Here is a 53,535-nt window from a genome sequence, read left to right on the forward strand (position 1 = left end):
GGATGTGATCCTCTGTGTGTGAGAGCTGGTTCAGCTCAGAGTCTCTCCTCTTCAGCTCTGCGATCTCCTTCTCCAGTCGCTCTAGAAGTCCTTCAGCCTGACTCACTGCAGCCCTCTCTTGAGCTCTGATCAGCTCTGTGACCTCAGAGCGTGTTATCTCAATGGAGTGGATCAGCTCAGTAAAGATCCTGTCAGTGTCCTGTACTGCTGTGTGTGCAGAGCTCTGACGGAGGAGACAAACTGTGGATTATTACACAGGAAAACACTCAAACTACATTATGCTGTATGCTCTGTTTCCAAAGGGTACTGTCCAGTGTCCAGCTGTGGAAATGTGTGTCTTTGTGTCCACTTATCTGGTGAATACCCACTCTGAGTGACTCCACAGCCTGTCTCAGCTCCTGCAGCTCCTTCTCTCTCTCCTGGAGTCTCTGCTGGGTTTGTGTCTGTGTCTCCCCCAGCTGCTTCTGTGGAGAAACAGAGACACTCAGGACATTTCTGCTGTAAGAGAATCACATCACAGAGACACCCCTTAGAGTCACCCTGGGAAATCCACACTCTGTATCCCTGATGTCTTATCCACACGAGATGTGTTTCCTGGTCCTGTCTGACATGCTCCTGTTTCATGTCTAATCTACACCGGCAGCGTGTGCAGCGCAGCAGACACCTGACACCTGGGTCTGCACATCTGTATGTGAGGTGAAATGTAAAAACAAGATAATTGTGTTTCAAATTATATATAAAACATCATCTAGAGATAGTTCAGGTGGGGAGCTGCGTCAGCATGCGTAGGCTGCAAAGGAACAAGCAATAGGTTTATTCCATACTGAAAAAAAGAAGAAAGAAAACACAATGTTTCGGCCCTGGAGCCTTCTCACACCTGAAGAAGAATAAACCTATTACTTGTTCCTTCATAATCTAGAGATTTCAGATTTCATTCATCTCAATATACACTAGTGTCCTGACTGCTCTCGGCATCTCAAAACAGAGGACTACAGCAGTGCTGATGAGCCTTGTTGCCACTAGTTTCTCTGAGTGGTCAGAGGAGACCCTGTGGCTGACGTGCTTGACCGCTGGATGAGGTTCTGGACCAGGCAGACCCTGTGTCCGACCACATCTCACATCCTGTCTGCTTCTGGGAAAATTCAGATCATTTCAGAGGACAAAAGGAAACATGTTCTGTGCCAGATTGACTCCAGCAGAGCTCAGCGTGAGTCTTGTATTTAATAAAGCAGGTGAAGGTATTATACCACAGTTAACTGGTTTATGTGTCTGAGATCCACCACCTGCCTATTAGATCCCCTTCCCAGCACTTTATTTCAATCCTGTTTCTCTGCTTTCTGCCCCATAGTCCTCAGTATAATAAATGAATCCTTGAGCACTGATGTGGTACCAGTGGCTTCACAACTGCTGCTGTTACCCCTGTGTGAGAAAGAGAATCATGGCTCTGGACAGCCTGAACAACTTTCACCCTCTCTCCAACTTTCATACCCTTTCATTACCTTTTCATGCAGAAAGTTTACAATGTGCTGTTAGATTTCAGTTAAATAGTCCTCTTTGAACTCCAATATGGTTTCAGACAACCTCACAGCACAGAAAGTGCCCTGGTCAAAGTCACTAACGATCTTCTAACGGCTTCTGATTCTCGTTCTCATTCTTACTGAACTCAGTGCTGCTTTCGACACTGTCAGCCATGACCTCTCACTTTCTTGTCTTGAGACGGTGTTTGGAGTTTCTGACTCTGCTCTTCAATGGTTCCAGTCTTACCTCACTGATCACTTTCACTCTGTCTCTCTCAGTGATTGTAGCTCTGAAACTGGACTCATTAAGTCTGGTCTTCCTCAGGGGTTGACACTGGCCCCCTACCCTTCAGCATGTATGAGTTCTGATGATACTCAAATCTACAGTACAGTCTGTCCATACTAAACTGCCACTGACATGTCTCTGCTCTAATTGCTTCTCTGACATAAACACATGGATGACTCACAATTTCCTTCATTTAAACTGCTACAAGACAGAAGTCATGCTTCTTGGCACACCAATGCAGTATCCTTATCTGTGGATGACACTGTACTGGAGTCACAGTCAAAATTGAAGAACTTGGGGGCGATATCTGATCCAGGATGACATATTCAACAAATTATCAAAACATCATTCTTCCACCTCAGAAATACCACCAGGTTGTGTCCTATGTTAGAGCTAACTGTTGCTGAAAGCTGGTCAACTCTTTCATCTTTACTCATATTGACTACTGTAACACTCCACACACTGCGGTATCTAAGCCCACACTGAACAAACTTCAGTATGTCCAGAATATGGCAGCCAGAATCCTGATTAGGTCTAGTGCAAGTGATCACGTTACTCCTGTTCTGGAGTCCCTGCACTGGCTTCCTATCAGGTTTCATGTCGACTTCAAAGTACTCATGATCCCCTAAAAGTCTCTGCATGGCTTGACACCTCAGTACCTGTCAGAGTTACTATCATCCTACTCCCACCTCACAACCTTCACTCTTCTAATTCTGGTCTCCTGTCTGTCCCCCAAGCCAGCACTCTGGGTGACAGGGCTTCTCCTGCTGCAGCCCAGAGCTCTGGAATTCTATCCCTGTGGATATCATAGAGTCACCTTCCCTGACTCTTTCTAATCCAGACTCACAATCTTCTGTTTCAGAAGGGTTTAATTTAACTGGGTCTGTTTCTGCTTCTTTGCTTTTATACTGTTTTCCAAAACCCCCTTCTACCTTCTACCGTTTGTGTTCTGTAAAGTGCTTTGAGAAGCCATTTTAAATCTATCATATAAAAATAGAGTTTATTATTATAAATATTAATACTATTGAGCTGAAATTAAAGCAGGACTTCATTATTGAGGGTGCAGTCTCCTCTAGAGGTGTTGAGTGTGTTGTGCATTAATGAGGGTGCAATTTGTTCTAGAGGTGTTGAGTATGCTGTGCATTAATGAGGGTGCAGTCTCCTCTAGAGGTGTTGAGTGTGTTGTGCATTAATGAGGGTGCAGTCTGTTCTAGAGGTGTTGAGTGTGGTGTGCATTAATGAGGGTGCAGTCTGTTCTAGAAGTGTTGAGTGTGCTGTGTGCAGTTGTACAGCTTCACTGGTGCTTCATGAGGACAGTAAAGAGGGAAACAGTGAAGGTGAGGAGGAGGAGATAATGAACAACAGACAGAAGAACAGGAGACACTTCAGAGACACAACAGTGTGGGTCACATCTGAGTACATGAGCAGGACTCAGCAGTGGAGATCCAGCATTACAGATACAGTAAATACAGTCCAGAGATCACTTAGAGCACCAAATATACTACTGTATATGTCCTTTTTTCATCTTGTACTTGAGAGCTTAATTACAGTCTCAAAGTCCTCACCTGTTTCTCTGTCCTTCCTGCTGCAGCTGAGACAGTATCATGGCCTCTGTGTTCATCCATTACACAAAGATAACAAACACACTTCTGGTCAGTACGGCAATAGACCTCCAGCGGTTTGTCATGAGTGGAGCAGATCTTCTCCTGCAGTTGTCCTGTGGCATCAACCAGCTTGTGTTTCTTCAATGGAGCAGCTTCATAGTGAGGCTGGAGGTGAGTCTGACAGTAAGAGGCCAGACACACCAGACAGGATTTCACAGCTCCCCTCTGTCTCCCAGTGCAGACATCACACAGCACATCTCCAGGGCCAGCAGGACTGTGAGCAGGAGGAGGATCACTGAGCCCTGTCTTCTTAAGTTTCTCCACCACTTCAGCCAGGATGGTGTTTCTGTGAAGATCAGGTCTTGGGGCGAAGGTCTGTCTGCACTGGGAGCAGCTGTAGATCCCAGTCTGATCTTCCTGATCCCAGCAGTTCTTAATACAGCCTTTACAGTAACTCTTTCCACAGAGCAGAGTCACTGGATCCTTCAGCAAATCCAGACACACTGAGCAGCTGAACTGGTCCTGAGAAAATGGAAAAGTGCCTTCTGCCATTTTTCTGACAAGTAGAAACTGCACAGAGAGGAGCAGTAGAGACGGAGCAGTAGTGAGGCTGTTTCTAGTAAAACGAAACTGATCTCTGAGTTTCACTTCCTGGATCTGCACAGAGCTGCGGGGGTGTGATTATTAGGGGGTGTGGTTGCTAGGGGTGTGATTAGGGTTGTCAGGGGGTGTGGTGAAACAGGACGCGGCACACGCGCTCAAACAGCAGCGAGGGACACGCGTGACGAAACGAGCCGAGAGGAAGTCGAGGAGTCTGGGACGTGTCACCATCCCCACCCCTCCTCTAGGGGGCGCTCCGGTCCTCTCCGATGTCCCCTGGTGACGGGCCCCTGCCCCCAGTCATGCCCCTCCCGCTGTTCCGGGCTCAGCACTGGGAAGACCCGCCTGCCAGCAGCTCCAGGAGAGCCCCGACGGCACGGGCTTCACCCCGACTTCACCCTGACCCCTGAGTCCGGGGCTCGCAGCGCCTGGTTCGAGTCCCTGTCCCTGCCCCGGATCCCCTTCCGGATCGGAACCCGTCTGTCTCGGATGGACCCCCCGGCTCCTGTTTCAATAAGTTTGAAACATTTATTTTCCTTCTCTAGGAATCTGAAAAGTGCAAAAGCAAGTGAACGTTTGTTCTATGTAAAAAATAATCTTCTTATATAATTTCCTTCATCACCTCTGGCGGTTAATTGTTTTTTTTCTGATTGTGTCTTTTTCCTCTTGTACTGGTCTCTGCTCCTCTAGTTGTAGTTGTATCTGTAAATTCTTTAAACACTGAATCATTTAAAAAAAAACAACGAAACCAGCCCTGCTCAACCTCCTCAATCTCATCTCATCATGACAGCTGGATGTTTCCCCGAGGCCTGGAACCAAGGACTGATCACGCCCATCTGTAAGAGTGGAGACAGACTCCATCCCAACAACTACCGGGGCATCTGTGTGAACAGTAACCTGGGGAAGGTATTCTGCAGTATCCTGAACACATGAATACTGGCCTTCCTTACTGAACACAGTGTCCTGAGCAAGAGTCAGATTGGCTTCTTGCCAGATCACTGCACGTCTGATCACATTTACACCCTACACACACTGATAGACAAACACGTCCACCAGAAACACAAAGGAAACATTTTTGTCTGCTTTGTCGATTTCGAAAAAGCATTTGACTCGATTTGGCGTGAAGGACTCTTTTACAAAGCCCACCAAAGTGGTGCGGAAGACAAACTCCACAACGTCAATGTGCTCAGAGAACACATCCCAATCAGATCTTATGATGTTGGCACAGCTTTGCACCACATGCATATTATATTTGGAAGAACAAAGATAAAATAATAATAATAATAATAATAATAATTGCTGACAATTATATAGCGCTTTTCTGGACACTCCACTCAAAGCTCTTTACAGGTATTGGGGATCCCCTCCACCACCACCAGTGTGCAGCCCCACCTGGATGATGCACCAGTACACTCACCACACACCAGCTCTCAGTGGGGAGGAGAGCAGAGGGAAACCAGTTCAGAGAGGGGGGTTATTAGGAGGCCATGATTGGTAAGGGCCAATAGGAAATTTGGCCAGGACACCCCTACTCTTTTTGAGAAACACCCTGGGATTTTTAATGACCACAGAGAGTCAGGACCTCGTTTTTATGTCTCATTCGAAGGACGGCGCCTGTTTTACACTATAGTGTCCCCATCACTATACTGGGGCATCAGGACCCACACAGAGCGCAGGGAGAGAGCGCCCCCTGCTGGCCCCACTCACCCCTCTCCCAGGAGTCTCCTCTCCAGGTACTGGCCAGGCTCCCCCTGCTGGGCTCCAGTGGGCTGGGAGCTGGGTGAGAGCGCCCCCTGCTGGGCTCCAGTGGGCTGCCAGTTGTGAGCTGCAGAGTGATCTGGCTGCTGTCCAGATCAAAACGTGCCAAACCTTTGGAAAGAACTAATAATGCAATTGGAGACTTGTCGATTGAGGTAATACGGCACATCTTGAGAGCTACATAGCTCAGTAGCTACGGCGAGCAATAATGAACCGGATAAAGAGATTCGGAGCGCCTAAAAGCTGTTTGTGCAGAGGTACATCCCCTTCCACCCAAACCCATCCAGTCCTGTAGAACTACCCGTTTGGACATAACTTCTACAGAGGAGACAGCTCTAAAGTCAGGACTCCGCGACCTGGCAATGGTGTTTTGTGGTTGTAAGTGACTGAACACGCGGTCTCAGAAGTGGTGAAAAGACCGACCCCCGACTAACGCCAAGCGTCCGCACGTCAGTACAAGACTTGAACTTGCAAAAGCATTTTTTGCTGAGGGGCAGAACCAGAGAATGTGGGGGCAGGAAGGAGGTGATGTGATGGTCAGGGGTGCTGCAGCAGAACCTTGAACTTGAACTTTATTGCCATATGTAACCGGTACTGGTCCAATGGAATTCTTACTGACAGGAAGTCTCTCGATTGTAAAACAAGTGTAAAAAACAAAACAAAGTCCAGACAGTGCATCAAGACAATATACAAACAAACAACAGACAATGTGCAAGTAAACATGTAGACAGTTTGAATGTAAACAATACAGACGTGTAAACAGTGACTGGAGATGTGCGATAGATAAGGAATCATAAAGAGGTAGATGGTGATGGTGTAGCTGTGGTCCGAGGGGGATGGCTAATTGTGTTCGCCAGTCTCACTGCTTGTGGATAGAAGCTATTGAAGAATCTGGTGGTCAGTGTCCGTGTGCTCTTGTATCTCTTGCCTGAGGGCAGTGGGGTGAAGAGCTCATGCCCGGGGTGGTGACTGTCCTCTGTGATGGCCAGAATTCTACCACGGCAGCGGTCCTCGTAGAGCTGTTTAATCTCGGTGAGACCACAGCTGATGATCTTCTGGGCCATATTGACCATTCTCTGCAGTGCCTTTCTCTCTGGAGAAGAGGTGTTGCCGTACCACACGGTGATCCCGTTGGTGAGGACGCTCTCGATGGTGCAGCGGTAGAAGTTCACCAACACATGTATTGGCATCCCCCATCGCTTGAGGCACCTCAAGAAATAAAGGCGCTGCTGAGCCTTCTTCATGATAGAGTCAGTGTTCACAGTCCAGGTTAGATCTTTAGAGATGTGAATTCCCAAAAACCTAAAGCTGGTGACTGTTTCCACTTCCGTTCCATCAATACTGAGTGGGCTGTGAGTGTATGGCCTGTGTCTCCGAAAGTCCACTATTAGCTCTTTCGTTTTCTTTACGTTCAAGTCCAGGTTATTGCTATGACACCACCTAAGCAGCTGTACGACTTCATCCCTGTAAGTGGACTCGTCATCATCACTGATCAGTCCTATTATAGTGCAAACTTATTCTGCAAACTTAATGATGCGGTTGTTGCTGTGTCTTGCTGTGCAGTCGTGAGTAAATAGGGAGTACAACCTTGGACTCAGACAGCAGCCTTGTGGGGTTCCAGTGCTCAGGGTGAGTGGTGTTGATGTTTTATTGCCTATCCGCACCACCTGTGGTCTCTCGATAAGAAAGTCCAGCAGCCAGTTGCAGACAGAGGTGCACAGACCTAATCCCCTGAGCTTTGTCACCAGCTGACTGGGTATGATGGAATTGAATGCTGAACTGTAGTCCACAAACAGCATTCTCACATACGAGTTCTTAGTGTCCAGGTGTTCCAAGGCTGTATGCAGAGCCAGGGAGACGGCATCATCCACTGATCTGTTGTTCTGGTAGGCGAACTGCAAGGGGTCCAGGGACTCTGTGATGGAGGAGTTGATGTGTGACAACACCAGCTTCTCCAGGCATTTCATCACCACAGATGTTAATGGTGGTGATGAAACACCACCAACATTGTTTTTACCACATTGTAGTCATAGAGAAATTTTAGTCAAGCGGTTTAATTTATTTGCATAATAAAATGTATTTCTAAGAGAATAACTGAACAGCTCTAAGTTCGATACTCATTTTGTCAACAGTGTTTTCCCGCGGTACAGCGCTGCGTCACGAAGCGAACAAAGTGAAATATTTCAGATGCGGTCGGAGAGGGCGGTACTGAGAGTCCTGAACTGGACGTTTCTCAGGTTGTTCTGAGAGTCTGGACACGGCTGGGATTAAAACAAAAGTTGAACAAGTAACGAATTGTAGCGCGTTTTGTTCCAATACAGAGGAACTAAAATAAGCGAAATGAAATATATTTATATACTGTACATGCCAAAGTTTCACAAATAATCCCTTAGATAATGATGTTGAATACACAAACTGCCGAAGCAGTGCAGTAATCTCCCGGTGCAGTCTCTCGTGTTTCAGGTTAGTTTATATATATTAAACACAGCTGAACACAACACCAGGAATGAGTTTAACTTCACTTCTTACTAGAAAAGCAGGTCTGTCGCCATCTTCTAACCCGCTTGCTCTAGGGAGCGTCTCACAATTACCACACTAACCAGCGCACAAGGGAGTGTGTTAAAACTACCTCTCACGACACAGTCCCTCTGTGGACAGAGAATCGTCCACATGAAATATCCAAACGGTAGGACAGAACACAAGACTGACACAGAGCCCAAGTTTCTGTCCGTGAAGAAAAAAACTCGCCGCTACCAACAAACTTTTGGGCTTCATATGAAGGAAAGCGGAGCTTTCACTGGCCCATTACCAAACTTCATTGGGAAATAAAATAAAGAAAAGACTAGAAAGAAGCATCCACTTTTCCCTGGATCACGATCAGAGATCAAATAAAACGTCTCTCACAAACCACCACAGTAAAAATAACCCCCAAACGAACATAAAATACCGAATATAGTCATGTATCCCTGTATTAAAGGGAGCCGGGTATTAGACTGGCTGGAGCTGCTCACAGACACAGCGCTGGTTACAAACTACAACTCCCACAACCACCCTGAGCCACTTCCTGTTTGCGTCACAGTCCCTATTCCTCCTGGCTGTGGTGACGTCAGCGGGTCCCTCCCCGTTCTGGCAGCTTCACAGTCACCGGCGCGCGCAAGAGAGACTCACACGGGATTTCATTTTTAAAATTTATTTTCTCAAAAATTAGAAAAAAAACACAGCAGGGTTTCCAGAGATATTTACAAGTTAGGAGTACAGCAGGCTGGTAGCGTGTTATCTCGCCCTCTCTCGTTATGGTATTTTCCCCGTTTAAATGTGTTATAGTAAATAAAAAAATTAAACACGACACAACATCATCATTTCTACAATTACTACTATATTTCTGACCTCACAGTAAACCCGTCTCCCAGTGTGAGCAGTGGACAGAGAGCTGGGAGAGAGTCAGCCTGTGTTCATGAGTCAGTGATGGGTTTAATCTCCACACTGACAGCAGGCAGCAGCTCAAGGTCTTTATCTGAATCCCCAGTCCAGAAGACAGGATAGATCTTCTCCCCCTGAGGGAAGACCATGTCAGTGAAAGTGTAGACATGAGCTCTGGACTCCACTGTGTAAAAGGAGACCTTCCTCTCCTCAATATCCACACACACCCCCAGCTTCCTGGGCCGCAGACTGAGGGGGAGAGGGGTCTCAGGGTCAGTGAGAGCAGAGAAATCAGACCGGTACTCCAGACACCAGTAACCCCGCTGGGGAGAGCAGCTGAACTCTCCTTTCCTCTCTGCAGACTCTCTGGTCACTCCTATTCTCCAGTATCGATTCACCTCCACCTCCCAGTAGTGTCTCCCTGAGGTGAAGGCCTCCCTGCTCACGACACAGATCCTCTGATCAAACCTGTGAGGATTGTCAGAGAGACTCTTCCTCTGTCCCCATCTCACTCTCTTCCCATCCTCAGACAGGCTGAGCTCACAGTGAGCTGTATCAGGGTCCAGAGTCACAGCAGCTGGGGAATAAAACACAAACATCACAACAGGCTCCTGCCGATCACAGTCCAACTCAACTCCATCAGACTGTGAAATGTCTTTGTCCCCAAACACACCGAGAGAGAAACACAAGTCAATTACTAATGACTGCTCTTCCCTTCCAGAGAAACGACATCTTCTTCACTGTTTCACTAGTGTTACACATGGGAGTGATCCCAATATCCTATAAATACAAACATTAAACACTTGTTTTCACAGAGATGAAACTTTATGTTTTTAAACGACATTATTAATAAACACAGGACCGACCGGACTGCAGGAGAAACTACAGCCCGACCACTCGCTTTCAAACACTTCAAACCCACCACAACGACCTGTATACTGTAAGAAACTGGACAGCCTGTCTGTTAAACCGGTTTATTTCAAATCTCAGTTCATCATGAATACTGACTTAATACTCTCCTCATACTTAATACTTCAGTGTAAACTATTAATACTTAATACTGAGTAAATACTCCCCTTTGCCTGTCTGCCTGTCAATCTAGTGAAGATCAAAGATATTCTTATCAGCTCTTATTTTTGGACTCCTGGAGCCTAGAAAGGCTGACACAGTCACCTACATGAATTGATAAAAACACCAGCAGCCATATCACTCTGCAACTCACAACTGGCAGCCCACTGCAGCTCAGCAGGTGTGAGCCTGGTCAGTATGTGGATGGGAGACCTCCTGGAAAAAACTAAGGCTGCTGCTGGAAGAGGTGTGAGTGGGGCCAACAGGGAGTGCTCTCACCCTGCAGTCCTTGTGGGTCCTAATTCCCCAGTATAGCAATGGGGACATGATACTGTAAACAGGTGCTGTCCTGTGGATGAGACTTACTGACCACTTGCAAAATAGAATGATTGATAATGGACAATCACTCTTTTTGAGACGATTTAAATTCCGTAGAAGAGTTGTTGTCAGAATTGTATTCTCTGTAAGCACTGTGCACTGCACATTGTTGTAATAAAGTGCATTTTCTTAAATAAACTACACCCACTGGAACTTCTGTGTCCATCTGTGTGTTTGACACAGTGTGTCTCTGATCCACACAGAGTGACTGTCTGCAAGCTTGACTTTCTGAATTCAGACGTGTATCAGCATGTATCAGAGTGTAAATCAGTGTGTGTGTCAGAGTGTGTATCAGTTTCTGTATCACTGTTCCTGCTGTGTGTTTGAGCTCCAGGTATATTTCAGAGGGGAACTGTTGTGAAAACAGACTCACAGTGTAAAAGCTGTGCTCTGGACCCGGGCTCTGGAGTCAGCAGACTGTAGACTTCAGTCACTGGGGAGACACAGAGAAATGTCTCATCAGGGCTGCAGTAACAGAGTAACAGGAATAACATGTTCTACTGGACTGGGACTGTAGCCCCAATTAAAATGTTCTTGTTAAACTATATACAGCACAATATAACAACACACTTACTGTCATAAAGATTTGTGAGACTGGAGATTTTAAGACATTTCACCTAGAATTTGAATCATTGACTGATAAGCTGCTCTGATAAATACAGTCACTGCACAAAAAATCCATTGACAATATAAGAGAGAAACAGGAAATATATAAGCTATCCAGAAAGACATCAGTGTGTTTCTCTACTAACCTGTTGTGGAAATCTTTATTGATTCCTTCTTGCAGAGATCCTCCAGTCGCTCTTTCAGTCCAGAGACAGCTCTCCTCACTGCCTCAGGAGAGAAGTGTGGACAGACAGGGATGCTGGGTGAGTCTCCAGCTCCAGGAGGGACACAGACAGACTGGAAACCCTGCAGCAGGGAAGAGAAAGAGGAGTTTCCAGTCAAACACAGCACACATTCCTGGGGAGAAGCCACGAGCAGCTCTGTGTGAGAGACACCCTTCTGTACTGCAGAGTCACAGAGCAGTGATGTTACCTGGAGGAAATGGATGTGATCCTCTGTGTGTGAGAGCTGGTTCAGCTCAGTGTCTCTCCTCTTCAGCTCAGTGATCTCCTTCTCCAGTCGCTCTAGAAGTCCTTCAGCCTGACTCACTGCAGCCCTCTCTTGAGCTCTGATCAGCTCTGTGACCTCAGAGCGTGTTCTCTCAATGGAGCGGATCAGCTCAGTAAAGATCCTGTCAGTGTCCTGTACAGCTGTGCGTGCAGAGCTCTGAGGGAGGAGACACACAGTGGATTATTACACAGGAAAACACTCAAACTACATTATGTTGTATGCTCTGTTTCCAAAGGGTACTGTCCAGTGTCCAGCTGTGGAAATGTGTGTCTTTGTGTCCACTTATCTGGTGAATACCCACTCTGAGTGACTCCACAGCCTGTCTCAGCTCCTGCAGCTCCTTCTCTCTCTCCTGGAGTCTCTGCTGGGTTTGTGTCTGTGTCTCCCCCAGCTGCTTCTGTGGAGAAACAGAGACACTCAGGACATTTCTGCTGTAAGAGAATCACATCACAGAGACACCCCTTAGAGTCACCCTGGGAAATCCACACTCTGTATCCCTGATGTCTTATCCACACGAGATGTGTTTCCTGGTCCTGTCTGACATGCTCCTGTTTCATGTCTAATCTACACCGGCAGCGTGTGCAGCGCAGTAGACACCTGACACCTGGGTCTGCACATCTGTATGTGAGGTGAAATGAAAAAACAAGATAATTGTGTTTCAAATTATATATGAAACATAATCTAGAGATAGTTCAGGTGGGGAGCTGCATCAGCATGCGTAGGCTGCAAAGGAACAAGCAATAGGCTTATTCCATACTGAAAAAAAGAAGAAAGAAAACACAACGTTTCGGCCGTGGAGCCTTCTCACACCTGAAGAAGAATAAACCTATTACTTGTTCTTTCATAATCTAGAGATTTCAGATTTCATTCATCTCAATATACACTAGTGTCCTGACTGCTCTCGGCATCTCAAAACAGAGGACTACAGCAGTGCTGATGAGCCTTGTTGCCACTAGTTTCTCTGAGTGGTCAGAGGAGACCCTGTGGCTGACGTGCTTGACCGCTGGATGAAGTTCTGGACCAGGCAGACCCTGTGTCCGACCACATCTCACATCCTGTCTGCTTCTGGGAAAATTCAGATCATTTCAGAGGAGAAAAGGAAACATGTTCTGTGTCAGATTGACTCCAGCAGAGCCCAGCGTGAGTCTTGTATTTAATAAAGCAGGTGAAGGTATTATACCACAGTTCACTGGTTTATGTGTCTGAGATCCACCACCTGCCTATTAGATCCCCTTCCCAGCACTTTATTTCAATCCTGTTTCTCTGCTTTCTGCCCCATAGTCCTCAGTATAATAAATGAATCCTTGAGCACTGATGTGGTACCAGTGGCTTCACATCTGCTGCTGTTACCCCTGTGTGAGAAAGAGAATCATGGCTCTGGACAGCCTGAACAACTTTCACCCTCTCTCCAACTTTCATACCCTTTCATTACCTTTTCATGCAGAAAGTTTACAGTGTGCTGTTAGATTTGTCACGATATTAGTTCCCCCTCCTTAAGGGTGCTCCAGCCCGATCACTTAAGACTTCATTCTGTGCACCTGATCCCTTTTACCTAGCCCACCTTAAAAGCCAGGCGCTGACGCTCATCCGGGCTCTGCATCTGATTTCCATATCGTGCGAGTCCGGGACCAGGAAGCGCCTGGTCGCGTTAAGGTTTTAACCTCGGTTCCCGTTCCTGTTCCCCGTCCGCCGGTTCCGACCCGGCCTTCGTGGTTTTTAATTCTTTGTTCTGATGGATCTCCTGGTTTTGGACTTTCTCGTGTGTTTTGGATTTTCCCTAAGGATTACTCGTGGATTGTTCGCCTCGGCCACACCTCCCCCGTGCACCAGCGCACCTTGGACACGCCCCCCTGTCTTCTGCCCCGTATTCCTGCATGACGTTTCCCTAGTGTTCCCCCACTCCGTCGGACTGTGTCGTCCGCATAGGGTCCGGAAAGAACTGTTCGTTACAGATTTCAGTTAAATAATCCTCTTTGAACTCCAATATGGTTTCAGACAACCTCACAGCACAGAAAGTGCCCTGGTCAAAGTCACTAACGATCTTCTAACGGCTTCTGATTCTCGTTCTCTTTCTGTCCTCATTCTTACTGAGCTCAGTGCTGCTTTCGACACTGTCAGCCATGACCTCTCACTTTCTTGTCTTGAGACGGTGTTTGGAGTTTCTGACACTGCTCTTCAATGGTTCCAGTCTTACCTCACTGATCACTTTCACTCTGTCTCTCTCTGCGATTGTAGCTCTGAAATTGGACTCATTAAGTCTGGTCTTCCTCAGGGGTTGACACTGGCCCCCTACCCTTCAGCATGTATGAGTTCTGATGATACTCAAATCTGCAGTACAGTACGTCCATACTAAACTGCCACTGACATGTCTCTGCACTAATTGCTTCTCTGACATAAACACATGGATGACTCACAATTTCCTTCATTTAAACTGCTACAAGACAGAAGTCATGCTTCTTGGCACACCAATGCAGTATCCTTATCTGTGGATGACACTGTACTGGAGTCACAGTCAAAATTGAAGAACTTGGGGGTGATATCTGATCCAGGCTTCACATGTGCAACAAATTGTCAAAACATCATTCTTCCACCCCAGAAATACTGCCAGGCTGAGTCCTATGTTATATCTAATTGTTGCTGAAAAGCTGGTCATCTTTACTCATATTGACTACAGAAACACTCCACTCGCTGGGGTATCTAAACCCACACTGAACAAACTTCAGTATGTCCAGAATATGACAGCCAGAATTCTGACCAGGTCTAGTGCAAGTGATCACATTACTCCTGTCCTGAAGTCCCTGCACTGGCTTCCTATCAAGTTCCCTGTTGACTTCAAAGTCCTCATGATCCTCTAAAAGTCTCTGCATGGCTCGACACCTCAGTACCTGTCAGAGTTACTATCATCCTACTCCCCACCTCACAACCTTCACTCTTCTAATTCTGGTCTCCTGTCTGTCCCTCAAGACAGCACTCTGTGTGACAGGGATTCTATCCCTATGGATGTCATAGAGTCACCTTCCCTGAGCTCTTTCAAATCCAGACTCACAATCTTCTGTTTCAGAAGGGTTTTAATTTAACTGGGTCTGTTTCTGCTTCATTGCTTTTATACTGTTTTCCAAAACCCCCTTCTACCTTCTACCTTTTGTGTTCTGTAAAGTGCTTTGAGAAGCCATTTTAAATCTATCATATAAAAATAGAGTTTATTATTATAAATAATAATACTATTGTGCTGAAATTAAAGCAGGACTTCATTAATGAGGGTGCAGTCTCCTCTAGAGGTGTTGAGTGTGTTGTGCATTAATGAGGGTGCAATCTGTTCTAGAGGTGTTGAGTGTGTTGTGCATTAATGAGGGTGCAGTCTGTTCTAGAGGTGTTGAGTGTGTTGTGCATTAATGAGGGTGCAGTCTGTTCTAGAAGTGTTGAGTGTGCTGTGTGCAGTTGTACAGGTTCACTGGTGCTTCATGAGGACAGTAAAGAGGGAAACAGTGAAGGAGAGGAGGAGGAGATAATGAACAACAGACAGAAGAACAGGAGACACTTCAGAGACACAACCAGTGAGGATCACAGCTGAGTACATGAGCAGGACTCAACAGTGGTGATCCAGCATTACAGATACAGTAAACACAGTCCAGAGATCACTTAAAGCCCCCAAATAAACTAAATATCCTTTTTACATGTTGTACTAGACACTTTATGAACAGACACAAAGTCCTCACCTGTTTCTCAGTCCTTCCTGCTGCAGCTGAGACAGTATCATGGCCTCTGTGTTCATCCAGTAGACAGAGATAACAAACACACTTCTGGTCAGTACGGCAATAGACCTCCAGTATTTTGTCATGAGTGGAGCACATCTTCTCCTGCAGTTGTCCTGTGGCATCAACCAGCTTGTGTTTTTTTCCTGGATTGAGCTCATTGTGTAGATCAAGGTGAGTCTGACAGTAAGAGGCCAGACACACCAGACAGGATTTCACAGCTCCCCTCTGTCTCCCAGTGCAGACATCACACAGCACATCTCCAGGGCCAGCAGGACTGTGAGCAGGAGGAGGACCACTGAGCCCTGTCTCCTTCAGTTTCTCCACCACTTCAGCCAGGATGGTGTTTCTGTGAAGATCAGGTCTTGGGGTGAAGGTCTGTCTGCACTGGGGGCAGCTGTAGATCCCAGTCTGATCTTCCTGATCCCAGCAGTTCTTAATACAGCCCATACAGTAACTGTGTCCACAGAGCAGAGCCACTGGATCCTTCAGCAAATCCAGACACACTGAGCAGCTGAACTGGTCCTGAGAAACTGAAATACTGCCTTCTGCCATTTTTCTGACAAGTAAAAGCTGCACAGAGAGGAGCAGTAGAGAAGGAGCTGCAGTGAGGCTGTTTCTAGTGAAACGAAACTGATCTCTGAGTTTCACTTCCTGGATCTGCACAGAGCTGCAGGGGTGTGATTATTAGGGGGTGTGGTTGTAATTGGTGTGATTAGGGTTGTCAGGGGGAGTGGTTTAGAACTGCAGTTATGAAACAGCTTTGGTGGTTGTTGTTTTGAGAAGGTGTGGGGTTGTAAGATAAGTGACTTTCTGTGTCATTTTGGACTCAGCCTGACAGAAATAAGTTTTTTTAATAAACGTCGATGTCAGTAGCTGCTCAGGGGAAGTGAATCCAGTTGTTTGTGTTCCCAATAATCAAAACAATAAAATACTAACTCGCTCACACAGCATGAGAAGATCAGAGCATGATGGTGACAGACAAGAGGAGGCCAGCTGGCCCATCCAGCTGTTTAATCGTTGGGAGTTATTTGGCTCCAGGATCTCCTCCAGCTGTGTTTTGACAGAGGGGTGTCACAGCTCCACATGGTGCAGAGGATTTGACTGTCCGGGTGTGAGCTCTTACTGCGAGCAGTCCAGCCTGCTGTGTCTCTCTCTCCAGGCCAGTGAGCCCAGCCTGCTGTCTGGCTCTGCCCTGCAGCGTGTGGGCCAGCAGGGTACGTCCAGGGCTTCGTGCTTCACCTGCGCAGTGACCCCCCTGTGAGCCGCACAGACCTGCGGAGCGCTGCAGAGAGTCACGAGCCCATCTCTCCCCCGAGAGACGCTGGAGGGGCAGATGGACAGGGCAGTGTCATGTGGGTGTGATTGTGATCTCCATCCACCCAGCGCAACAGCGAGCCCCTGATCTCTGTGTGCAGCAGCTCTCCTTCCGTCCACAGGGACTGACAACACCCCACATGTCTGATAATTACTAGAAACTCATTAGTCTGACCATCTCATCTCATGTTACTCTAAGAGGTTGTGGAACCTGTTTCACACTCCCACCACTGTTTGTGTAAAGCAGTACTCCTGTGCTGTGATGGAAACCCACTTTCTTGTCAACACCTCTGAGAAGTTAATCAGTCTGGATACAGTAAGTCCCTCCTGTATCTCCTGCAGCTGAGATTCACTGGTGTTCAGTGTGACGTTTTCAGGGTCGTCTGGTCACAACCAACTGGAATCTCAGGGCTGTATTCCTGAGAAAAGCCAGGATTTTGTCCTCAAGTCTTTTACAACAAAGGCATCCTAAAACACAAGCAAGTTCCCTCTTTTAGGAAGAGAACCACAAGCAAATGGAATCCTTAATACAAACGCCTGTCACGCTCGTAAGCCCCTCCTCTTAAGGAGGCTCCAGCCCTTCCTAGTTTAGTGTTGATCTCCTGCACCTGCCTCCGGTTCCTGCCCCCCCTGCTGTACAAGCCAGGCGTTCCTGCCAGTCTGGGCTCAGCTGTGGAAGATGGACACCCGGAAGTCCAGGAGCGACTCAGCGGCACAGGCTTCATCACGGTGTCCCTCATTCTTCTGGGTCTGGGATGAGGGCGCGTCTGGCCCCGTGACCCCCTTTTATTCCCCCGACCCTCCGCCAGATCCCTCTCCGGCTTGTAACTCTGTTCGTCTGTCAGGATGGATCACCCGGACTTGGACTATTGCTACACTCATGGATTCACCTCGGACTCCCTTGGACAGTTTGCCTCGGACACACCTCCCCCGAACACCCCTGTTTCCCTCCAGCCCCGGCTGTGGAGCATCTTCAGGTGTGAGAAAGACAGGGCGGTCAGCAAAGGTAATGGTCTTTTTATCTTTGCTGCCTGCAGTTTGTCTTTGAGGACAACATGAAGGAAGTTAAGGAATTTCTACAGGTAACAGCTCATCTTCCTTTTATCAGCTGTGAACTTCACACCTGAAGGAGGCGCAGGTCCTGAGCCGCAGAGCCATATCATAACGTAGCGCTTTCGGGGTTCAGGGGGGTCTGAGCCCTCGCCTCCACCACCGCTAACGTTCGTTTTCTTAACTTTCTGCATAAACGGTAACAAAAGAAAAGAAATACAATCCAAAGCAGAGTACATCTAACATTTCGAGATAAAAAGAACGGGTACACATGACGAAATCAATTCAGAATGATTCAAACGAGTTTAAACGAAATTAAACAGAGATGACGTCCGAACCGCTTAATCATGTAATGCTCAGGGGTGCTGCAGTAGAGCCTGAGAGCGATAACTTTGAGAGAATCAGGTTGGCGGCGGCGGCGGTGGCGATGCGACCGTATAATCTATCATTTTAGAGCAGCAGAGCACTAGGCACAAGCACTCGTGTTGTTCATCTTGACAGAATAGTCCATTCATTTCAAGGTATTTTTATATAGTGCCTTTCACAACAAGGTTGCCCCCAGGTGCTTAACATAGCAAGTGACCCTACATGCGTGAACACAGAACAGAAAAGACCAGGAGACAACGGAGGAGAGGAACCACAAACCCCTCAGTAAGGAGAAAAAAAATTCTTCTGGGGGTCCAAGGTCAACTGGCTGCCCAACCCCTTTGGGCATGCTAACATTATAGAATTAAAAAAGAAAGAAATGAATGAGGGTATTAATCCATCCATCATGTCTTCTGTGTGTCAGTACTCCATGCAGATCTCTGTGGACCAGTAAATCCTCCTAAACGACAGGTATATCCACGATGTCCCTCTTGGATCCATGGCAGTGATGCAGCATCCAGCTCAGATGGTGCCCAGCCTGGGTGCCATCCAGACGTGGGGAGGAGAATAGGATAGACTGGTCAGAACAGATGTATCTGCCTGGTGGGCCAACACAGAGACACACAATGGCCTGTACAGCAGCACCAGCAGCCATGGCCGCAGCAGGCTATGATGTCAGGTGTGAGGAGGCGAAGCTGCAGTCATGGGTCTTCAGTCTGGATCTGAGGACAGATTGACTCGTAGGTACAGGCTATGATGTCAGCTGTGAGTAGGCTAGGCTGCAGTCATGGGTCTTCAGTCTGGATCTGAGGACAGATTGACTCGTAGGTACAGGCTATGATGTCAGCTGTGAGTAGACTAGGCTGCAGTCATGGGTCTTCAGTCTGGATCTGAGGACAGATTGACTCGTAGGTACAGGCTATGATGTCAGCTGTGAGTAGGCTAGGCTGCAGTCATGGGTCTTCAGTCTGGATCTGAGGACAGATTGACTCGTAGGTACAGGCTATGATGTCAGCTGTGAGTAGACTAGGCTGCAGTCATGGGTCTTCAGTCTGGATCTGAGGACTGAGATTGACTCGTAGGTACAGGCTATGATGTCAGCTGTGAGTAGACTAGGCTGCAGTCATGGGTCTTCAGTCTGGATCTGAGGACAGATTGACCCGCAGGTACAGGCTATGATGTCAGCTGTGAGTAGACTAGGCTGCAGTAGTAGGTCTTCAGTCTGGATCTGAGGACAGATTGACTCGTAGGTACAGGCTATGATGTCAACTGTGAGTAGACTAGGCTGCAGTCATGGGTCTTCAGTCTGGATCTGAGGACTGAGATTGACTCGTAGGTACAGGCTATGATGTCAACTGTGAGTAGACTAGGCTGCAGTCATGGGTCTTCAGTCTGGATCTGAGGACTGAGATTGACTCGTAGGTACAGGCGATGATGTCAGCTGTGAGTAGACTAGGCTGCAGTCATTGGTCTTCAGTCCGGATCTGAGGACAGATTGACCCGCAGGTACAGGCGATGGACGCTGCGCATGGGGCCGCCCGGAGATCATCCGCCGAGCTGTCGCCGAGCGATTTCGTTCAGCTGCGTTTGTCTTCCGGCCGGTTTAATAACCCGCTGTTCTCGCCCAGATGGCGACCCGGGGAATTGAAACGCCGCCGATACTTCCAACCACACCTGGGCCCTCTTACAGAGCCGCACAGGGGTCCTCACAGACGACACCCCCCCGACGGGCAGGCACGGCAGCGGAAGAGGCAGAAGCCCGAGTCCAGCGAGACCGCGTCTCAGAGCGCGTCTCCCCCACCACACCCCCGGCCCGCCTGGTCCTCCAGCACGGTTCCCCCTCCCTCCCCGCTCAGTGCCGCTCCTCGGTGTGAGCCGCTCTGTCGCGCTACGCCTAGTTCCTCGTCCCAGCGGCCGTGGGAGGGATGAATCGCGCAGGCGGCCGAGATAGATAGAGGAGACTTTATTGATCCCGTAGGGACATTGATGTGTTACAGCAGGCCAGCCCAAGACAAGCAAAAACAGACATCGGAATAGTTATAAAACAAAAGACAACAAAATAAATAAAAATGAATAAATACATAGGTGTGTGCAATATGTGCTGATCATAGTCACTGTAAAAACAATAACATATGTGCAAAATGTGCATAGGTTTATACAGACTGATTGTCCAAAAAGTCCAATGGAGCACCATGCTGTCCATAGACGAGCAGATGAAGGGCTGACAGTCCTCGCCCAGGGCAGCGTTATACACCCTGACAGCCGCCGGGAGGAGAGACCTGCGGAAACGTTCCCTTGAACACCGCAGCTGGAGCAGTCTGGTGCTAAAGGTGCTCCGCTGCCCAGTAACAGTCCCATGAAGCGGAGGAGAGGCGTCGTTCATGATGGCTGTGAGCTTGGCCAGCATTCTCCTCTCAGCCACCACCTCCATGAGTACTGTAACACTTCGGGGGTCAGGCGGGCGCCCCTGTCGCATCAGGTCGGCCCCCCACCATCAGGGGCTCAAACCCGGGACTCCCGCATCACTCAACAGGGACCCAGCCCGGTGAGCCAAAGAGAGATCTCTTTACAGCCCAGTAGCTGTAGTCCTGCTATCACAGGGAAGGGCGGCGACGTCACCGCTCTGGTAAGCCGCTCTTACACACCCTGATGGCCGTATGCGTTACACTCTCCCCCGCTTAACTCGCCGTCCCCGGCGAAGGGCTATCCCATCCCACTGCTGACACCAATGTAATGCAACAGGGGCTCAGGCGGGCGCCAGCTGTACTCGTCAAAAAAAAAAGACGGCTCGTGGAGGTTCTGCGTCAACTACCGCAAGCTGAACAAGGTCACCCGGAAAGATTCCTACCCCCTGCCGAGGATAGATGACGCCCTGGACTACATCACCGGGTCGACCTGGTTCAGCTCCCTGGACCTCCGCTGCGGCTACTGGCAGGTACCGCTTGCTCCCGATGCTCACTCGATGACGGCCTTTTCCATCGGCCAGGGCCTCTGGCAGTTTACTGTCATGCCCTTTGACCCGTGCAATGCCCCGGCGACGTTCAAGAGGCTGATGGAGAGGATGCTGGCGTCGGTCCCGCGGAACCAGTGTGTGTTGTATCTGGACGATCTGCTGGTTCATGCCCAGGGTTTCGACCAGGCCTTGACGAACCTCCAGGCGGTGCTGGCCTGCATCCGCCGTGCTGGCCTGAGGCTCAACCCCTGCAAGTGCGAGCTCCTGCGGCGGGAGGTGACCTTCCTGGGTCATGTCGTTGGACCACGAGGGGTGGCTACAGACCCAGGTAAGGTCGCTGCAGTGAGGGGCTGGCAGCTCTCTGGGGTTACTACCGGAGGTTCATCCGGGACTTTGCCAGCATCGCTGCCCCGCTGCACCACCTCACCAACAAGGGCCGACCCGATGCGGCAAGGGCACCCGCCTGAACCCCGTTGCGCTACAGTACATACGAGTACAGCAAGTGGGGCTACCGTGCTGCCGAGGAGCGGGGGAAAACCCTTTTTGGTTTAGGATAAGGATGGACTGCGCTCTGCAACGTGATTGACTTTTTTGTTGTGACTTGTTATTTTTGTATATGAATAAAAAAAATGCCTTATTCCTCTCTGCTGCTTTGTGGTTACGGACTCTTGGTTCTCTCCTTCGACCACGGCTTCAGGATCACGGCTTGGCTTCGGTTCCTCTCTCCCTGGTCTGGGGGGTCACTGGCTTCCCCTGTGGACGTGGGCTTGTTTGGCGGTGCAGATCTCCTGCAGGGTCACTCCTCCGGCTCCCGCGAGTGGGTTCGTTGGCCGGATCTCTGACGGGCGGTTTGGAACGGTGACGGCAGGAGGTCTCGATCCCTGTTGTACAGGAGGGTCACTGAGCGGGGGAAAGCGCACCTTGTCGACGGGCCTCTGTGTTTCGCCAGGTCGTGTGCGCGGCCTGGTGGACACTGGCTGTGGCGACAGGGGGCTGAGCCGACACGCAGCGAGTCGGGTCGCTCAGAGGATCGGGAGACGGGCTTGTCAGACGCTGCAGCTTTTTTCTTTAATAAAAAGCCCTTAGTGGCGCTCGTTCAAATTCTGTGCCGTGAAGCGGGGCGAGGGGAAATATTTCACGCCGGGTCCCCCGCCGTCAGAATCTAAACCGCTGTTTGTTCTACTGCGGGAAGGTCATGGCTCATCTTTTTAAACAGTCGAGCTGTTGTCATCGATCCGCGGATCTTCGCAGTCACGGCCACGCCGCGGATCGCCACGGCAGCGCCGCGCGCGCCAGCGTTAAAGCCCGTCAAACGTGTTTCGGTCCCGCATGTTGCGGCACGGAGGCAGACGTTCAGATCCACCCTGTGCGCGAGGTCTCGGGACGCGTTCAGAAGGCGGCGGCGGGTGTCGGTCGCTGTGAGAAATGGGGGGTTTATAACCTCGCAAATCATCACACGTCGTGAAGAGAAGCTGTGCCGGCGGTGTAACGCCCTCATCGACACCCCTGACACGCACCTGTGCGACAGGCCGCCTGTGGAGACCCCCACAATCTCACACACGGACGCGCAGGAAACGGGGACGCGCACCCCGGATGACGCTCCCGCCCGTGTCGAAGAAAACTCGTCTCTCGATCGGGGGAGGTGGGGTCAGGAGGCGGGACCCGGTGCGGGGCTCACCCCGGTGGAGTCTGGGCGGGAGACCGACTGGGTCCCAGAACAGTGTGGGGCCAAGAGCGAGAGGAGCAGCCGGGCTCTGAAACGAGGGCGAGGAGTCGGCAGCCGAAAGGTAATCCAGCCGATAGAAGAGACGAGTAACTGGTTTCAGAGCTCAGGGAGAGAGAGAGGGGGGGTGAACAGGGTGCGGGGGCCGTTCAGCGTGACTGGAGCTCGTGGGCATGGCGGGGCGCTTGCGACGGGGGGGGGCACTCGAGTCCTTGATCCGTGCGCGCGGGGATGACGCCATCAGGCGGATCAGAGAGCAGCCTCTCGCACAGATCTGTGGGTAACCTCTCCCCCGCGGTGGGAAAGGCGCTGGGTTTCACACAGATCTCCACATTCGGAGTTGTGTTTCTCTCTCTCTACACAACACTTCCCTGTGACTGACCACGTTCTTCTTCTGAAGTGATTTTACCTTGTTGACAGAGACAAGGGAGTAAACAGGAAGTGTGAAATGAGCTAGAGGCTCTGCGATTGTGGCACTAATGTCAAAGTCCAGTAACGCGCCTGAATTGTCCGTTGACACTGCTGCTGAGCAGGGCAGGCAGATGAGCGAACAGTCACTGTAGTACAGGCTGAAAAGAGGTGGATGTTCACACTCTTCCTCACCCCTCACGCTCATGACAAACGAGGCTGGGAGTGTTGTGGCGAAGCGTGTTTCGAGGATTTGGCGTGTAAATGCCTCAAGGGGCGTTTTCAGAAACCGTTCTTTCTTGTCGCGCAGTGGCAAGGGGGTCCTGACGACTGCCTGGTAATCCCACAGCTCGTAGATGAAAAGATGGAGGTGGAACTAACTAATCAGGGTGGTACAGTAATGAGCATGACCGTACAAGCTCTGGACACCGGCTTGATCGACGCTCCGAACTTTCTCCCCCCGTGACCAGCAGCCGGGGGGCTCCCAGGGGCCAGGGGGCGTTTTCCAACCCTGAGGGACACATCGGACAAGCGGGAAGAGGCAGGACCGGCGCCCGCTCCGGATCTCGAGGGTGGGAAGGACACGCTGCCCGGCGAGGAAGACGGGTTTGTGGGACGGGCTGAGGAGTGCAAGGGGACATGTGTTTCACTCTCTGGGTGAACTGGAACGTCACTGTGTGGGGGGGAGGGGTGCAATTCTTCAGATTCTTAGCAGCCGTCTTACAGCTCCCACCTCTGGGCTACAAGGCTGCTCAACAGCCCAGCTGCAGCTCCTTCAGCAGATCACCTGTACCTGCTACACGGGCTTCAGCAGATCACCTGTACCGGCTACACGGACACACAGCTGTCACTGTATTCGGCACACCGCACTCCTGGGACACCCTGTACTGCACACACACCCTGGACACATCGCAGCTCTGTGAATGTACTGTTAATGTACTGTAACGGACTCTGTTCACACTGAGCTCTGTCTGGGTTTATTCTGTTCAATCTCTATCGCACTGTTATCTGTCATGATGTCGCCTTAATTGTGTGATGTTCACCCTCCCCGGTGAGCTCGCAGAAAAGACTAGTAGTTCAGGTGGGGGGCTGCGTCAGCAGGCCTGGGCTGCAGAGGAACAAGTAAGAGGTTTGTTCCAGGCTGAAAGAAGAAGAGAGAAAACAGAACGTTTCGGCTGTGGAGCATTTTCAGATGTGGTCTTTTTATCTGTGCTGCCTGCAGTTTGTCCTTGAGGACAACATGAAGGAAGTTAAGGAATTGCCACAGGTAACAGCTCCTCTTAATTTTATCAGCTGTGAACTTCACACCTGAAGGAGGCGCAGGTCCTGAGCCGCAGAGCCATATAATGATGTAGCGTTTTCGGGGTTCAGGGGGGTCTGCGCCCTCGCCACCACCACCGCTAACGGTCTTTTTCTTAACTTTCTGCATAAACGATAACAAAAGAAATACAATCCAAACCAGAGTTTAGATCAGCGGATCACCTGGGGTTCGGGATTCAGGTGGGTCTGCACCCTCACCACTGCCGCCTCAGGTCGGTCCCCCCACCGCTGGGGACTCGAACCCGGGCCTCCGACGTCGCTCCACAGGGACCCAGCCAGCTGAGCTAGAGGGCAGATCTCCCCTTGACGAGGGGTCGACCTGCGAGTGTGTGGATGAAAAGGCAGCCTGCGCCACCTGCCAACGCGCTGAAGACGCGGCGGGGAAGCCTCAGCGGTCTCGTGCGCGAGCGCTGCGCTTGTGCCGGTGAAAGTAACTTCCCTGCTGCTCTCGTTCCCGAGATATAACGTCTAACGATTGACGTCTGACCTGGCACTGACGAGTGAGACCGGTCCGGTTCCCCTATGAGGTTGTGGGGGGGCTGAGTGACGTCACGACCCCGAAACGACAAGGCGCTACATCTGGGGAACGACAGCAGCGCCGAAGCCACCTTCAACGGCACACGAGCGCAGCGCTGACGAAGGAGGGGGGGGGTTTCTTTGTTTGTGCTGTCTGCAGGGGGGTGGGGGGAGCAGCTTCCCGGCGCTCGAACCCGACCGTGTCGACTGTGGCGGGTAAGGCCTGCGCGAGGCGTGTCCCAGCGCTCGGGTGACCCCGTTTCGATCAGGGGATGATGCCCTGTGCCCTCCTGGTCCGGCGCTGAGGGGGAAAGCGAGCAGTGTCCCCCCCCCCCCGGCGCGCTCCCCGCGGTGCTCCGGCAGGGGCTCGTCTCCCAGACGCTTCCCGGCTGTGTCCGCCAGGGGAGAGCTCTCCGCTCCGGAAGTCGGGCTGAAGAGGCTGCTTGAGGATTGGCCCGCCCGTGAACAGAGAGAGACAGGAAGACACACGGTGTCGTGTTCACAGGCGAAGGGGGTTTGAGGGAACGCTCCTGCTGACTGCCATTTTGGCCTGCTCCTACACTAACGCTCACACGCACACACGCACAGGGACGGGTTAGAGTGCTACACACACACAGGGTTAGAGAGAGAGGGGGGTACGGAGAGAGAGACCGTCATGCTTTCAGATGAAATGACACCTGCTCGTTTCGATCCGTCTTTATTTCAAGAGCGATGGTGTTTTAAACTGATCGATGCTCACCAGCACGCAGTGGGGCTTGTCATGCAAGACCGTGACGAATTCGCCATCCACGCCTTTGAAAGGCACGCAACGCAGAAGCGGCGCCTAGACGTCGCCTATGAACTGGTGTTCTATGATTTCTGTGTATAGACACGCCTGGTGATAAACCCGCCCGTCATATTGACAGGATGGGGCGATTTTACACTTCCGCCACCTGATCTGAGACCCAGCACCCTCGCCAGAGGGTCATGCTTGTACATTAGAAACCGGGTATCCCTCCCAACAACCCCCACAGCCCGGCTCATGGGGTGGTCTTTTCCAGAGCCTGGGAGGGGACCATCGGAAGGGAAAAAAAAAGTTAAATATCGAGGGAACGATTTACACTGCGTGCGCACGAAAAGGCTAAATCGTTCCCTCGTTTTCTCTCAAAATAACGTTTTCTAACTCTGCCCTTCACAAGGACAGGTGCGGCACTAGCAGTGAAAGAGAGCTGCAGTCCTCACTAGGAAGTTCAAGAGTACAGGAGCTACAGTGCCCTAATAATTCCTCCCCAAACCAGAATAAAACTTCATCAGTTCATCTCTCTCCATTATCCCAATCTACAGCAGTGTCAGACAGTTCGGCTTTATTGGACTGATATAAAGACACAGTAACGTGTTTGATAGTGTTTGATAGCGTTGTTGTTAGGAGCCGGGGATCATGCTGGCCTGTTAGACACTTTCTGTGTGCGTGTGACTTCAGTCACACAAAGAAAACGAAGAGGAAGCGGAAACGTTATTTCGTGCGCCCGAATTGTAAATCGTTCTCTCAATATCACTCCCCCCCCCACCGATGGCCCCTCCCCGGGCTCTGACGTGTCTGAAACCTACGCCAGTGAGCGTGGTTTTGTCCACAGCGCGCTTCGTTTCAAGCGCGAGCTGCTCGATGCCGCCGGCGTACCCTTGGGGGGGAGGGGCGGTCCCTGCAGCCTCCGGCCTCTTCGCCGACGCGCGGAAGACTCTTCGTCTCGGTCTACCGTGTGTAGGGTGTGCGGGTAGTGTAGTTCTACCAGGCCCACTGCCCAGCTCCCGTCCCGGCCAGTAGCCCTTCCTGAATACCCCAAGAAGCACGCGCTGGTGTTCTTTGGAAACATCTTTGAGGATGAATCACCCGCCAGCGTTACACAGAAGCCGTTGCGGTTCATTGTGGAATCCTTTATACAAACGCCTGTCACGCTCGTAAACCCCTCCTCTTAAGGAGGCTCCAGCCCTTCCTAGTTTAGTGTTGATCTCCTGCACCTGCCTCCAGTTCCTGCCCCCACTGACTGGACACTCCAGTACATTAACACTGCACTGAGAGAGAGGGGGGTTAATACAGACACACTGACTGGACACTCCAGTACATTAACACTGCACTGAGAGAGAGAGAGGGGTTAATACACACACACTGACTGGACACTCCAGTACATTAACACTGCACTGAGAGAGAGAGGGGTTCATACAGACACACTGACTGGACACTCCAGTACATTAACGCTGCCCTGAGAGGTTGGGGTACCTGTGGAAGAAGGTCATGAGGGACAGGAAGGAGAGCTCTCCAAGGCCGCCGGAGACACTGGTGAACACCACCCCTGAGAAGCGTGTTGGGGTAGAAACCAGAGAGAGAACCATGATCAGTGGCAACAGCACCCCCAGGTGTCACAGGCCCAGAGGGGGGACCCTCAGCACCTGTAGCTTTCATCAAGACCACGACAGCTACCCTGGACAACGGCCACTGGAGCCCAACCCGTATCTACACTGCTACAACATCCAGCGCTACATCATGCAGGCCAGCAGCCACGTCACCCTGCAGCTCCCAGCTGGCAGCCCACTGGAGCCCAGCAGTGTGAGCCTGTCAGTACCTGGAGGGGAGACTCCTGGGACAAACTAAGGCTGCTGCTGGAAGAGGTGTGAGTGGGGCCAGCAGGGGGCGCTCACCCTGTGGCTCATGTGGGTCCTAATGCCCCAGTATGTTGTTTAAATAAAAGCTGCTGCAATTTTCACGAATCGCGATCTCTTAAACGCATGTGATTTGAAGGCTCTGTGTCATTTTCGCAAAGTTATTGACATCTGAAAAATCGTGGTCTCAAAAATAGGCATTTTAATAAGCGAAGGTTATGAAAACCGGAGAAAACAAATGACTCTGAACTACAGTATAGCAGGGTTTCCTGTCTCCTTTTACAGATGGACGATAACATACCAGATTCACACTCACCTTTTTCTATACATACATTGTCATTGATCTCTGCAGTACTAAACACATCACACTGAATTAAACCTACAAGGTTCAGAAATATGTTTCTTGTCTTCTTCCACAGCTCGACAATAACACAGCAGATTTACACTCACCTGATTTTAAACAAACGGGATGTTTACAGTGTTAATTACAGTCCAGATTCAGAGCGAATTTCTACACACCGATATTTTACACAGAAGACCGACACAGCTTTGTGGATCTCTGTCTCTTGTGGTTTTATTGAATGTGGCGCTATTACACAGGCGATGCACTGGGATAGGGGGGTGCTGTTCACGAGCCAAGAGCATTTAAACACCCACACTGCTGCAGCTAAGTGTTTTACACACCGGGGTTTGTGCGGCAATAACCCAGAGAACGATCTTGGGTAGCGCACACACAGCTCCTCATTACAGAGCTCCTGCAGCCTTTCTTCAGTGTCAGCCAGCACTCAGGGAAGAGACTTTTACAACCCTTTCGACAAGGGTGAAACACACACAAGGCCAGTAAAGTGTATGACATGACATGGACAGATCTGAATGACATTTTAGGCTACCGAAAAAAGTAAATAATTAAATAGCCCATTTGTTTTTTGCCAAACATTCTTGCGATCGATTGACTCGTAAGCACTCCGCGATCGACTGATTGGGCACCCTGGTTTATATAAATTAAACAAGGTTGAACACAACACCAGGAATGCGTTTAACTTCACTTTTTACATGAACAGTTATTTAGCAGCTCAGCCATCTACTAACTCTCCTGCTCTAGGGAGTGTCTCACAATTACCACACTAACCAGCGCACAAGGGAGTGTGTCAAAACTAGATAGATAATACTTTATTAATCCCGTTGGGAAATTCATGTGTTACAGCTGTCCAGCTGAAGACAAGCAAAACAGACATCAGAATAGTTATAAAACAAAAGACAAACAAGATAAATAAAAATAAATACACAGGTGTGTGCAAAATGTGCTGATCATAGTCGCTGTAAAAACAATAACATATGTGAGAAATGTGCATAGGTTTATACAGACTGAGTGTCCAAAAAGTCCAATGGAGCACCATGCTGTCCATAGACGAGCAGATGAAGGGCTGACAGTCCTCCCCCAGGGCAGCGTTCTACACCCTGACAGCCGCCGGGAGGAGAGACCTGCGGAAACGTTCCCTTGAACACCGCAGCTGGAGCAGTCTGGTGCTAAAGGTGCTCCGCTGCCCAGTAACAGTCCCATGAAGCGGAGGAGAGGCGTCGCTCATGATGGCTGTGAGCTTGGTCAGCATTCTCCTCTCAGCCACCTTCTTGATGAGTTTATTGAGCCTATTTTCATCTTTTGTCATGATGCTGCTGCCCCAGCACACCACAGCGTAGAAGATAGCCGTGAAAACTACCTCTCTCGACACAGTCCCTCTGTGGACAGAGAATCGTCCACAGGAAATGTCCAAACGGCAGGACGGAAGACAAGACTGACACGGAGCCCAAGTTTCTGTCCGTGAAGAAAAAAACTCGCCGCTGCCACCAAACAGATGTAAAATCCTGGGTTCGATTTAGGATTTTCATATTGTAACGCTTCGGGGTTCAGGCGGGCACCCTTGCCGCATCAGGTCGGCCCCCCACCGTCAGGAGCTCGAACCCAGGACTCCCGTGTCACTCAACAAGGACCCAGCCCGGTGAGCCAAAGAGAGATCTCTTTACAGCCCAGTAGCTGTAGTCCTGCTATCACAGGGAAGGGCGGCGACGTCACCGCTCTGGTAAGCCGGCTCTTACACACCCTGATGGCGTATGCGTTACAATATGAAAGAAAACAGCTTTCACCGGGCGATTATCTCGATTTATTGGGAACTCAAATAAAGAAAAGAGCAGGAAAAAGGAGTAACGGACACAGCGCGTCCACACCGCACTTTCCCCTGAGACACAGATCAAATAAAACTGATTTTATTTAAACATTAAACGTAACTCTAAGGGGAGCCGTGTACTAGACTGTCAGGGACTGGAGCTGCTCACAGACACAGCGCTGGTGAAAAACTACAACTCCCATAACCACCCTGAGCCACTTCCTGTCTGCATCACAGTCCCTGTTCCTCCTGCTGTGGTGACGTCAGCGGGTCCCTCCCCGTTCTGGCAGCTTCACAGTCACCGGCGCGCGCAGGAGAGACTCACGCGGGATTTCATTTTTAAAAGTTTATTTTCTTAAAAATGGGAAAAAAACACAGCAGGGTTTCCAGAGATATTTACAAGTCAGGAGTACAGCAGGCTGGTAGCGAGTTATCTCGCCCTCTCTAGTACATGTTATTGTTCCCCGTTTAAATGTGTTATAGTAAATAAAACAATTTAAACACAACATCATCTACAATTACTATTATATTTCTGACCTCATCTCTCTGCCTGTCAGTAAACCCGTCTCCCAGTGTGAGCAGTGGACAGAGAGCTGGGAGAGAGTCAGCCTGTGTTCATGAGTCAGTGACGGGTTTAATCTCCACACTGACAGCAGGCAGCAGCTCAAGGTCTTTATCTGAATCCACAGTATAGAAGACAGGATAGATCTTCTCCCCCTGAGGGAAGACCATGTCAGTGAAAGTGTAGAGATGAGCTCTGGACTCCACTGTGTAAAAGGAGACCTTCCTCTCCTCAATATCCACACACACCCCCAGCTCTCTGGGCAGCAGACTGAGGGGGAGATCAGTCATAGGGTCAGTGAGAGCAGAGAAACCAAACTGGTAAGAGAGCAGACACCAGTAACCCTGCTGGGGAGAGAAGCTGAAATATCCTTTCCTCTCTGCAGACTCTCTGGTCACTCCTATTCTCCAGTATCGATTCACCTCCACCTCCCAGTAGTGTCTCCCTGAGGTGAAGGCCTCCCTGCTCACGACACATTCCCAGTAATAAAATCTGTGAGGATTGTCAGAGAGACTCTTCCTCCCTCCCCATCTCACTCTCTTCCCATCCTCAGACAGGCTGAGCTCACAGTGAGCTGTATCAGGGTCCAGAGTCACAGCAGCTGGGGAATAAAACACAAACATCACAACAGGCTCCTGCCGATCACAGTCCAACTGAACTCCATCAGACTGTGAAATGTCTTTGTCCCCAAACACACCGAGAGAGAAACACCAGTCAATTACTAATGACTGCTCTTCCCTTCCAGAGAAACGACATCTTCTTCACTGTTTCACTAGTGTTACAAATGGGAGTGATCCCCAATATCCTCTAAATACAAACATTAAACACTTGTTTTCACAGCGATGAAACTTTATGTTTTTAAACGACATTATTAATAAACACAGGACCGACCGGACTGCAGGAGAAACTACAGCCCGACCACTCGCTTTCAAACACTTCACAACCCACCACAGCGACCTGTATACTGTAGGAAACTGGACAGCCTGTCTGTTAAACCGGTTTATTTCAAATCCCAGTTCAGCAGCTTGTTAATCTTCTATGAGACCATTTTCCTGACGACGCAGAATAAAAAAGTGCTGAATTCAAAGACTGTGTAATGCAAGTTTTTACAGAAAAAAAATATAATGGAAAAAGCAAAACCTTGCTGAAATATAAGAAAGCCTTCCCACTTACTTTGAAAATGCGAAGAAATATCCAAAGTGTTCAATTTAAAGCAGAAATAACACATCCAGAAACCCGGAGAGAAAGACGAGAGAAACAGAGGCGCTCATACTGAGTTCAGACTGCTCGCGCTCACTGTCCGCCTCTCTGATAGGAGACACCAGCTGTCAATCAGTGAGCTCTGACCACTGACAGACGGGGGCGGGGCTTCTACATGCCCAGAGCGAATGGGGGTTTTAATCGATTCAAGAAGCTTTATTCGCATGACTAATGAATACTGACTTAATACTCTCCTCATACTTAATACTTCAGTGTAAACTATAAATACTTAATACTGAGTAAATACTCCCCTTTGCCTGTCTGCCAGATCGTCAATCTAGTGACGATCAAATATATTCTTATCAGCTCTTATTTTTTGACTCCTGGAGCCTAGAAAGGCTGACACAGTCACCTACATGAATTTATAAAAACACCAGCAGCCATATCACTCTGCAACTCACAACTGGCAGCTCACTGCAGCTCAGCAGGTGTGAGCCTGGTCAGTACCTGGATGGGAGACCTCCTGGAAAAAACTAAGGCTGCTGCTGGAAGAGGTGTGAGTGGGGCCAACAGGGGGTGCTCACCCTGCAGTCTGTGTGGGTCCTAATTCCCCAGTATAGCGATGGGGACATGATACTGTAAACAGGCGCTGTCCTGTGGATGAGACTTAAAACCCAGGTCCTGTGTGGTCATTAAAAATCCGAGGGTGTTTCTTGAAAAGAGTAAGGGTGTAACGCTGGTGTCCTGGCCAAATTTCCCCCTGGCTTATACCCATCATGGCCTCCTAATAACCCCCCTCTCTGAACTGGCTTCATCACTCTGCTCTCCTCCCCACACTGGTGGGGTGGAGGGGATCCCCATTACCTGTAAAGCGCTATATAAGTGTAAGCAATTATTATTAATACCTGAATTCATTTCCGGACTCAGAGCGCCTTTATTTCAGTGATGAGAGAGGTCGCCCTCTTCTGGACACTGCAACTCTGAAGCCATCATGACAACATCTTCCACTGATATTTCACACTTATTCTGTGTAGAACAGGACACAGTGTCAAACACTGACTTACTCCACAGGAGAGTTTATCAGTCTGGAAACACAGACACCCTCTAGATCACTCCTGATTGAAACGAGGTCCCCAATATCGCAGGCAAACACCCCAATACACACCCACTCTGGTGGGACTAATGAAATAATATTGACACTCCAGTGTCATTCTTAGTGAAACACACCACTGGCTCTCTTAATGACCAGGACCATGTGAGAACACCAGCTGGGCTGAAGAGAAAGACCCCAAAGTTATTACCCCTGGCCAGTAAGAGGAGCCCTACAGCCCCAATAAATACCCCTCTTAAACTAACCATGAGCACCTGACTCTGACATGTCTGAGCTGCTCTGAGGAAAACAGGCTGTACTGTGACCCCAAGCTTCTCTCTGTCTGTGTGTCTGTGTCTCATGGAGAGCAAGCTGGGGTCCTGTATGTGAAAAGATGAATTCCTAATGCAAGAGATTGTATATGGCAAATAAAGAGATCTTGATCTGAAACGTGTGTCATTTTTACCATTTCTGTGACAAGTAGAATTGACACAGCTTTCCAAACATCTGTTCTTCTTGATGAGAAACTGCAGAAACATGTCCTGTACAGAGTGTTTGCTCACTCTTTCAACACTGAACAGAATACATTTACGATGACTTATACCTGCTGTTGGCTTCCTGTTACTGTTGGTCCCAGTAAACAGCAAGCCAGCAATGAACAAACTGTGTAACGGGTTGTGTGTCGTCCTGAATTCTTTTTCTTTTTGTCTGTCATTCCCCTATCTCTTCACATTCATCTGCGCAAAATACACAGAAATACTGTTTCTTCCCCCTTCAACTTATACCTCTCCTGCATTTTACTGTGTAATTCCCAGTTCAAGTGTATTTGATGTCTGCAGACTAGTCTAAAAGCGTTTGAGGTTTTTGTGCTTAAAGATTTAGTGACTGACCAACAATAACCTAAGACTTCTTATTTTGGCAGGATATCAAGAACAAATGATGTTGGGTTTTCCTATCGCTCTGCTTGTTCAGACAGATCAAGTCCTGACTGTTTCTTCCTGCTGACCCATCAGCCTGGTTGATGTGTGAAGAGAAGCAGCCATTTCTCAGACCAGAGAGAGGCCTACAGGCCCCAGAGGAGCCCCTGTACCAGAGTCCCACTGCTGCCGCTCACAAGAGGCTGTGTGTCTGTGAAGCTGCAGGGGAAGAGCAGTGTCATCATACCATCATTATTGTGAGACTGGCTCTGCTCCTGAATATTCCACTTATTCACAAATCCAGGGTCTCAGACTCTGACACATTCTGGCAGATGGAGAATGGCAAAGGGCTGTGGCAAGACGGACTTCCCAAGGAATTCCACACCTGCTTCTGGGACACCCCAGTGGCAGACCTGGTGGAGGTGGAACAAGAGCTCTTCCATCAGCAAAAAGCTTGGACACAGGATGAGGGAAGGTGTCATCTCTCAGCACTTCAGGAGGGGTTCAAAAGATGCTCTGCATGGATATCAAGATCGTGTCCAAGCTACTGGCCATTAGATTGAGGACCGCCCTGCCCCACTTCATCAACAGTGACCAGACATGTGGGGTGGGAGGGTGATAAGTCAGCTGGAAAGTTTCAGCTGCTGGACAGAGATACTGTACTCTGAAGTGGGCAATAGGGTCAACATGAACAGACATCTTTGGGATTTCATCCCCCAGGAATCTGGAGTAGGACAAAGGTGTCCACTTTCACCTCTTCTCTATGTTCTCATTACAGAGCTGTAGGCAGAGGCTAATAAACAGAAAGAGCAAGGGCAAGCTCTTTGGACCCTGGAGGGACAGGAACATGCCGCCAGAAGGTCTCAAGCCTTGCATGGAGCCCCTAATGATGCTGGTGGTTTCATTCCAGAGCCAGGACAACAAGAACATAAACTGGACAGGGAGGGCCGTCAAGGTCAACGTGTAACTGGACCTGTGGAAGACTCGCACACTGACTCTCATGGGGAAAGTGAGGGTGCTGAAGGCAGACACCCTGCTGGCTTTAGCTGACCTGGTCGTGGTGTACCCTCTGTCAGCCAGACTCAGACAAGCGCTGCAAGGGATGGTGGAACAGGTACGAGTACATAACAAGGAGCCAGATGTGCCAGACAGTGAGGAAGGGGGAGAGATGTGCCAAATTTCCCCCTGAAACTCCACTGCATCTTCTTCTGCAACCTCTGTCACTAGGGGCTGGACCCCATCAGTCACAATTCTCAGTACTTTGTCAGGCTGTGGTTCTCCCTCCCAATGAAGCATCTGATCCGGTGTCAAACACTAGTCCTAAAGCAGAAAACTGACCGGAGACCTACTAGGAGGTATGAGGCCATGGGACAGCCAGAGCTCTGAACCAACAAAAGGCACAATACAAGGAAGAGGAAGGAGGAACTAGTCACCAGGGAGAGACAGATGATCCTTCAGGTCACCGGGGAGGGGCTGACGATCCCATGGGAGACCTGGGTAAAGACTCAACCCAGAGGACTAGACAACAAGCTGAAGGCCCTCAGCTGGATGACTGTGCACCAGAGCTGGTGACCAGAGAGGTGTCATGCCCTCTGCAGCCAAAGGACGCTCCTACTCTGTCCTGTCCCCAGTTCCTTGTGCTTTGCTGTCCTTTCGGTGTCTCTGTCTCTGGGGATATATATGTCCAGGTCTCTCATTCCCCTTCGCTCATCATTGACGTTGGGATGTCCTGAGACCCGCCCAGCACCAGGTTGCCCCACGTCCGCTGCCTTAGGACATTGGTTTCTATACGACTCCTGAACTGCTGAACTGTTTCATCAGAGCAAAAGAGCACTGGACAGTACTGAGGGCTGAAGAAAACCCAGAAAAAATGTTCCTTAGTGCTCCTGTTGAGAAATGGACAATCGCAGTTTCAAAGCCAGGACTGCAGCCAGTGGTAACACCCAGGAGGCTTGGAGGGGCTCTTATTGTGTGAACCAGCCTCACTGACCACTTGCAAAATAGAATGATTGATAATGGACAATCACTCTTTTTGAGACGATTTAAATTCTGTAGAAGAGTTGTTGTCAGAATTGTATTCTCTGTAAGCACTGTGCACTGCACATTGTTGTAATAAAGTGCATTTTCTTAAATAAACTACACCCACTGGAACTTCTGTGTCCATCTGTGTGTTTGACACAGTGTGTCTCTGATCCACACAGAGTGACTGTCTGCAAGCTTGACTTTCTGAATTCAGACGTGTATCAGCATGTATCAGAGTGTGAATCAGTGTGTGTGTCAGAGTGCGTATCAGTTTCTGTATCACTGTTCCTGCTGTGTGTTTGAGCTCCAGGTATATTTCAGAGGGGAACTGTTGTGAAAACAGACTCACAGTGTAAAAGCTGTGCTCTGGACCCGGGCTCTGGAGTCAGCAGACTGTAGACTTCAGTCACTGGGGAGACACACAGAGAAATGTCTCATCAGGGCTGCAGTAACAGAGTAACAGGAATAACATGTTCTACTGGACTGGGACTGTAGCCCCTATTAAAACGTTCCTGTTAAACTATATACAGCACAATATAACAACACACTTACTGTGACAAAGATTTGTGAGACTGGAGATTTTAAGACATTTCACCTAGAATTTGAATCATTGACTGATAAGCTGCTCTGATAAATACAGTCACTGCACAAAAAATACATTGACAATATAAGAGAGAAAAAGGAAATATATAAACTATCCAGAAAGACATCAGTGTGTTTCTCTACTAACCTGTTGTGGAAATCTTTATTGATTCCTTCTTGCAGATGTCCTCCAGTCGCTCTTTCAGTCCAGAGACAGCTCTCCTCACTGCCTCAGGAGAGAAGTGTGGACGGACAGGGATGCTGGGTGAGTCTCCAGCTCCAGGAGGGACACAGACAGACTGGAAATCCTGCAGCAGGGAAGAGAAAGAGGAGTTTCCAGTCAAACACAACACACATTCCTGGGGAGAAGCCAGGAGCAGCTCTGTGTGAGAGACACCCTTCTGTACTGCAGAGTCACAGAGCAGTGATGTTACCTGGAGGAAATGGATGTGATCCTCTGTGTGTGAGAGCTGGTTCAGCTCAGCGTCTCTCCTCTTCAGCTCAGTGATCTCCTTCTCCAGTCGCTCTAGAAGTCCTTCAGCCTGACTCACTGCAGCCCTCTCTTGAGCTCTGATCAGATCTGTGACCTCAGAGCGTGTTCTCTCAATGGAGCGGATCAGCTCAGTAAAGATCCTGTCAGTGTCCTGTACAGCTGTGCGTGCAGAGCTCTGAGGGAGGAGACACACAGAGGATTATTGCACAGGAAAACACTCAAACTACATTATGCTGTATGCTCTGTTTCCAAAGGGTACTGTCCAGTGTCCAGCTGTGGAAATGTGTGTCTGTGTGTCCACTCCTCTGGTAAATACCCACTCTGAGTGACTCCACAGCCTGTCTCAGCTTCTGCAGCTCCTTCTCTCTCTCCTGGAGTCTCTGCTGGGTTTGTGTCTGTGTCTCCCCCAGCTGCTTCTGCGGAGAAATAGAGACACTCAGGACATTTCTGCTGTAAGAGAATCACATCACAGAGACACCCCTTAGAGTCACCCTGGGAAACCCACACTCTGTATCCTTGATGTCTTATCCACACGAGATGTGTTTCCTGGTCCTGTCTGACATGCTCCTGTTTCATGTCTAATCTACACCGGCAGCGTGTGCAGCGCAGCAGACACCTGACACCTGGGTCTGCACATCTGTATGTGAGGTGAAATGTAAAAACAAGATAATTGTGTTTCAAATGATATATAAAACATCATCTAGAAATAGTTCAGGTGGGGAGCTGCATCAGCATGCGTAGGCTGGAAAGGAACAAGCAATAGGCTTATTCCATACTGAAAAAAAGAAGAAAGAAAACACAACGTTTCGGCCGTGGAGCCTTCTCACACCTGAAGAAGAATAAACCTATTACTTGTTCCTTCATCATCTAGAGATTTCAGATTTCATTCATCTCAATATACACTAGTGTCCTGACTGCTCTCGGCATCTCAAAACAGAGGACTGCAGCAGTGCTGATGAGCCTTGTTGCCACTAGTTTCTCTGAGTGGTCAGAGGAGACCCTGTGGCTGACGTGCTTGACCGCTGGATGAGGTTCTGGACCAGGCAGACCCTGTGTCCGACCACATCTCACATCCTGTCTGCTTCTGGGAAAATTCAGATAATTTCAGAGGACAAAAGGAAACATGTTCTGTGTCAGATTGACTCCAGCAGAGCCCAGCGTGAGTCTTGTATTTAATAAAGCAGGTGAAGGTATTATACCACAGTTCACTGGTTTATGTGTCTGAGATCCACCACCTGCCTATTAGATCCCCTTCCCAGCACTTTATTTCAATCCTGTTTCTCTGCTTTCTGCCCCATAGTCCTCAGTATAATAAATGAGTCCTTGAGCACTGATGTGGTACCAGTGGCTTCACAGCTGCTGCTGTTACCCCTGTGTGAGAAAGAGAATCATGGCTCTGGACAGCCTGAACAACTTTCACCCTCTATCCAACTTTCATACCCTTTCATTACCTTTTCATGTAGAAAGTTTACAGTGTGCTGTTAGATTTGTCACGATTATAGTCCCTCCTCCTTAAGGGTGCTCCAGCCCTTTCACTAAAGACTTCATTCTCTGCACCTGTTTCCCATTCCCTGCCCACCTTAAAAGCCAGGCGCTGACGCTCATCCAGGCTCTGCATCTGATTTCCATATCGTGCGAGTCCGGGACCAGGAAGCGCCTGGTCCCGTTAAGGTTTTAACCTCTGTTCCCGTTCCCGTTCCCGTTCCTGTTCCCCGTCCGCCGGTTCCGACCCGGCCTTCGTGGTTTTTAATTCTTTGTTCTGATGGATCTCCTGGTTTTGGACTTACTCGTGTGTTTTGGATTTTCCCTAAGGATTACTCTTGGATTGTTCGCCTCGGCCACACCTCCCCCGTGCACCAGCGCACCTTGGACACGCCCCCCTGTCTTCTGCCCCGTATTCCTGCATGACGTTTCCCCAGTGTTTCCCCACTCCGTCGGACTGTGTCGTCCGCATAGGGTCCGGAAAGAACTGTTCGTTACAGATTTCAGTTAAATAATCCTCTTTGAACTCCAATATGGTTTCAGACAACCTCACAGCACAGAAAGTGCCCTGGTCAAAGTCACTAACGATCTTCTAACGGCTTCTGATTCTCGTTCTCTTTCTGTCCTCATTCTTACTGAGCTCAGTGCTGCTTTCGACACTGTCAGCCATGACCTCTCACTTTCTTGTCTTGAGACGGTGTTTGGAGTTTCTGACACTGCTCTTCAATGGTTCCAGTCTTACCTCACTGAACACTTTCACTTTGTCTCTCTCTGCGACTTTAGCTCTGAAATTGGACTCATTAAGTCTGGTCTTCCTCAGGGGTTGACACTGGCCCCCTGCCCTTCAGCATGTATGAGTTCTGATGATACTCAAATCTGCAGTACAGTACATCCATACTAAACTGACACTGACATGTCTCTGCTCTAATTGCTTCTCTGACATAAACACATGGACGACTCACAATTTCCTTCATTTAAACTGCGACAAGACAGAAGTCATGCTTCTTGGCACACCAATGCAGTATCCTTATCTGTGGATAACTCTGTACTGGAGTCACTGTTAAAATTGAAGAACTTGGGGGCGATATCTGATCCAGGATGACATATTCAACAAATTATCAAAACATCATTCTTCCACCTCAGAAATACTGCCAAGCTGCGTCCTATGTTATATCTAACTGTTGCTGAAAAGCTGGACAACTCCTTCATCTTTACTCATATTGACTACAGTAACGCTCCACTCGCTGGGGTATCTAAACCTACACTGAACAAACTTCAGTATGTCCAGAAAATGACAGCCAGAATTCTGACAAGGTCTAGTGCAAGTGATCACATAACTCCTGTCCTGAAGTCCCTGCACTGGCTTCCTATCAGGTTTCATGTTGACTTCAAAATCCTCATGATCCCCTAAAAGTCTCTGCATGGCTTGACACCTCAGAACCTGTCAGAGTTACTATCATCCTACTCCCCACCTCACAACCTTCACTCTTCTAATTCTGGTCTCCTGTCTGTCCCCCAAGCCAGCACTCTGGGTGACAGGGCTTCTCCTGCTGCAGCCCACAGCTCTGGAATTCTATCCCTGTGGATATCATAGAGTCACCTTCCCTGTGCTCTTTCTAATCCAGACTCACAATCTTCTGTTTCAGAAGGGTTTTAATTTAACTGGGTCTGTTTCTGCTTCTTTGCTTTTATACTGTTTTCCAAAACCCCCTTCTACCTTCTACCTTTTGTGTTCTGTAAAGTGCTTTGAGAAGCCATTGTAAATCTATCATATAAAAATAGTTTATTATTATAAATAATAATACTGTTGTGCTGAAATTAAAGCAGGACTTCATTAATGAGGGTGCAGTCTGTTCTAGAGGTGTTGAGTGTGTTGTGCATTAATGAAGGTGCAGACTCCTCTAGAGGTGTTGAGTATGTTGTGCATTAATGAGAGTGCAATCTGTTCTAGAGGTGTTGAGTGTGTTGTGCATTAATGAGTGTGCAATCTGTTCTACAGGTGTTGAGTGTGTTGTGCATTAATGAGGGTGCAGTCTGTTCTAGAGGTGTTGAGTATGCTGTGCATTAATGAGGGTGCAGTCTGTTCTAGAGGTGTTGAGTATGCTGTGCATTAATGAGGGTGCAGTCTGTTCTAGAGGTGTTGAGTATGCTGTGAAGTTGTACGGTGCTACATGAGGACAGTAAAGAGAGAAACAGTGAAGGAGAGGAGGAGGAGATAATGAGCAGCAGACAGAAGAACAGGAGACACTTCAGAGACATAGGCAGTGTGGATCACAGCTGAGTACATGAGCAGGACTCAGCAGTGGAGATCCAGCATTACAGATACAGTAAATACAGTCCAGAGATCACTTAAAGCACCAAATATCCTAAATATCCTTTTTACATGTTGTACTAGACACTTTATGATAAGACACAAAGTCCTTACCTGTTTCTCTTTCCTTCCTGCTGCAGCTGAGACAGTATCATGGCCTCTGTGTTCATCCATTACACAAAGATAACAAACACACTTCTGGTCAGTACGGCAATAGAACTCCAGCAGTTTGTCATGAGTGGAGCAGATCTTCTCCTGCAGTTGTCCTGTGGCATCAACCAGCTTGTGTTTTTTTCCTGGATTGAGCTCATTGTGTAGATCGAGGTGAGTCTGACAGTAAGAGGCCAGACACACCAGACAGGATTTCACAGCTACCCTCTGTCTCCCAGTGCAGACATCACACAGCACATCTCCAGGGCCAGCAGGACTGTGAGCAGGAGGAGGGCCACTGAGCCCTGTCTCCTTCAGTTTCTCCACCACTTCAGTCAGGATGGTGTTTCTGTGAAGACCAGGTCTTGGGGTGAAGGTCTGTCTGCACTGGGGGCAGCTGTAGATCCCAGTCTGATCTTCCTGATCCCAGCAGTTCTTAATACAGCCCATACAGTAACTGTGTCCACAGAGCAGAGTCACTGGATCCTTCAGCAAATCCAGACACACTGAGCAGCTGAACTGGTCCTGAGAAAATGGAAAAGTGCCTTCTGCCATTTTTCTGACAAGTAAAAACTGCACAGAGAGGAGCAGTAGAGACGGAGCTGCAGTGAGGCTGTTTCAAGTAAAACGAAACTGATCTCTGAGTTTCACTTTCTGGATCTGCACAGAGCTGCAGGGGTGTGAGTATTAGGGGGTGTGGTTGTTAGGGGTATGATTAGGGTTGTCAGGGGGAGTGGTTTAGAGCTGCAGTTATGAAACAGCTTTGGTGGTTGTTGTTTGGGGAAGGTGTGGGGTTGTAAGAGAAGTGACTTTCTGTGTCATTTTGGACTTTAAAGTTTTTTTAATAAACGTCGATGTCAGTAGCTGCTCAGGTGAAGTCTATCCAGTTGTTTGTGTTCCCAATAATCAAAACAATAAAATACTAACTCACTCACACAGCATGAGAAGATCAGAGCATGATGGTGACAGACAAGAGGAGGCCAGCTGGCCCATCCAGCTGTTTAATCGTTGGGAGTTATTTGGCTCCAGGATCTCCTCCAGCTGTGTTTGACAGAGGGGTGTCACAGCTCCACATGGTGCAGAGGATTTCACTGTCCGGGTGTGAGCTCTTACTACGAGCAGTCCAGCCTGCTGTGTCTCTCTCTCCAGGCCAGTGAGCCCAGCCTGCTGTCTGGCTCTGCCCTGCAGCGTGTGGGCCAGTAGGGTACGTCCAGGGCTTCGTGCTTCACCTGCGCAGTGACCCCCTGTGAGCCGCACAGACCTGCGGAGCGCTGCAGAGAGTCACGAGCCCATCTCTCCCCCGGGAGACGCTAGAGGAGCAGATGGACAGGGCAGTGTCATGTGGGTGTGATTGTGATCTCCATCCACCCAGCGCAACAGTGAGCCCCTGATCTCTGTGTGCAGCTGCTCTCCTTCTGTCCACAGGGACTGACAACACCCCGCGTGTCTGATAATTACTAGAAACTCATTAGTCTGATCATCTCATCTCATGTTACTCTAAGGGGTTGTGGAACCTGTTTCACACTCCCAGCACTGTTTGTGTAAAGCTGTACTCCTGTGCTGTGATGGAAACCCACTTTCTTGTCAACACCTCTGAGAAGTTAATCAGTCTGGATACAGTAAGTCCCTCCTGTATCTCCTGCAGCTGAGATTCACTGGTGTTCAGTGTGACGTTTTCAGAGGTCGTCAGGTCACAACCAACTGGAATCTCAGGGCTGTACTCCTGAGAAAAGCCTGGATTTTGTCCTCAAGTCTTTTACAACAAAGGCATCCTAAAACACAAGCAAGTTCCCTCTTTTAGGCAGAGAACCACAAGCAAATGGAATCCTTAATACAAACACCTGTCACGCTCGTAAGCCCCTCCTCTTAAGGAGGCTCCAGCCCTTCCTCGTTTAGTGTTGATCTCCTGCACCTGCCTCCGGTTCCTGACCCCCCTGCTGTACAAGCCAGGCGTTCCTGCCAGTCTGGGCTCAGCTGTGGAAGATGGACACCCGGAAGTCCAGGAGCGACTCAGCGGCACAGGCTTCATCACGGTGTCCTGATCTTCTGGGTCTGGGATGAGGGAGCGTCTGGCCCCGTGACCCCCTTTTATTCCCCCGACCCTCCGCCAGATCCCGCTCCGGTTTGTAACTCTGTTCGTCTGTCAGGATGGATCACCCGGTCTTGGACTATTGCTACACTCATGGATTCACCTCGGACTCCCTTGGACAGTTTGCCTCGGACACACCTCCCCCGAACACCCCTGTTTCCCTCCAGCCCCGGCTGTGGAGCATCTTCAGGTGTGAGAAAGACAGGGCGGTCAGCAAAGGTAATGGTCTTTTTATCTGTGCTGCCTGCAGTTTGTCTTTGAGGACAACATGAAGGAAGTTAAGGAATTTCCACAGGTAACAGCTCCTCTTCCTTTTATCAGCTGTGAACTTCACACCTGAAGGAGGCGCAGGTCCTGAGCCGCAGAGCCATATAATGATGTAGCGTTTTCGGGGTTCAGGGGGGTCTGAGCCCTCGCCACCACCACCTCTAACGTTCTTTTTCTTAACTTTCTGCATAAACGATAACAAAAGAAATACAATCGTACACATGACTAAATCAATTCAGAATGATTCAAAGGAGTTTAAACGAAATTAAACAGAGATGACGTCCGCACCGCTTAATCATGTAACGCTCAGGGGTGCTGCAGTAGAGCCTGAGAGCGATTACTTTGAGAGAATCAGGTTGGCGGCGGCGGCGGTGGCGATGCGACCGTATAATCTATCATTTTAGAGCAGCAGAGCACTAGGCACAAGCACTCGTGTTGTTCATCTTGACAGAATATTCCATTCATTTCAAGGTATTTTTATATAGTGCCTTTCACAACAAGGTTGCCCCCAGGTGCTTAACATAGCAAGTGACCCTCAAGTTGTGAACACAGAACAGAAAAGACCAGGAGACAACGGAGGAGAGGAACCACAAACCCCTCAGTAAGGAGAGAAAAAATCCTCTGGGGTTCAAAGGTCAACTGGCTGCCCAACCCCTATGGGCATGCTAACATTATAGAATTAAAAAATAAATAAATGAATGAGGGTATTAATCCATCCATCATGTCTTCTGTGTGTCAGTACTCCATGCAGATCTCTGTGGACCAGTAAATCCTCCTAAACGATAGCTATATCCACGATGTCCATCTTGGATCCATGGCAGTGATGCAGCATCCAGCTCAGATGGTGCCCAGCCTGGGTGCCATCCAGACGTGGGGAGGAGAATAGGATAGTCTGGTCAGAACAGATGTATCTGCCTGGTGGGGCCAACACAGAGACACACAATGGCCTGTACAGCAGCACCAGCAGCCATGGCTGCAGCAGGCTATGATGTAAGGTGTGAGTAGACTAGGCTGCAGTCATGGGTCTTCAGTCTGGATCTGAGGACAGATTGACTTGCAGGTACAGGCTATGATGTCAGCTGTGAGTAGACTAGGCTGCAGTCATGGGTCTTCAGTCTGGATCTGAGGACAGATTGACTCGTAGGTACAGGCTATGATGTCAGCTGTGAGTAGACTAGGCTGCAGTCATGGGTCTTCAGTCTGGATCTGAGGACAGATTGACCCGCAGGTACAGACGATGGACGCTGCGCATGGGGCCGCCCGGAGATCATCCGCCGAGCTGTCGCCGAGCGATTTCGTTCAGCTGCGTTTGACTTCCGGCCAGTTTAATAACCCGCTGTTCTCGCCCAGACGGCGACCCGGGGAATTGAAACGCCGCCGATACTTTCAACCACACCTCTGCCCCCTTACAGAGCCGCACAGGGGTCCTCACAGACGACACCCCCCGACTGGCAGGCACGGCAGCGGAAGAGGCAGAAGCCCGAGTCCAGCGAGACCGCGTCTCAGAGCGCGTCTCCCCCACCACACCCCCGGCCCGCCTGGTCCTCCAGCACGGTTCCCCCTCCCTCCCCGCTCAGTGCCGGTCCTCGGTGTGAGCCGCTCTGTCGCGCTACGCCTAGTTCCTCGTCCCAGCGGCCGTGGGAGGGGTGAATCGCGCAGGCGGCCGAGATAGATAGATAGATAGAGGAGACTTTATTGATCCCGTAGGGACATTGATGTGTTACAGCAGGCCAGCCCAAGAAAAGCAAAAACAGACATCAGAATAGTTATAAAACAAGACAACACAATAAATAAATACATAGGTGTGTGTAAAATGTGCTGATTATAGTCGCTGTAAAAACAATAACATATGTGCAAAATATGCATAGCTTTATACAGACTGAGTGTCCAAAAAGTCCAATGGAGCACCATGCTGTCCATAGACGAGCAGATGAAGGGCTGACAGTCCTCGCCTGGGGCAGCGTTCTACACCCTGACAGCCGCCGGGAGGAGAGACCTGCGGAAACGTTCCCTTGAACACCGCAGCTGGAGCAGTCTGGTGCTAAAGGTGCTCCGCTGCCCAGTAACAGTCCCATGAAGCGGAGGAGAGGCGTCGTTCATGATGGCTGTGAGCTTGGTCAGCATTCTCCTCTCAGCCACCAGCTCCATGAGTACATACGAGCACAGCCAGCAGGGCTACCGTGCTGCCGAGGAGCGGGGGAAAACCCTTTTTGGTTTAGGATAAGGATGGACTGCGCTCTGCAATGTGATTGATTTTTTTGGTGTGACTTGTTATTTTTGTATATTAATTAAAAAATGCCTTATTCCTCTCTGCTGCTTTGTGGTTACGGACTCTTGGTTCTCTCCTTCGACCACGGCTTCAGGATCACGGCTTGGCTTCGGTTCCTCTCTCCCTGGTCTGGGGGGTCACTGGCTTCCCCTGTGGACGTGGGTTTGTTTGGCGGTGCAGATCTCCTGCAGGGTCACTCCTCCGGCTCCCGCGAGTGGGTTCGTTGGCCGGATCTCTGACGGGCGGTCCGGAACGGTGACGGCAGGAGGTCTCGATCCCTGTTGTACAGGAGGGTCACTGAGCGGGGGAAAAGCGCACCTTGTCGACGGTCCTCTGTGTTTCGCCAGGTCGTGTGCGACAGGGGGCTGAGCCGACACGCAGCGAGTCGGGTCGCTCAGAGGATCGGGAGACGAGCTTGTCAGACGCTGCAGCTTTTTTCTTTAATAAAAAGCCCTCAGAGGCGCTCGTTCAAATTCTGTGCCGTGAAGCAGGGCGAGTGGAAATATTTCACGCCGGGTCCCCCGCCGTCAGAATCTAAACCGCTGTTTGTTCTACTGCGGGAAGGTCATGGCTCATCTTTTTAAACAGTCGAGCTGTTGTCATCGATCCGCGGATCTTCGCAGTCACGGCCACGCCACGGATCGCCACGGCAGCGCCGCGCGCGCCGGCGTTAAAGCCCGTCAAACGTGTTTCGGTCCCGCGTGTTGCGACACGGAGGCAGACGTTCAGAACCGCCCTGTGCGCGAGGTCTCGGGTCTCGATCAGAAGGCGGCGGCGGGTGTCGGTCGCTGTGAGAAATGGGGGGTTTATAACCTCGCATATCATCACACGTCGTGAAGAGAAGCTGTGCCGGCGGTGTAACGCCCTCATCGACACCCCTGACACGCACCTGTGCAACAGGCCGCCTGTGGAGACCCCCACAATCTCACACACGGACGCGCAGGAAACGGGGACGCGCACCCCGGACGACGCTCCCGCCCGTGTCGAAGAAAACTCGTCTCTCGATCGGGGGAGGTGGGGTCAGGAGGCGGGACCCGGTGCGGGGCTCACCCCGGTGGAGTCTGGGCGGGAGATCGACTGGGTCCCAGAACAGTGTGGGGCCAAGAACGAGAGGAGCAGCCGGGCTCTGAAACGAGGGCGAGGAGTCAGCAGCCGAAAGGTAATCCAGCCGATAGAAGAGACGAGTAACTGGTTTCAGAGCTCAGGGAGAGAGAGGGGGGGGTGAACAGGGTGCGGGGGCCGTTCAGCGTGACTGGAGCTCGTGGGCATGGCGGAGCTTGCGTGCTCGCGGGTGGGTCGTGACGGGGGGCCACTCGAGTCCTTGATCCGTGCGCGCGGGGAAGACGCCACCAGGCGGATCGGAGAGCAGCCTCTCGCACAGATCTGTCGGTAACCTCTCCCCCGTGGTGGGAAAGGCGCTGGGTTTCACACAGATCTCCACATTCGGAGTTGTGTTTCTCTCTCTACACAACACTTCGCTGTAACTGACCACGTTCTTCTTCAGAAGCGATTTTACCTTGTTTACAGAGACAAGGGAGTAAACAGGAAGTGTGAAATGAGCTAGAGGCTCTGTGATTGTGGCACTAATGTCAAAGTCCAGTAACGCGCTTGAATTGTCCGTTGACACTGCTGCTGAGCAGGGCAGGCAGATGAGCGAACAGTCACTGTAGTACAGGCTGAAGAGAGGTGGATGTTCACACTCTTCCTCACCCCTCACGCTCACGACAAACGAGGCTGGGAATGTTGTGGCGAAGCGTGTTCCGAGGATTTGGCGTGTAAATGTTTTCTTCAGTAGATCTCCTGTACTGGCTACACGGGCTTCAGCAGATCTCCTGAACCGGCTACACGGGCTTCAGCAGATCACCTGTACTGGCTACACAGGCTTCAGCAGATCTCCTGTACCGGCTAATGGGCTTCAGCAGATCTCCTGTACCGGCTACACGGGCTTCAGCGGATCACCTGGGGTTTGGGGTTCGGGGTTCAGGTGGGTCTGCACCCTCACCACTGCCGCCTCAAGTCAGTCCCCCCCACCACTGGGGCTCGAACCCGGGCCTCCGGCGTCGCTCCACAGGGACCCAGCCAGCTGAGCTAGAGGGCAGATCTCCCCTTGACGAGGGGTCGACCTGCGAGTGTATGGATGAAAAGGCAGCCTGCGCCACCTGCCAACGCGCTGAAGACGCGGCGGGGAAGCCACAGCGGTCTCGTGCGCGAGCGCTGCGCTTGTGCCGGTGAAAGTAACTTCCCTGCTGCTCTCGTTCCCGAGATATAACGTCTAACGATTGACGTGTGACCTGGCACTGACGAGTGAGACCGGTCCGGTTCCCCTATGAGGTTGTGGGGGGGCTGAGTGACGTCACGACCCCGAAACGACAAGGCGCTACATCTGGGGAACGACAGCAGCGCCGACGCCACCTTCAACGGCACGCGAGCGCAGCGCTGTCGAAGGAGGGGGGGTTTCTTCGTTTGTGCTGTCTGCAGGGGGGTGTTCTATGATCATATTGACAGGATGTGGCGATTTTACACTTCCGCCACCTGATCTGAGACCCAGCACCCTCGCCAGAGGGTCATGCTTGTACATTAGAAACCGGGTATCCCTCCCAACAACCCCCACAGCCCGGCTCATGGGGTGGTCTTTTCCAGAGCCCGGGAGGGGACCATCAGTAGGAAAAAAAAGTTAAATATCGAGGGAACGATTTACAATGCGTGCGCACGAAAAGGCTAAAGCGTTCCCTCGTTTTCTCTCAAAATAACGTTTTCTAACTCTGCCCTTCGCAAGGACAGGTGCGGCACTAGCAGTGAAAGAGAGCTGCAGTCCTCACTAGGAAGTTCAAGAGTACAGGAGCTACAGTGCCCTAATAACTCCTCCCCAAACCAGAATAAAACTTAATCAGTTCATCTCTCTCCATTATCCCAATCTACAGCAGTGTCAGACAGTTCGGCTTTATTGCACTGATATAAAGACACAGTAACGCGTTTGATAGTGTTTGATAGCGTTGTTGTTAGGAGCCGGGGATCATGCTGGCCCGTTAGACACTTTCTGTGTGCGTGCGACTTCAGTGACACAAAGAAAACGAAGGAGAAGAGGAAACGTTATTTCGTGCGCCCGAATTGTAAATCGTTCCCTCGATATCACACCCCCCCCCCCACTGATGGCCCCTCCCCGGGCTCCGTCGTGTCTAAAACCTACGCCAGTGAGCTGGGTTTTGTCCACAGCGCACTTTGTTTCAAGCGCGAGCTGCTCGATACCGCCGGCGTACCCTTGGGGGGGGGGGGGGGGGCGGTCCCTGCAGCCTCCGGTCTCTTCGCCGACGCGCAGAAGACTCTTCGTCTCGGTCTACCGTGTGTAGGGTGTGCGGGTAGTGTAGTTCTACCAGGCCCACTGCCCAGCTCCCGTCCAGGCCAGTCGCCCTTCCTGAATACCCCGAGAAGCACGCGCTGGTGTTCTTTGGAAACATCTTTGAGGATGAATCACCCGCCAGCGTAACACAGAAGCCGCTGCGGTTCATTGTGTTGTTTTCATCAGCTCTATATCTCTTTGACCTCGGAAGCTAGAATCTTCTGGATGCGGTCTGTCACGCTCGTAAACCCCTCCTGTTAAGGATGCTCCAGCCCTTCCTAGTTTAGTGTTGATCTCCTGCACCTGCCTCCAGTTCCTACCCCCCCTGCTATACAAGCCAGGCGTTCCTGCCAAAATGGGCTCAGCTGTGGAAGATGGACACCTAGAAGTCCAGGAGCGACTCAGCGGCACAGGCTTCATCACAGTGTCCTGATCTTCTGGGTCTGGGATGAGGGAGCGTCTGGCCCCGTGACCCCCTTTAATTCCCCCGACCCTCCGCCAGATCCCGCTCCGGTTTGTAACTCTGTTCGTCTGTCAGGATGGATCACCCGGTCTTGGACTATTGCTACACCCATGGATTCACCTCGGACTCCCTTGGACAGTTTGCCTCGGACACACCTCCCCCGAACACCAGCGCACCGTGGACACGCCCCTGTTTCCCTCCAGCCCCCTGCCTGCCTCTTTCTCCCTGTTTTCCTCACTCCTCCCCAGATTGTGCCGTCTTCCCAGGGTCCGGAAAGAGAAGCGCTCGGCCGGCCGGTTTCCCTGCTGTAGCTCTTCTGCGTCAAAGGGGCCCTGCGTGTCGTCAGCGGCGTGGCCCTGCAGTTTGTAAGAGGGTCTCGGAGCCGGGGGTCCGCTCTTGGACAGTGACGGTTTCATCCGTGAGGGTCTGCTCATACCCCTTCTCCAACACTCCCTTGATTCTGGACACCCGCACGTTGTCACCCACATTGGAGTGAAAACTTGGGACGGTTTAATAATCATAATTCCTCACACTTACATAGCACTTTTCTGGACACTCCACTTCACAGGTAATGGGGATCCCCTCCACCCCCACCAGTGTGCAGCCCCACCTGGATGATGTGACCGCAGCCATAGTGCGCCAGAACGCTCCCCACACACCAGCTCTCAGTGGGGAGGAGAGCAGAGTGATGAGGCCAGTTCAGAGATCACCCTAGACTGTTCTCCAGCCCTTAAGGGAGTCGTCTGGTGGGACAGAGGCCGGAGATCGCTCACTAGCCGTGTGGGAGAACTGGGGTTAGAAGAGCAAACGAGATCAGTTAGGACCCCAGTGGAGCGGGAGGTGTTTCTGTGGGGCGGCGCCTCCACGTTTTTGTGTTGATAGTTCCGCTGAACCTCTCTACCGCCCCAGCCCCCACGTCGCTGGCCGGCACGAGATGTTCGGTCTTCTCGCGATTGAGAGCACCTTGGGAGGTCCCACTTAAGAAATTCCTCTCCCCTCGGTGAGCCTGTCTCTCAATAATAATAATACAGTGTGTGATCTCCTGTCCCAGCCTGAGGAACAGTGATCCTGTCTCTCAATAATAATAATACAGTGTGTGATCTCCTGTCCCAGCCTGAGGAACAGACAGTGAGCCTGTCTCTCAATAAGAGACCGGCATTGTACCAACGGTCCTCAAAACTGCTGCTATTACCCCAGTGCCAAAGAAGCCTAACATGGCTCTCGACAATCTTAACAACTTTCGCCCCATCTCCAACTTACCCTTTCTCTCTAAAATTCTAGAACGTGCTGTCACACTTCAGTTACATAACCACCTCATGACAAACAACCTTTTCGAACCCCTCCAATCTGGCTTCCGTCAACTTCACAGCACAGAAACCGCCCTAGTCAAAGTCACCAACGATCTCCTAATAGCTTCTGATTCTGGTTCTCTTTCCATACTCATCCTTCTTGATCTCAGTGCTGCCTTTGACACTGTTGACCATAACATCTTGCTTTCTCGTCTCGAGACTGTGTTTGGAGTCTCTGACACTGCCCTCAAATGGTTTAAGTCTTACCTCACTGATCGCTGTCACTTTGTCTCTCTCAATGGGTACAGGTCTGAAATTGGTCTTGTCAAGTCTGGTGTCCCTCAGGGCTCAATACTGGGCCCCTTGCTCTTCAGCATTTACATGTTCCCACTTGGTCAGCTTTTAAGATCACATGGCCTCAGGTTTCATTTTTACGCTGACGATACTCAAATATACATCCATACCAAACCCGACACTGATGTGGCTGTCTCTATTCTATCTAATTGCATCTCTGACATAAAAATTTGGATGACTCAAAACTTCCTTCATCTTAACTGTGACAAGACTGAAGTCATGCTTATTGGTACCCCCCATCAACTTCATAAAGCCAGTCCTGTAACCCTGTCTGTAGATGGCTCTGTACTTGAGCTCCAATCAAAATTGAAAAACCTTGGGGTTATATTCGATTCTGGCTTAACATTCGACCCACATGTACAGCATACTGTCAAAACATCTTTTTTTCACCTTAGAAATATCGCAAGACTACGCCCTATGCTATCATTAACTGTGGCTGAAAAGCTGATCAACATATTTGTATTCTCTCGAATTGACTACTGCAATGCTCTGCTCCCTGGGGTATCTAAATCTACTCTGAACAAGCTGCAGTATGTCCAAAATTCAGCAGCCAGAATCCTGACCAGATCTAGTGCAAGTGTTCACATTACTCCTATCCTGGAGTCCTTGCACTGGCTTCCGGTCAAATTCCGCGTAGACTTTAAAATCCTCATGCTCACCTACAAGGCTTTACATGGCTTGGCACCTCAATACCTGTCTGAACTTTTATCGCCCTACTCCCCACCTCGCAACCTCCGCTCTTCAAATTCTGCCCTCCTTACTGTCCCCCAAGCCCGTCTACATTGTATGGGCGACAGGGCCTTCTCCTGCTATGCCCCCAAGCTCTGGAACTCCTTGCCCAAGGATATTAGAGAGTCACCTTCTCTAAACTCCTTCAAATCCAGACTCAAAACCCTCCTTTTCAGAAAAGCCTTTACTTAACTGGTTCCATTCTTCACCCCTCTGCTCTTCTTAATACCATCTTCCACGGTCTCCTCTATTGTTATTGTTGTATTGTTGTAATTATAATTGTGTCCTGTCTTGTGAAATTTTCTTATTTATTGTTGTAGTCTTCTTATTTATTGTTATTGTCATCCTGTAAAGCGCTTTGAGAAGCCACCTTTAAAGGCGCTATATAAAATAAAGTTTATTATTATTATTATTATCAATAATAATAATACAGTGTGTGATCTCCTGTCCCAGCCTGAGGAACAGACAGTGAGCCTGTCTCTCAATAATAATAATACAGTGTGTGATCTCCCATCCCAGCCTGAGGAACAGACAGTGAGCCTGTCTCTCAATAATAATAATACAGTGTGTGATCTCCTGTCCCAGCCTGAGGAACAGACAGTGAGCCCGTCTCTCAATAATAATACAGTGTGTGATCTCCTGTCCCAGCCTGAGGAACAGACAGTGAGCCCGTCTCTCAATAATAATAATAAAGTGTGTGATCTCCTGTCCCAGCCTGAGGAACAGACAGTGAGCCCGTCTCTCAATAATAATAATACAGTGTGTGATCTCCTGTCCCAGCCTGAGGAACAGTGAGCCTGTCTCTCAGTAATGCTCTATATGCTGTATGTAAATGTACTATGATGTGTTCATTGTATATGCTTTGGCAACACTGCAAATCAGCAGTAATACCAGTAAAGCTGCTTACAGTGTGGAGAGAGAGGAAAGAGGAGAGAGGGAGTGTGGAAAGAGAGAAAGAGGAGAGAGGGAGTGTGGAAAGAGGAGAGATATCACAGGACACTACACGGCACTGGATATCACAGGACACTACAGGACACTGGACATCACAGGACACTACAGGGCACTGGATATCACAGGACACTACAGGGCACTGGATATCACAGGACACTGGATACCTGTAGCAGCGTGTATACAGTGTATACAGACACACTGATTGGACACTCCAGTACATTAACACTGCACTGAGAGAGAGAGGGGTTCATACACACACACTGACTGGACACTCCAGTACATTAACACTGCACTGAGAGAGAGAGGGGTTAATACAGACACACTGACTGGACACTCCAATACATTAACACTGCACTGAGAGAGAGGGGGGTTAATACACACACACTGACTGGACACTCCAGTACATTAACACTGCACTGAGAGAGAGGGGGGTTAATACACACACACTGACTGGACACTCCAGTACATTAACACTGCACTGAGAGAGAGGGGGGTTAATACAGACACACTGACTGGACTCTCCAGTACATTAACACTGCACTGAGAGAGAGAGGGGTTCATACTGTACACACACACTGACTGGACACTCCAGTACATTAACACTGCACTGAGAGAGAGGGGGGTTAATAAAGACACACTGACTGGACACTCCAGTACATTAACACTGCACTGAGAGAGAGAGGGGTTAATACAGACACACTGACTGGACACTCCAGTACATTAACACTGCACTGAGAGAGAGAGAGGGGTTCATACAGTCACACTGACTGGACACTCCAGTACATTAACACTGCACTGAGAGAGAGAGAGGGGTTAATACAGATGGAGTGAGAGAGAACCTTTATTTCTCTGGTTATGATCCTGCGCGTGTTTCTGGTGTGGGTGGCGGGTGGTAATGATTAACAGGAGAGAGAGGCGTGTCTCACTGCGGTGGCACACCTGATGGCAGCCCCCTGTCTGGGCAGCAGCGCGCCGAGAGCACAGACGACCCGCAGACGTGCAGCTCAGCTCCGCCACAGTGAAACAGGAC

General features: G+C 49.9%; 3 protein-coding genes across 3 annotated transcripts in view; all 3 read right to left on the reverse strand.

Annotated features, from left to right (window-relative positions):
* Window positions 1-4,013, reverse strand: part of LOC148659639 (E3 ubiquitin-protein ligase TRIM39-like) — a 9,189-nt gene extending 5,176 nt beyond the window's left edge. Inside the window, exons 1-3 of the mRNA XM_088637438.1 lie at window positions 3,369-4,013; window positions 369-464; window positions 1-223 (exon numbers count right to left, since the gene is read on the reverse strand). The exon at window positions 1-223 is cut by the window's left edge and continues 11 nt beyond it. Of these exons, the coding sequence (XP_088493564.1) occupies window positions 1-223; window positions 369-464; window positions 3,369-3,959 (910 nt within the window). The 5' untranslated portion in view covers window positions 3,960-4,013. The remainder of the gene's footprint in view (window positions 224-368; window positions 465-3,368) is intronic.
* A 4,926-nt stretch (window positions 4,014-8,939) lies between these two features.
* Window positions 8,940-16,183, reverse strand: LOC148659640 (E3 ubiquitin-protein ligase TRIM39-like). Its single transcript, XM_088637568.1, has 6 exons — window positions 15,464-16,183; window positions 12,049-12,144; window positions 11,670-11,903; window positions 11,384-11,543; window positions 11,005-11,064; window positions 8,940-9,762 (listed from the first exon to the last, which is right to left on the reverse strand). The coding sequence occupies exons 1-6, from the start codon at window positions 16,052-16,054 to the stop codon at window positions 9,218-9,220; spliced, it is 1,686 nt and encodes a 561-aa protein (XP_088493694.1). The 5' UTR covers window positions 16,055-16,183; the 3' UTR covers window positions 8,940-9,217.
* Window positions 16,184-30,279: 14,096 nt separating this feature from the next.
* LOC148659641 (E3 ubiquitin-protein ligase TRIM39-like) lies at window positions 30,280-41,374 on the reverse strand. The gene is made up of 5 exons (XM_088637570.1): window positions 40,722-41,374; window positions 37,135-37,230; window positions 36,756-36,989; window positions 36,470-36,629; window positions 30,280-31,111 (listed from the first exon to the last, which is right to left on the reverse strand). Exons 1-5 carry the CDS (start codon window positions 41,310-41,312, stop codon window positions 30,564-30,566), a joined length of 1,629 nt encoding a protein of 542 aa, XP_088493696.1. The 5' UTR covers window positions 41,313-41,374; the 3' UTR covers window positions 30,280-30,563.
* Between the last annotated feature and the right edge of the window lie 12,161 nt (window positions 41,375-53,535).

Source organism: Lepisosteus platostomus, chromosome 6 (assembly GCF_059453375.1).
Source record: "Lepisosteus platostomus isolate fLepPlt1 chromosome 6, fLepPlt1.hap1, whole genome shotgun sequence".
Taxonomy (NCBI): Eukaryota; Metazoa; Chordata; class Actinopteri; order Semionotiformes; family Lepisosteidae; genus Lepisosteus; species Lepisosteus platostomus.

Excerpts from the sequence above, each read along its gene's own strand:
- LOC148659641 (XM_088637570.1), bottom strand. The coding sequence starts at position 41,312 with ATGGCAGAAGGCACTTTTCCATTTTCTCAGGACCAGTTCAGCTGCTCA. Across the intron at positions 37,231-40,721 it reads CAGGAAGGAAAGAGAAACAG|AAGCAGCTGGGGGAGACACA; the intron begins GTAAGGACTTTG and ends ATTTCTCCGCAG. Across the intron at positions 36,630-36,755 it reads ATCACATCCATTTCCTCCAG|GATTTCCAGTCTGTCTGTGT; the intron begins GTAACATCACTG and ends TCCCTGCTGCAG.
- LOC148659640 (XM_088637568.1), bottom strand. The coding sequence starts at position 16,054 with ATGGCAGAAGGCAGTATTTCAGTTTCTCAGGACCAGTTCAGCTGCTCA. Across the intron at positions 12,145-15,463 it reads CAGGAAGGACTGAGAAACAG|AAGCAGCTGGGGGAGACACA; the intron begins GTGAGGACTTTG and ends GTTTCTCCACAG. Across the intron at positions 11,544-11,669 it reads ATCACATCCATTTCCTCCAG|GGTTTCCAGTCTGTCTGTGT; the intron begins GTAACATCACTG and ends TCCCTGCTGCAG.